General features: G+C 33.7%; 1 long non-coding RNA gene and 2 pseudogenes across 1 annotated transcript; 1 reads left to right on the top strand and 2 right to left on the bottom strand.

Moving 5' to 3' along the window:
* Positions 1-50,551: 50,551 nt before the first annotated feature.
* LOC128171340 (putative nuclease HARBI1) lies at positions 50,552-51,906 on the top strand (annotated as a pseudogene).
* LOC128171345 (uncharacterized) lies at positions 50,674-51,451 on the bottom strand. Its single transcript, XR_008242067.1, has 3 exons — positions 51,287-51,451; positions 50,997-51,184; positions 50,674-50,813 (listed from the first exon to the last, which is right to left on the bottom strand). It is a non-coding gene; the product is annotated as an uncharacterized LOC128171345 (long non-coding RNA).
* Positions 51,907-52,699: 793 nt separating the features above from the next.
* On the bottom strand, positions 52,700-56,733 carry LOC128171337 (myb/SANT-like DNA-binding domain-containing protein 4; annotated as a pseudogene).
* Positions 56,734-72,089: the final 15,356 nt, after the last annotated feature.

Below are 72,089 nucleotides of genomic sequence, written 5' to 3' on the forward strand. Positions count from 1 at the left end.
CCAAAGCCAGTAAAAGAAACTTTTTAAACATACAACTTGCATAAAATGAAAGTGCCAAGAAAATGAACATGTAATTTTATCATGCAACTTGCAATATTACAAATATATATTCATGTAACTACAATTGTTAATTATAGCTATAAATACATCTGCTATTATTAGTCCCCTACCAAGGGAATTGTATCTTTTCTCTGTATCTGTCTGTCTGTCTGACCATCCATCTGTCTGTCTGTCTGTCTGTATGTCTCACTAAGTTTTCAACGCTTTTAAGCTCACCTGAGCTGAAAGCTCAAGTCAGCTTTTCTGATCACATGTTGTCTCTGTCTGTCTGTGAACTTTTTACATTTTTAACATCTTCGCAACAACTACTGGGCCAATTTCAACCAAACTTGGCACAAATTACCCTTAGGCAAAAGGGGATTCAAAATTGTGAAAATTAAAGTCCACGCCCTTTTTTCAAAAGAAAATAATCAGAAATTATTCAAAAATTTTGATAGATTTTCAAAAAACTTATTTTCAAGAACCATTTGGCCAGGAAAGCTGAAACTTGTGTCCTCAGGAAGTGTAGATTTAAAGTTGTGAAAATTATTACCCCCACGGGTAAGGTGGGGCCACAGTGGTGGGGAGGGGGGGAGGTTGAAGTTTTACATAGGAATATATAGAGTAAATCTTCAAAAAATCTACTAATGAACTAATCAGCCAGGAAAGCTGAAACTTTTGAAAAGGCATACTCAAGTAGTGCAGATTTATAGTTGTGAAAAATATGATCACCAGGGGTAGGGTGCGGCTGCGAGGGGGGGGGGACAAAGTTTTACATAGGATTATATAAGGTTAATCTTTAAAAATCTTCTTCTCAGAAACTAATCAATAAGTAAAGCTGAAACTTGTGTGAAAGCATCATCAGGTAGTGTAGATTTAAAGTTGTAAAAATCATGATCCCCAGTATTAGAATGGGGCCACAATCGCGGGGCGGTCAAATTTTTACATAGGAATATATAGAGTAAATCTTTTAAATTTTTTTTCTCAAAAACTAATCAACCAGGAAAGCTGAAACTTGTGTCGAAGCATTTCAGGTATTGTAGATTCAAAGTTGTAAAAATCATGATCCCCTGGGGTGGGGTGGGCCACAATAGGGGAGGGAGGGGGGAATGAAATTTTACATAGGAATATATAGATTAAATCTTTAAAAATCTTCTTCTCAGAAACTAATCAGCTAGATGATTATTTATAATTGTTAAGACTTTGGCCCCAGGACAATTCTTCGGCCTCACAAGAGGTTCAGAGTTTGATGTAGGTTTAGGCCAAAAATAAAAAATATGTGTGTTTCCGGTTTCCAGACCGACCTTTTTTTTTATGTGCCGACCCTAACACTTTTTATTCCAAATCCAGATTACCAACTGTAATTGGTTTAAACAATAGAGTCTTACAAATCAGAGTTCAAAAAACGCTTGTAAGTATTCAATAGAAAACACCACTTATCAAAGCGTTTTAAAGATTTCTAAGTGCAGATTGACAGTATGGATGAAAGTTATCTCCTTGGTTATTTTAGCTTAATTATGAATGCAATGAATAGTTTCATAGGGCAGTGATGTGTATAAAATTAATATAAAGATGTACAAGAAAAAAACAGAGGCAAAGGTTTTTTTTTTTTTATTTCTGGGTGTGGAGACTGCAGACATCGTAAGTCTTTGAATAGGCCCAACAATCATTCACATATTATAAATATGATTTTAAAATGCTGCAGCTCAATTGCAAATGAAATTTTTAAAATTAGTCTTAAACCATTAATTATGTATTCATTTTTTTTGGGAATTATTGAAAAGATTTAATTCTAAGGCTCTCGTCTGATCAACCAGAATTTCCTCCGTTTTTGAATTCAACACTTACAGTTACGATATATTTTTTTTTTTTATAATTTATTTATTTTTTGAAATACAAGCATACACACAATTACACCCTCAAAAACCACACACAAACACACCAACTCACACACTCGCCATCATATTTTAAATAATAAACTTTTTTTAATTGCGCTAAGCAGTGGTTACTTGCTTGAAAAAAAAAAGTAATAACAAATAACAACAAAAAACAAAAAAGTCAAAACATAAAACAAATAAGAGACAAAGAGAAAAGTTATTAGTCAAATATTTCTTACAGTTACGATATTAATGTTTACTGTTATGTCAGTTGACCAGGAAAATAGAACTAATAACCAATTTATGATATATTTGTGGTAATGAGTATTATACTATAATTTATAGTGGCTGTCATATTTATATTTTTTAGATAAATAATTTACATGAAAATGAAATCTTCGTATACATTCTAAATAAACCTTAGATTTAAGAAAGCTTTAATTCTGTAACAGTTGTCTCTATCCACGATTGCTCCACCTGTAAAATACATTTTCTTATTGTATAGAAAAATCATATGCTAGGAAAGGGGAAAACTTAAAAGCTCATTTAAAAAAAAAAAAAAAGCCGACCTACCTACCCTATTTTAAAATTTGATGAAATAGGAAACACACTTATTTTTTTTTTTTGGCCTTATATCCATACATTAACAATTATTAAGAATCGTTTTGAGAACTGCAGTACTCAACATGTGATATGACTATAAAATCATCATGTTAGAAAACGGACTTATGATTATAATCATAAGAATATCCAGGGGCAAAATGGTTTTTATTTATACAGGATCTACATGTATTATTGTACATTGTCCAGATAGTTTGTATCATGACTCCATTAATGATCTCTGATCCTCAGCAAAGTTCAATAACTCTAAATTATCCAGATTTCTTTTATTCGTACCATAAATCTGACTTTCATACAGACAATTTTAGTTTAGTATTCTACTGCTAGTATAATTATTAGATACACAACTGCATGCTTGGCGTAATGGATCCACGTAGCACACCCACTTATATATATTTTGGTATAGAGATCGAGCCAATCGATGCACCAGAATTTTTTTTTTAACTCAACTTGTTTCTTTATTCGATTATAGCCATCGTAGGCAAATTTACAATAACTTTGTTAAATGCATTAATACTTTCTAAAAAATATCATTCTTATGATGAATAAAATACTTTGAGGCTGAGAATCGGAGAACCTTAAGCTGATTTTATCATACTCATTATTCCTCAGGTGAGCAATGTGGTCCATGGGCCACTTGTTTTCTTTATGCATTTGAGGAATAATATGAAACTTGCTGAACAACTTAAAAATGTCAAACTACAGATCAAGTTTACACTTTTGTAGCATCTGGTCAACATATTTTCGAGAAAATTGCTCTTTTTATTTAATTTCTATATAGTTTGAATTTCTTCTTTTCAATTATCTCAGATTAAAGCATAACACCTCGTTTATAATAGTTCTGAACTAGGTGTATGCTTCAAAGCTTTCAAAGAATAATACAAACAAGTAAGCGACAGGTATAGCTTATGCAATTCTCTCAGAATTCTTTTTTAGAATTGCAAAAATAAAAATCTAGACTGGCTGTAATTATTAAAATATTGAATTAAAAGCATGAATGCATTAACTATTTTAACATTTACCTCTTTAGACAATCTGCATTCTTGTTCATTTAAGAATGATGAATATAAAACAGTAACTCAAGAGAGAAAGACCAAAACTACCTGGTATATAGAAAACGGACACATTTTTTTTGGGTAAAGATATGATTTAAAAATCAACGTGCAGGTTCTCTTTTAACAACTTGCATTCTTATTTATTTAAAAATGGTGAATAAAACAGTAACTCAAAAAATAAAGACTAAAACTATATAGAAAACAGACATAATTTTGTCAGGTTAAGATATGATTTTAAAATCAATACACAAGTTTTTGCAAGTTACAAAAGTTACCTCGCAATTTAGATATTCTAACTCAAGTTGTATATTTTTAACCCTGAACATGTTAAAATATGTTTGAATCATACATGAAATATAATTCTTCTTTAAAGACAATATGTCACAATATGGCAATTTGCCTCAATTGGTTTGTAAAAAAAATTGTGTATTAATGTGTATTAATCGATTTGGTTGTATACAGTGGTTAAATCATCGATCAGGTTATTAAACTGCAGATCATGGTAGTTCAAATCTGACTGGGTCATCAAATATACCTCTGACACCTGACTCTTTTCCTTCCCACCTTATAATCAAAGTACTGTAAATCCGATGGGACTCTAAATAATGGTCAATTATTGTTTCATTTTGAGTCTCTTATCGTTGTTATTCATAATAAGAGAAATTAATCAAAAGTCTTTATGCCTTGCAAACAGCAAAGAATACATGTATACAGTAAAGCATTGAGAATTTTTTGTAATGTTGTGTGCAAATTGCCATAATTTTAATTTTGAATCGTGCTAAAAAATACAAATTAAATCAGCGTTTGTTAATTAAAATCTCTAGAATACCTATTAAAATTGACATTGAAAAATCTTTGAATATAAGGTTAATTTTCATAGAAAGATATAAAAATTTGACATAATTGGCATGTGCGTGTTGGTAAAACAAAACTTTGGCACTTACAGCATGCCCAATCTCTCACGCTGGAAAATTTAAAAATGACAGCCCTTCTTAAAGCATTTTGATATTCCTTATACTTTGATGTATAAATTTCACTATAAGAACTATTTGCATTTAGAAATAACATTTAAATTAATGTTTTCCATTTACATGTATCAGCTTCCAAAGAAAAATCAAATAAAGCTGTATAGATACATATTTTTTATGTATATTTTGTTATGTTTTAGATGCCGAAGAAAGCCAAAGTTAACAGCAGACTAAAACGTGAGAAAGACAAGCTTAGAAAAAGGCAGAGCAGACAGCTTCTGAATCTGTCCCCTGAGTTGACAACTCCTCCAGATGAACCTGCTATCTCTGTTGTCCCTCGCGGGTCAACGGATGGAGCTGATACAGCTCCTCCCGGTAATCTTCTGGGATCTGGTTTGATGGGGTTTCCACCTAAAGAGGAAAAACCCCTGGCCAGGATGCAGGCCTCGCCTCGAGCGAAAATGCATCCATCTGCCCCGAGGTTACCATCTCCTCAGGGAAGTCGTCTGTTTGTCAAAAACGTGACAAAGGCACTGTCCCCTGACTCCCCAGCGTGGGTTTGTACTCCAGCGAGAGTACCTAAGCATGATGAAGGCTCTGAGCCTAGCCAAGCAGGTCAGGCGCAGCTGGACTCCTCCGTGCTAAGAGGTTCGAGCAGTATATCAAAAGATGAGGAAACAAAGACAGTATTCAAAACGGCTTCTGAACGTAAACACTGTACTAACTTGGTCACTGTAAACAATGCGTCTTGTAAACAGGAAACCTTTATGAACACAAATGAAGACAGTCATATACATTTAGTTGAACATGAGAATGACAGTTTTCAGGAAAACTTTGATTGTAAACTTAACACTGAACCTACATGCAATGTACAAAATACAATATTTTCCAGATCTGTTCAAGGTTCATTTCATCAGGCACATCCTATGTTTGGCGACAATGCGGGCACACAATGTGTAGCTAACTGTTTAGCAGGTCTAGCATTTGAACAATTTAAGAAAAGTACACACTGGACATCACAAGACATGAACAATATTTTAGCTACAGGTGATGAATTGTACACTTTCTTGCAAAGAAGTTCTTCAATGCATAACAGGTACTTATTGGTTGATGAGTTGCCACAGTACTTTGAATGTTTTAACAGATCATTTGAATTTTCAACAAATTCAACGTTAGCAACGATAATTTGTCTGTCAAATGAAGAACCCTGCTATGCAGACTTTAATGCATTTCCTCTTTATGAAGCGTTACAGATGGGTTTAGTTGACAATGATGGATGTTTCGTGTGTTTCTCGGGCAACACATTTTTGATTGGTAGGACAGATAGTTTATACTTTACATTCGACTCCCATTCAAGGAGTTAACAAGGCTTATTCAGTCATAGTGGAAGAAGTACCAGACTTTTATTCAGAAACATAGATGAACTGTATATGCATATTCAAAGCCTAGCGAAATCTATGGGGTTCTCAAATGTTGTTGAATGCAATATTACAGGTGTGAAATGCAATTCTGTGTCAATAGAAATGAATAACCAAGACCTCCAAAACGCAAGCGATATGATAACTGAAAATTCTGGAAACAATTTAACAGAAAAACATGTAGATGATTGTGAAAATGAGGTCCTTTTCCTGCAGAGCGAAATGGGAAGATTTAGATTTTGCCCAATAACGGCGAGTTTAAAAAAGGAATTATGTAGCTTGTTAGCTATATCATACACTCAAAACAGTAGAAACTGTGAAAAAACCATCCGCATATTAGGAAAACCTTGTGTCAGCAAGCAGATCATTGGAGATGGCAACTGTTTTTTTAGAGCGATTTCCTATTCCCTCACTAACACGGAGAATTATTATTATGAAGTGCGTAGTGCTGTTTGCAAACATTTATTAGAGAATAAGAATGACTTCGCGCCTTTTTTACGGTCAAATGATGTATCAATAGAAAGCCACGTGTCTTCAATGAGGCAAGATGGAAACTGGGCAACTGAGTTGGAAATTTTGGCATTAGCACACATGTTGTCTGTTGATATTCACGTATTCTGAAAGACGCTGGATAAAGTTTTCAGGACTGAGCGTATGTTCAAGTATGCAATCAAAAGCTGGCGGCTTGTATCTAAACCACAGAGATGGGAATCATTATGATGTTGTACTTGATGTAGCTGAACCACTTGCTGATGAGGAAAACAATTTGATAAAAGAATCTGACGGTTCAAATTGTAATAAAAAAGCGTGTGCTAATAAAAGGACAAAAATTTTACAATACAAAAGGGAAATGTATCGGAAGAAATACAAAGATAATCCAGAGTTTAGAAATGAAAAACTGGAACAAGCTTCTTTGAAATATAAGTCGGACATCCAGTTCAGAGATTCTTTAAGGGTAAACGATAGAGTTAGGTATCAAACTGATGCTACATATCGAGATTTGAAAAAATTTAAAGGCCGGGCTATGTACAAGGATCTGGTCAACAAAGAGAGTTTGTTAAAACAAGCAAAAGAAAAGTATCGAAATAATTGTGCTCATCGGGAGAACATTAAGCGCAAGGCTGTTCAAAAGTACAAGACAGACAGTGTACACAGATCAAATTGTAAGAAAAAAAGTGTGCAAAAGTACAAAATAGATGAGGCGCATAGAAATAATGTCAAAACAAGAAGTATGCAAAAGTACAAAACGAACGAAAAGCATAGGGAAGCAGTGAAAAAACGAAGCAAAGATAAAAATGCTCAGGATGTCACGCATAAAGAAAAAGTAAAGAAAGCAGGCTTACTTAAATATCGCAACAACAAAGTATTTAGGGAACAACTCCTTTGTACCAGATCTGCTCAGTACAAAGATGATGAACAATTCAGGTCGAAAATAAAAGATTCTAGTATGCAAAGCTATCACACTAATCCTAGTGTCAAAAGAAAGAAAATGATGATATGAAACAGAGCAGATTGTCCAAGAAAATAAAACTCGAAAATGAAGATGAAGTCGTTGATTTATTCAAAAGAAATACAGTTCGAGGACCAGATTACGTATGTTGTTGCTGCCATCGATTGCTATTTGAAAATCAAGTTCAGGTGTGTGATAGAAACACGTATGCCACAAGCGAAAAAGCTGCCAATGTAGCAAATGCTTGCATTAAAGATACATTCCTACACCAATGCACAACTCGTTGCGTCGAGAATTGTACCATGTCTTCTCTATGGATATGTTTTACATGCCATCGCAAGATACTTCGTGGGGACGTTCCACCCGAATCGGCAGAAAATAAAATGCAAATCGAACCTGTACCACAAGAACTATTGTGTTTTAACAGTTTGGAACAGCATTTAATTTCTTTGCACATACCATTTATGAAGGTAATGGCTTTGCCAAAGGGTGGACAGAGGAATATACATGGTCCAGTTGTGTGTGTCCCGTCAGACTTGAAAAAGACTACTATGCTACCTTTGAGAGATGACAATAATTTGCTGAGAGTTAAGTTGAAGAGAAAACTAAGTTACAAAGGATATTATGAATATCAGTTCATCAACACAAATCATCTTATCAATGCGCTTGAGTATCTGAAACAAAACAACAAATGGTACGATGAAATTACAATCAATCGGGATGTAGACAGCTTTAATTGCGAGGATGACACATCACAAAATGATGCCACATCACAAAATGATGCAACTGAAATTGAAATACTTGATGAAGATAGCGATCAACAACATATAGCTGTCGATTCATGTCTTCAACCTGTAGACGTTGCACAGGAAGTTTTGGATCATTTTTTTGATGATGTTTTCAACATTGCACCAGCAGAAGGCAATAATCCTGTAAGAATGTTGCAAGAAGCAGGAAATGAAGCAAAGACTTTTCCATGTCATTTCCCAAGTGGACGATTTTCATTTGATGAACAAAGAGATAAAAGATTAACTCTTGCTCGCTATTTCAATAACAGATTGATGAATGCAGATAATAGATTTGCAAAAGACACGAATTACATTTTCTTTAGCCAGTATATGTCTGAACTAAATCAAGTTATTGAAAAGACACAGATATCAATGCGAAAGACAGTTTCAAAACTGGAAATGGGAAAAAATGTTAATTCTGACATGATAAGGAATCCCGAAATGCTATCGAAGTTGTTAAAAACCGATGAAGCATTCAGATTTATGCAACCTATTAGAGGCATACCTGCATACTGGTCATCTATACAGAAAGACCTTTTCGCTATGCTAAGACAACTTGGAATTCCTACATGGTTTTGCTCGTTCTCGTCTGCGGAGTATAGATGGTGTGATGCAATCAGCTCTTTGCTTAAACAACAGAACGATAACAGAGATCCAGAAACGTTAAACTGGGCCGAAAAAAATGAAATTTTGAGAAGCAACCCTGTCACTGTTGCAAGAATGTTTGAGCATAGGTTTCGCATATTTCAAAGAGATGTCATCCATTCACCATCAGAACCCATTGGAAAAATAATTGATTTCTTCCAAAGAGTTGAATTTCAACAAAGAGGATCGCCACATATGCATTGCTTATTCTGGGTCGAAAATGCTCCAAGATTAGACGTTCATGGAAAACAAGCTGTGGCTGATTTTATTGACAAGTACGTTACGTGTTCAATACCAGAGGAGAAAGACGATTCCAAACTAAGAAACATTGTACTAGAAGTCCAGCAACACAGTAAAAAACACTCAAAATCCTGCAAGAAAAATGGTGCAGAATGTAGATTTAACTTTCCAAGGCCACCATCACAACAGACATTCATTACAGATGTTGATGACAATGAAGATGACGACGACGATGATGATGATGATGATGATAATAGCAACGAAACCGCAAGCAATGCATACAAAGACAGACCTGATTCGACATCAAAGCTTACAAGGTCTCTTGCAAAAGACATATTATTGAGTGTGTGGAATAAACTTCAATCCGATTCAAAAGAATACAAAACAACAAAAGACATCTTCTCTGATTTATCTTTGACTCAAGAATTGTACGAGAATGCCCACAATGCTTTATCAAGAAAGTTGAACGTTGTTCTCAAAAGGAATCCTAATGAATTATGGACAAATCAGTACAATCCATGTCTTCTAAAATGTTGGAATGCAAATATGGACATCCAATTTGTACTCGATCCATTTAGTTGCATTGTATACATAGTGTCTTATATTTCCAAGCCTGAAAGAGAAATGGGTATGCTCTTGAGACAAACAAAACTTGAAGCACAAGAAGGGAATCTTGACGCCAAACACACTTTGAAGAAAATAGGCTCTGCATACCTGACACATAGAGAAGTAACAGCCCAAGAAGCAGTTTACAGAGTTTGCAACTTAAGAATGAAAGAAGCGTCAAGGAAAGTCACCTTTGTTCCAGTTGGAGAAAACCCAACACGCATGACTAAGCCACTCTCGCAGATGAAAAGAACAACTCCTAATGAAAAAAGGGACGAAGATGGAGAAGATGATGATGAAATCTGGATGACTAATGTTGTCGAAAGATATGAAACTCGACCTAGCACCAATGAATTTAACAACATTTGTCTAGCTGAGTTTTGCTCCGACTATCGCGTTCTTGCCAAATCTCAAATTCCAAATGAAACAAACAAGAATGTTTTTGAACTTCAAAATTCAAAGGGATATGTTCAAAAGAGAACAAGGACAAGAGAAGCAGTTATTAGATATCCCAGATTCAGTGCTGTGAAAACACCGGAAAAGTTTTACCAATGTCAATTACAACTCTTTCTTCCATATCGAAATCAAACGCAATTAAAACCAGCAGGTTTTGAAACATATGAGTTCTTTTATGAAAGAGGGTTTGTGAAATTGCACAATAAGAGATCTGCCCAAACAGTTAAACTTATCGTGGAATCAAACCATGCACGGTATGCTGAAAACGAGGATGCATTGGAGAAAGCTCAAGAAATGTATGAGCACTTAGGAGAACCAGAAGATGCATGGGCTAATTTGTGTCCAGAAACAGAATTAAATAGAGATGAATGCATCATGGAAGGATCTACGGAGCAAAACTCTGACGATTATCCAGACACAATTCCAGATATAACTGAAAATGAAACTGCAAAGGGGAATATTCTGTATCAAGTTCAACAGAGCGGCCTATCCAATGAAGAAATGTTCCGCATTATAGAAAACCTAAATGATACCCAAAAGAAAGTATTCTACTATGTGCGAGAATGGTGCTTGAAAAAAATTCTTCATGAAATCCCTGGATTAAGACCATTTCACATATTCATAACAGGTGGTGCCGGCACAGGGAAAAGTCAGCTTATCAAAGCAATCAATTTCGAAGCATCACGTCTATTTTCTAGGTCTACTTCATCTCCAGATGCTTTATCAGTTTTGCTGACTGCGTTCACCGGCACAGCGTCTTTTAATATCGGTGGTTCTACAATTCATAGCGTGTTTTCATTGACCAAATATCTGCCACTACCGTATGAACCATTAAAAGAGCAAACTCTCTGCGAAATTCGAGTGAGATTGGCAGACCTACAAATTCTTGTCATCGATGAAGTTTCGATGGTTTACAAACGCCTTCTTTACTACATCCATGAACGATTAGTGCAAATTAAAAAATGCAAAGATCCATTTGGTGGCGTCAGTGTTATGGCGGTTGGTGACTTTTTCCAATTACCTCCGGTAAAACAAAGAAAAGATGAAAGATTGTATAAAGACAATACCTTATATCCAACTGACTTCTGGCAGGATTTTCTTCAGGTTGAATTGACAGAAATTATGCGCCAACGCGACGATGTGCCATTTGCCAAAGCATTAAATTTGCTCCGCACCCGAACTACGGAAGAACCATTAGCAAATGAAACTCTTGAAATAGTTAATGAATGTATTAGAGACGGCCCAGAAAGCGTCCTCCATGTGTACTCCACAAATGACGAAGTAAATGCATACAATTTGAAGATGCTAAGACAAACTTGCAAAGAGTTGAAAGAGATTCACGCCAAAGATTTTCAAAAAGACAAGACCACTGGAAAGCTCTGTCTCAGCGATAAAACTTTTCAAACCAAAAAATGACGGCCTATCTAGCTTCCTACTATTCGCGGTGAATGCACGTGTCATGCTCACACGAAACTGTGATGTCAAAGACGGTCTCGTTAATGGTGTAATGGGCTTCATATCCCATTTCGTATATGAAAATAAAGACAAATCAAATATTGCAGCTGTAGCCGTGATCTTTGACAGCAAAAATGTAGGGAAAGCTTCAGAAAAACGAACAGAAAATAGAAATCTAGTGTTAATTGAAGGAATTCAGGAAGACATAGTTGTTAGAAAATCAATTACTTGTGTAAGACAACAGTTTCCATTGAAACTTTCATGGGCCTGTACAGCTCACAAGGTGCAAGGCATGACATTAGATAAAGTCGTCGTCAATCTGGATAAGACATTTGCTCCAGGACAAGCTTATGTGGCTTTAACAAGAGTAACTTCAAAGGATGGGTTACACATTGAAACGGACAATAGAGATTAGTTGGTTAAAAAATTATATGCTGATTCGGATGTTAAACTAGCCATGGATGACATGCACTAACTTGTTTTTGAAAATCAACAAAATACCTTTCCCAACGGCAAAAAAATTATACTACATAACATCCAAAGCTTGAATAGGCACTTCAGCCACATGAAGATACAAGTAATCTTGCAATTGATGGTTTTGAATTTCACCACTCAACAAGAAAACAAGCATATAACAATGAAGATGAAAACACAACCAGGCTGCAAAACTCTAAAGGAGGTGGCGTTGCAATGTACTTGAAGGAAAATAAAGAGGAAAAACAAATTTTTCTCTGTTCAGTTGAAAATATAGAAAGCATTGCCGTCAAATTTCTGAAAGAGAACATTATAATTGTAACAGTTTATCGACCACCAACATTGAAAATTTCTGATTTTTTGAAATCACTTAAATCGCTTGTAGAGAAGATTAAGTTGCAAAGCCAAAATTGCATTTTGGTAGGCGATTTCAATGAAGATGCATTATCAAACGGACCAATACAGACCTTCATGACAAACAACGGATTTGATCAGATTGTACATTTTTTTACAACTGAAGGTGGCACTGCATTAGATCATGTTTACATCTCAAATTCGATACAAGCATGTACTGAGAGACAGTCAACATTTTATAGTTATCACGAAGCTGTTGCTATTTATTTCGACGTTTAAACATTCAGTTTATTAGTTAACGATTTATACTGCTACACTTTTTCAGTTCTAATATATACTTTAGATGATGCGTTGAGACTCTATACGTCCATTAATAGCCGGGGCATTCATTTCTGATTTACATCATGATTTTAAGAAATTTGAAAAAGACAGATGTTGGTATTTACTCCTTAATCTTTATATCACTTTCAATATTGATAGATATTAAGGTGGTTAAATCCTTAAGAATAGGACATAAACACGATTCAGAAACGAAAAATGTATAAGTTTACATGGTATCCGTCATCATTTGAATGATTATTGAAATTTGTATGAAAAAACATGTAGTCAAGTAACAAATTAGATACATGAACAACAACTTGTTAATATGTATACAAAACCAAAGTATTTCATTTATTGTTTACACATAATGTAGAGTGAAGAAATTGCCATATTTTAAAAAATATACCAGTATTATGGCCGATTATATGTATTCATAAATAAAATTATTTACAAAAAAGGAAGGTTTATTGAAACTTATACAAAGAAAACATAAACAATAACAAGACGAACTTTTTTTTCAAAATAGAAAAGTTTATGACTGAAACTTATTCTACGACATTAAATTTTGACCAACCGTTCAAAATATGAATATTTATGAATGTAACATAAAAAAAAAATTGGAAAAACGAAATGAAAAAATTTGTACCTCAAAGCTTATTAGACCCATTTCTATACATACAACTCATGATAAGGTCTGAAATTATGATAAAAGCTATAAATGATATATTTTGTAAGTTACCTTGTACTGGGTTATTGTAAATTTTGTCAAGTCACATTCCTGTTTACATCTTTATTTATTCGAACTACGTTAACGTTAAAATCAATCAGCAACTAGACTATCTACAACAAACTTACAACCCACAAGTACCAAATTCATTTGGATTATTTAAAATATTTTGAATGAACATATTTATCCTAGTGTTTATAGATTTCATTTGAAATGTTATCTAAACTACATCTTTCTAGAAAAAATCTGAGATTGTTAGGCGCCCCATAACAACTGCCAAATACTTTAAGCGTCATCTTGTAATTAATAGAAGCGAATGCATTATTTCTAACAGCTTCGATGTTGTTCGATTCCACTATAAATTGTTAATGTACAAACATAACTACTAATGTAGTTGAAGTGTCCTTTCAGTTTTCAATTCGACTACATTTTCATTAAAAAAAAACCTATGATATTGTTAGGAGCCCAAACACGACTAAAAAAACTAAAATGTCATCTTTTTATTCATAGCGGCATATACATCTTTTTACAAAGCTCCGATGCCATTAATCGACTATTGAGTAGTCTAGGTATTAAGTACTTTTCATTCCTTAGCAGCAATTACACTTTAGTAAAAAGCTACTGTGTAGTCAGCCCCTAAACCACAGTTGTCAGATATCTCAGAAACGGTTAACAATTTGTCAACTTTTGTTGAACAAAATATGTTTATATTTTCAAGACCTTTATTTGATATAAAAAAAAGGGGGCTGACCCCTTTAAATGGGGCAAGGAGGGCTACACAGTCTTTCTATAATAACTCTTTTCTGAGCGATATTTTGATATCAATTATTAAACAAAACTTTTTAAGCTGAATCTAACGCTGAAATCCGTTTTAAAATCAGACGGTGCACTACAGAGATATTGGGGTTTTAAAAATGATTTTCCGGAAATTTTGATTCCACATTCTTGGTTAAGAAAATATTTCTTTGTTCAGAATTAAATTAACTCGTACCTAAAAATATTCGATAATTATTAAAACGTACTTTTACACATTCAGATTTGTATTGCTAAGTAGTCCTTCAAATCGATAAGGTTTTTGTTAATTCGTACTAAGAATCATTCGGATTTTGTTAACTCGTACTAAGAATAATTCGATTTTTTTTCTTTTTGTCTTAGTTACTTATGTTTATTGGTTTAAGAACTCTGCTTCTTACAGGAACTTTAAGCCTTACTTTCGACATTAACGGAAGACCCACTCGTTGCTTTGCAACGAGCTTTGCTCTAGTTTCCCCTTTTTTTGTACACGCGATTTCTCAGAAACGGCTCGGCCGATCTCAATCAAATTTTAGGATGTGATAGATAGTGGTCTGAACTTGATTGAAAATTTTTTGTATTGATGACGTCACATCCGTTTTTGAGATATTGAGATTTTTCTAATTTTTATATGGGTATTTTGTCTTCTGTTGTTCTCCTTAACTATAAGAGATATTAAGCTCAAATTTTTCCGGTAGGTGAACGAAAGATTGAAGTTTTGCATGAGTGTTGTTTTGTATGTTTAGCACTACTGGCGCCAAAGCTCGCTATGGCTCGAAAATTGACATTAAAAAAGCGTCGTGAATTTTTGTGTTTTTCTCTCTTTATCTCTTTTCTGGAAAATATTTTGTTAAAACATGTAATGTAAAAAGGTTTATATTTACAAGACCTTTCTGCTGATATCAAGAAAAAGGGGCTGGCCCCTAATATTAGGAACCTAAAGGGCTCTAAACTCTTTTACCCATAACTCTTTACAGAGTGATATTTTGTAATAAATTATATAAGCAAATATGTTTATCTTACAGTTATGAAGCCGAGCAGTATAACGATTTTCTCATATGTTACGTAATTAGGGATTTTTTGGGGTCAGAAGTCCAAAACTTTGACCACCTATATCTCAAAACGGAAACATATTTTGAAATGCAGTATAAAAGAAAAGATGCTCAAAATGATGTACTTAACAACATGCAACCTAAAAAATTTGGTTCAGCAGCCCCAATAAGGAGATAAGGGACCGGCCCCTAAAACATTCTTTCTCAGATATCTCAAGAATGGTAACGAATTTCTGAACACTTGTTAAACGAAATGTCTTTATAATCAAATGACCTTTCATTTGATACCAAGAAAAGGGGGCTGGCCCCTAATATGAGGGATCTAGAGGGCTTTAAAGTCTTTTTACTATAGTTCTTTACAGAGTGATATTTTGTAATAAATTATATAAGCAAATATGTTTATCTTACAGTTATGAAGCCGAGCAGTATAACGATTTTCTCATATGTTACGTAATTAGGGATTTTTTGGGGTCAGAAGTCCAAAACTTTGACCACCTATATCTCAAAACGGAAACATATTTTGAAATGCAGTATAAAAGAAAAGATGCTCAAAATGATGTACTTAACAACATGCAACCTAAAAAATTTGGTTCAGCAGCCCCAATAAGGAGATAAGGGACCGGCCCCTAAAACATTCTTTCTCAGATATCTCAAGAATGGTAACGAATTTCTGAACACTTGTTAAACGAAATGTCTTTATAATCAAATGACCTTTCATTTGATACCAAGAAAAGGGGGCTGGCCCCTAATATGAGGGATCTAGAGGGCTTTAAAGTCTTTTTACTATAGTTCTTTACTGAGGGATATTTTGTAATAAATTATAGAAGCAAATATGTTTATCTTACAGTTATGAAGCCAAGCAGTATAACAATTTTCTCATATGTTACGTAATTAGGGATTTTTAGGGGTCAAAATTCCAAAAAATTGATAACCTATATCTCAAAAAGAAAACATATTTTGAAATGCAGTATAAAAGAAAAGATGCTCAAACTAATGTACTTAATAACATGTAACCTTACAACTTTTGTTCAGCGGCCCCAATAAGGAGATAAGGTCCGGCCCCTAAAATATTCTTTCTGAGATATCTCAAGAACGGTGACGAATTTCTAAACACTTGTTGAACAAAACTCTTACACCTGAAACAAAATAGTATCAGGCACTTAAAATGAAGATCCTCTTTTCCTGTTTTAAATCATGTATTGCTGTTAAATAGCAAAATCAAGATCGAACATAAATCTCAATTTCTAAAATCAGACGGAAGACCTCCTCGTTGCTTGCAACGAGATCGTGTCTAGTTAATATTCTTTTTTTTTCTCCCACGTTTTCTCAAAAACGCTTAGGCTGATTTTGATAAAACTTTCAGATCTTGTTTATGACAAAATTTGTAAGAAAAGTACGTGGGATTTTTTTGGTCGTCACTTCCGGTCCCGAGATATTAAAGATTTTATGTTTTTGCTTGTTCACGAGTTTTCTCCAAAAGAATTTAAGATAGAACTTTTAAATTTTCAGGGATGATAGAAAGTGTCCAGCCGCAGTGTACTACGTGTAACCGAACGTCCGCCTCACTTCCGGTCGTCACCGGAAGAAAATGAAAAACCTTAATTTTTCAATTTTTGGGATGCGATTTTTTTTATTATTTTATTCGATAGAGACGCCCTCAAAACTTCTGAATATGAAATTTGTTTTAAAATCGATCCACGCATGCTTGAGATTTTGAACCCCCAAATCCTGAAGCGATTTTATTATTTATGTTTTTATTCGATAGAGACGTTTAAAACACTTCAGAATATGAAATTCGTTTTAAAATCGATCAAAGCATTCCTGAGATTTTCAGCTCAGAAGTTCTGAAGCGAGAGTCCGCGTAGCTCAGTCGTTAGAGTGTTGGACTTGTGCCCAGACGACCCGGGTTCAGTCCTTGAGTGCCGAATGTTTTTTCTCTCTTATTTGTGTTTTGAATAATGATTTCGTCTTTAAAATGATGGATTTGAATGTTTTTCTTTTTATTTTTGTCATAATTAAAAATAATAGCGGCTTTTTCAGTACAAATATGGAGCTCTTTTCTATCAGCAGCTCTCTAAATTTAGACGCTCGTTGCATTGCCGGTATCAAAGACATGCCGAATGTTGTTTTTTTTTAATTTTGTTTTGTTTAACGATTTTATCTTTAAAATGATGAATTTTAATGTTTTCCGTTTTATATTTATTATATATAGAAATAATAGCGGCTTTTTTAAATTACAAATAGATAGCTTGTTTCTGTCACCAGTTCGCTAAATTCAAACGCTCGTCGCATCGCAGGCATCAAAGACGTGCCGCCAAAGTACCCCTGCAGTACGCTGGGTCGCTTTGTCGGCATCAAAGAAATGCCGCCATCTCAATGACACACACAATATTTAGCAATGCACCCACGTTTAAGTAAGTATTCAACATGACCTTAAAAGGAGGACTGATTAGTATTTATTCACATATATAGATACACGCATGCATGTATATAAATGTGTTTATTGACATACGTTGCTAATATACTGATTCCCTAAACACTATAAAAAAAACCCTAGAAAATCTCTCTCTCTCTCTCTTTCTCTCTCTCTCTCTCTCTCTCTCTAAAGTACAAATGTTTTAGCATTTAAATAAGAACTTGTACAGGTAACATGCAGTAAATAGGATAGAGGCTAAATGTACATTGGCGTCCAAAAAGTATACATGTATTTATTCAAGTTACGGGATAATGTCTATGGATTCAAATAATTTGAAATTCATTGCTTAATGATTGTCTTCATACTGATTGGAAGTCAACGCTAAAAAGTCATTTTTATTAAACATGGTGGACTTTTTCCTTTTTTTTGTGCATGTCTATATACTGATACAAATCTGTTGCCTGTCAGGGATTAAGAAAAACCTCCAAAGTTTATACACGTAACTATAAACGAACGGGTGACTGCGACAAGGTTTGAAAACTGACCAGCCGTTTATGAGTGTTTGAGCCTAAGATAAACAGATGTTAAAAAATCAATAGTTACATCTTTCAAACAACGCTTATACATTGTTCTAACATATGTATTTTGTTTAGAAATTGTGTAATTTGTGATATTTAGAATTTAATATTCTACGTTTAATATAGAAGTCACCAACCGACCCCCCCCCCACCCCCCAATTCAGAAAATCATTTAGTTTTTCTGGCCCGATTTTACTTGATCTTTGATCTTGGGCCTTTAATTTCAACTAAGTACCATTCTAGATTACTGTACTAATTACCAGACCAATTTGTTCGTTATTAACAGAGTTATGAAGTTTTTGGCATTTGAGTTTCAATTGTCGTGATTGACATGTACTGTAAAAAAAATCATTACTCCCAAGCCCTTCACTCAATCCTAATGAAAATTCGTGAAAATGAACCTCGGACACCATTCTTATTGTCTGCCAAATATGCAGCGGATTGAACAATCAAGTCGAAATTCCTGAGATTAAACGGCGCTTATTGCCTATACCGGAAAATTAAATTTACACAGTACACGCACTGACCCCCCCCCCCCCCTCCTATTCAGAAAATCATTTAGTTTTTCTGGCCTGATTTTACTGGATTTTTCATCTTGAACCTTTATTTTCAACCTATTTCAATTCTAGATTACTGTACTACATGTAATGATCGAATCCAAGATCCACACCTCAAAATTTTATTTTCGATTTATTTACGACGAAAATCAAGCTCAGGTCTTTTCACCCCCCTCCAGACACAAACACGCATAAATATTTCAAATACCCTCGCACTGTTACCAAACCTGAATAGTCAGACATCTTACACGTTGTTTTTCATCTCATACAAAAACTCAGCTCTTCTCCCGGGCGGAAACGCCCCAAATTCAAAGACAAATTCGGGAATTATTTCGTGTCAGCCATGTTTTGAGACATCTGCAAAGGCTGTGTGTTCTAATCTCGCCGGAGCCAAGATTTGTTCTTTCTCTCTATTTCTTTCTCTCCTTTTTATTTAATTTTCTAACTAAAATATTTAACATAAAAGGGTTGTTCGACTAAAGTTCAAGTTGAAAAACACTCTTCAATTAAGATTTAGACAAAAACAGTCTTTCATTATTAGGGTCTTCCGTCTTCAGCGGAAGACCCTTCTATTCTTATTGTTATTAGGGTCTTCCATTTACAAAGGAAGACCCTCTTTTTTTCTTCGGTTTGTTTTTATTACAGGTTATTAGACGTGTTATTAGGTCAAAAGACCTCTTTTAATATGAAATAAAATGGGGCTGGTCCTTCAAATTAGGGATCCAACGGGGTGTATAATTCTTCATCCATCGCTCTTTAAGGTCACATCTGCATTTCCTGATATGTTTCGTTGATGAAGATAAAAGGAAAGGTCATTTCCTCTTCTAAAGATCGGACGGAAGACCTCCTCTTTGCTCGCAACGAGATCGTGTCTAGTTATTATTCTTTTATTTGTCTTACAAATTTTGTGCAGGCGATTTCTCAGAGATGGCACGATCGATTTCTCTCAAATATTCAGGACTAAAGCCTCGTTACTTGAAATTTATACCGCTGCAACAGATTTTGGAAATTTACTTCCGGTCGGACGTTATCGTCGTTTTACGATTTTTAAAAGTCCATTTTGTCTGTCAGGTTTCTAAAAAACGAGTAAAGATAAAGAGCTGAAATTTTCAAAGATGATAGAACTACCGTTTTTCTAGTGCACCTTGGTATAGAGAATGTCAGCCGTCACTTCCAGTCGTCGCCGGAAGGAAATTTCAAAAATTGAATTTTTCGACTTTTTTATTTTTGAATATTTTTTTTTTGAAATTGTTACACCTAATAGTGACCATATTACTCATTCAGAATATGTAATTGGTTTTAATATCGATCAAGGCATTCTCGAGAAATAAAGCGTCAAAGTTCTGAAGCGAAAGTTCGAGTAGCTCAGTCGATAGAGTCGTGGACATGGCCAAGGCGACCCGGGTTCAAGCCTCGAGTGCCGCAATTTTTTTTCTCATTTTTCTCGCTTACATGTACGGTTTTATCTTTGAATTGATAAGTTTGATCTAATCTATTCAAAAATCGGACGGAAGACCCACTCGTTGCTCGCAACGAGATCGAATCTAGTTATTAGGGTCTTCCGTTTTCAACGGAAGACCCTCTTGTTATTCTATTGTTTTTTTTTATTATTATTAGGGTCTTCCGTTTTCAACGGAAGACCCTCTTGTTATTCTATTGTTTTTTAGGGTCTTCCGTTTTCAACGGAAGACCCTCTTGTTATTCTATTGTTTCTTTTTCATTATTATTATTTTTCTTTTTCTTTATTTTTCTGACTTTTTCAAAGCTTAATATCTCAAAAAGTTTTCAACAGATTTACATGAAACTTTCAGGGATTATGAAGCATTATTGTGCCTCAAAGTTTTAAAATTTTCAACTACAACGTCACTTCCGTGTTTACGTTACGTCAATTTTTAAATTTTAAAAAAGTAATTTTGTCCAGGGCGTTTTTCTAAAACGGTTCAAGATAAAGACTTGGAATTTTCTGTGTTGAAGAAATGATCGTTTTTATTTGGACATAAGACTGGAAATTAGTTTCCGTCACTTCCGGTCTAAACCGAAGTGTTTTAAAATTTTCGAATTTTCGAATTTTTCGTTTTAATTTAAAATGTTTACGAGGTTTGTAGAGTTTGTTATGCTGAACACGAATCTGAAATCCGTTTGAAAATCGGACGATGCATTACAGAGATATCGGGGGTTAAAAATTGATTTTTCCGGAAATTTTGATTCCGCGTCCTTGGTTTAAAAAATAGCGTAATGTTCAAAGTAAAATTAACTCGTACCAAAAATAATCGCTAAGTCGTACTTGAACACATTCGGATTTTTTTGTTAAGTCGTTCTTGAAATCAGAAAGGTTTTTGTTAAGTCGTACGTAAAATCATTCGTATTTTGTTAAGTCGTACCAGGAATAATTCGATTTTTTTCATCTTTTTATTTTAGTTACTCTTGTTATTGGTTTAAGGGCTCTGCTTCATACAGGAACTTCCAGCTTTACTTCCGATATTAACGGAAGACCCACTCGTTGCTTTGCAACGAGCTTTGCTCTAGTTTTTATTATTATTATTCTTCTTGTTTTTCCTTCTGACTTCTTTTTTGCTTTATATCTCAAAAACTATTCAACCAATTTGCAAGAAATTTTCAGGGATTATTTTAATTTCTTGTCCCTTGAAGCCTTCAAACTTTTAGTCATTAAGTCACTTCCGGTTTCTAGTTACGTCATTTTAAAAATTTTCAAAAAGTGATTTTGTCCAGCACTTTTTTCGTAAACGTTTGTTTATAAAGACTTGAAATTTTCTGTGATTGTAAATCTGCGGATTGACTTATGGCAAATGTACAGAAAAATTTATTTTGTCACTTCCGGTCGAAACCGGAAGTGAAACAATTTTTTCGAAAAAATGAATTTTCTGATCAAATCAAAAACGAATATGTGTTTTGTAGAGCTTATTAAGCTGAATCTAACACTGAAAGCCGTTTCAAAATCGGACGATGCATTACAGAGATATCGGGGTTTAAAAATTGATTTTTCCGGAAATTTTGATTCCGCTTCCTTGGTTTAAAAAATAGCGTAATATTCAAAGTAAAATTAACTCGTACCAAAAATAATTGTTAAGTCGTACTTGAACACATTCGGATTTTTTTTGTTAAGTCGTTCTTGAAATCGGAAATGTTTTTGTTAAGTCGTACTTAAAATCATTCGTATTTTGTTAAGTCGTACCAGGAATAATTCGATTTTTTCATCTTTTTATTTTCGTTACTCTTGTTGTTGGTTTTAGAGCTCTGCTTCTGACAGGAACTTCCAGCTTTACTTCTGACATTAACGGAAGACCCACTCGTTGCTTTGCAACGAGCTTTGCTCTAGTTATTCTTCTTGTTTTTCCTTCTGACTTCTTTTTTGCTTTATATTTCAAAAACTATTCAACCAATTTGCAAGAAATTTTCAGGGATTATTTTAATTTATTGTCCCTTGAAGCCTTCAAACTTTAGGTCATTAAGTCACTTCCGGTTTCTAGTTACGTAATTTTAAAAATTTTCAAAAAGTGATTTTGTCCAGCACTTTTCTCGTAAACGGTTCTTTATAAAGACTTGAAATTTTCTGTGATTGTAAATCTGCGGATTTACTTATGGCATTTGACCAAACAAATGTATTTTGTCACTTCCGGTCGAAACCGGAAGTGAAACAAATTTTTCGAAAAAATGAATTTTCTGATCAAATGGAAAAAGAATATGTGTTTTGTAGACCTTATCAAGCTGAATCTAACACTGAAATCCGTTTTAAAATCGGACGATGCATTACAAAGATATCGGGGTTCAAAAATTGATTTTTCCGGAAATTTTGATTCCGCGTCCTTGGTTTAAAAAATAGCGTAATGTTAAAAGTAAAATTAACTCTTACCATAAATAATTGTTAAGTCGTACTGTAACACATTCGGATTTTTTTTGTAAAGTTGTTCTTGAAATCGGAAAGGTTTTTGGTAAGTCGTACTTAAAATCATTCGTATTTTGTTAAGTCGTACCAGGAATAATTCGATTTTTATCATCTTTCTATTTTAGTTACTCTTGTTATTGGTTAAAGAGCTCTGCTTCTTACAGGAACTTCCAGCTTTACTTCCGACATTAACGGAAGACCCACTCGTTGCTTTGCAACGAGCTTTGCTCTAGTTATTACTATTATTTTTATTTTTGTTGTTGTTATTTTGAAGGTTACCATCTACCAATTATATTGCAAAAGGTTTGTACATATACTTGTGTGTGAGTGAGTACGCATGTGTATAAAATTTATAATAACTGGATTCATTAAAGTAAATAAACACACATATGTATAAAAATGAAAAAAAATTTAACAAAAAAAAATTCTATACCTTAAATTTGAAAACTACTTTAATTCCCCTCAAATTAATACCCCGTCTAACAGTACGTTCAGTACTTTGATTGACACGGTTTTGAGACAGATGCTAAGAAAATGGCCGGCATTTGGGCGGCTGCCAAAAGGGTATCCTCATTGTACGGATAACTCCTCCTACAGTTTTCAAGATAGGAAGTTGTTCTTTTGCAGATTAATTGTCCATATATGAGAGGTGTGCATATTGATTGATTTTGATTTCTGATACTTTATGAAAAAAATACCAGCCTTTGAACTTAGTCATTTGTGCAAAATATTGCATCCAGGGTACCCTCATTGTAGGGATAACTCTTCATACAGTTTTCAAGATATGAGGTTGTTCTTTTGCAGATCACTTGTACATATATAAGAGGTGTGCATATTGCAAGGATTTTGATTTCTGATAAATCATGAAAAAAATACTAGCTTTTGAACCTAGTTTTGACAAAATATTGAATATAGGGTACCCTCATTGTACGGAAAACTCCTCCTACAAGATAAGCAGTTGTTCTTTGGCAGGTCACTTGTACATATATTAGAGGTGTGCATATTGCTAGGATTTTGATTTCTGATATTTTATTAAAAAAAGTCATTTTTTGGCAAAATATTGCATACAGGGTACTCCATTTCACTGGATACGGTTGGTAGTGTTAAACAATTAATGGTTGACATAGATTATGGATACAGTTCAAATAAAAGAAACCCGGTTTGCTGTCACATTAACAGTTTTTCACTTGTATAATGGCTCAAATAAACTTCCTCGTTAATTAAAAAAAAATACTTCCCAATGTATATCAAGGTAAATGATAAATTGTCGTCAATATAACGGGCCCATTTAAACGAGAACATTTAAAGTTCAAGTAGGCATGATTTTGCGCATCCTAGTATCTTCGTAACTACTGTATTTTATTTAAAGTTAACACCATTACCGTTTATGTATAACCGTTTTTTCGTAGGAAATTCACATCAGAACGTTACCGAGATATTTTACTTCCACGACAATGACATTGATCTCCAGTACCCCTTCAGCGCATAAAAGAAATCAGTTGAGTTTACAAAAGCTGTTGGCATAGTTCACTCTTCTTTAAACTCCAAAGTTTTCTAAATAATCAATGATCTTTTGTGTTCGGACTTTAATCACCTCTCCCCTACCGTGAATTTGATATGAATAGCATATGCCCCTTTCAAAACATGAACGTAATTCAATAATAAAAGCTATCAGTTATAAATCATCAATACTTGTGACCATTCAACAATGAACATTTTTCGTTCAAAGAGCTTTAACGCTACTGAACAATGGCATGTCATTACCTGTCAGGGCCTGTTGTTAGTAGCATTTAAACTTGTAGTTTTTTACTGTTTAATAGTTTATAGGTAATGTATAGCTATTTCAAAATGGACAATATTTAAGCATTTTGAATTTGTTTAATTCATATAAAGAATCTACAAAAATGTGTTTTGTATTTTTAAAGTCATTGCCTAATTTTGCGGGTGCAATGTACAATAATTGGCTCTAAAAAGCCCTACCTCGATAAAGCTGTATCCTTTAATCATTCTAAATAATCCCTAATGACATTGTGTGTGAAATGAATGCGTAACATGTTAACAGCATCAATGACAGAAAGTTCTACTTTTAAAAGGTTTTTCTTAATTGTATTTTAAGCACAGGTCCATTGTTAACATATTCGGGGAGGACTACAATATACATTAACGAATTCATTCAAATCATTTTTTTTAATTCTTAAAACATTTCTAACCACAATTCCAAAGTAGAAATTGTGCATGCCAAATTTAAAATATGAGAAATTAAACCAGATGCATTTCTCCGTTATAAAAAGTTCTCAAATTTTATCGTAATTTTCTGTTTTTAGTTCACCTGAGCTGAAATCTTAAGTGAGCTTTTCTAATCACATTTTGTCGGTCGACCTATCATTCGTCGACATAAACTGTTCACCTTTTCAACATTTTTTCCGGAAACAGGCCAATTTCAAGAAAACCTGGCACATAGCATCAAAAGGTGTAGGTAAATCAACGTTGTGAAAATTAAGGACCACGACCTTTTTTAAGGGAGAATGAAGGAATTATAAAAACACAAATAAAAAATTTCCCGGGAAACTGAAACGTATGTGGAAACATCCAAAGGAAGTGTAGATTCCATGTTCTATTTTTTTTACCTTCGGGGGTAGGGTGGGCCACAATTATTTACTTTTTTTGGGGGTGTGAATTTTTACATAGAAATATATAAAAAACAATCTTTAAAAATCTTATCAGAAACAAATTGCCTAGAAATGCTAAAACTTGTGTGGACGCATTCTCAGGTATGGTATATCCAAGTTTGTTTAACTGATGACTTTGTACCCTGGACAGTTCTTTTGCCCGAGAAGGGGTTTATACTTTGATGTAGGTTTATAATCCATATATAAAGATTTGTTTAAGTTTGATCATCTTCTTGAGATGTATAAAGCCCCTTTCACAACTGGCGCACGAGCACTTTAAAACACTTTGCGATCGAAATTTTTTAGCTTCGCGAGAGCTCTCGCATTCGTTGCACGAGCCCTCGCTTACGTTGCACGAGCTGTCGCATTCGTTGCAGAATCGCAGTTGTTTATGCGCGTATTGTGCGTCCATGAGACTGTTGCTCAACATGTCTCATGTTATCTTGCAACGTTTTACTATCATTGCACGACTTATCAGTAATATGTCATGCTTTGCCACTAGTTTATATACCATGTATAAGCATCTCTGTTTCAGATCACAGTTCAACAATATACATGTATTGCATGATGGTGAGGGATACACGAAGATTTATTTTTCCAAGAAATATTGGGGTAATAAATCTTCATATTCCTTAAACATTAATGCAATAAACGTTTTATTATTCCGAACAACATATGATTATACAAAATACGTTGATATTTAAAAATTGTTTGACTTTTCAAAGGCAATAACGTCTTGATTGTTTGATTTCCTTTGTTACTGTCTCCCTTTTCTTTCATCATTTCGAATCACAGATAGTTACATGTAAGTTGGTCTAGAAAATCATTACGATTAGGTATGGGTTATCTAATCATACTTTTCTACATCATATGCTCATATCGGCTCTTTCATTCCTATGAAATCGACCTGTCACTTGACTTTCTTGACCAATTAAATATAATGATATAATCCTATTGAGGTATAATAATATATGCTGTTGCATCTCTGTTTATTACTGGGCGGCATGTTCTCTCGCTTTCAACTGTGTCTACTAAAGCGTCGGAAATGGGCGGTATATACATGTATACCCCATCTGACTCGCACGAGCATTCGTACCATAGAACGCATGATCGCAAGTCCAATCGCATTGGCGCACGTTCAATTGTCCGATCACCTGGTCTTTCGCGCAATCCTATCGCATTATCTTTCAACAGTCGCTTTCATTGTACAACAGTCGTATATAGACGCAAGATATATCGCAAGATTTAATGCGTTTACATCGCACAACGCTCGCTTAGATCGTGCGAATTTCGTACGAATACTTTTTTTCAAATGCGATTATTTCGGCAACAGTTTACGATTCACATCTAATTTTATCGGTCGCACGAATATTCTGTCGCTTCTGCTCGTGCGCCAATTGTGACAGGGGCTTAAGGGATACATTGTTTACGATCTGATTGTCAGCCGTCACTTCCAGTCGTCGCTGGAAGGATATTTCAAAAATTGAATTTTTCGACTTTTTTATTTTTGAATATTTTTTTTTGAAATTGTTACACCTAATAGTGACCATATTACTCATTCAGAATATGTAATTGGTTTTAATATCGATCAAGGCATTCTCGAGAAATAAAGCGTCAAAGTTCTGAAGCGAAAGTTCGAGTAGCTTAGTCGATAGAGTCGTGGACATGGCCAAGGCGACCCGGGTTCAAGCCTCGAGTGCCGCAATTTTTTTTCTCATTTTTCTCGCTTACATGTACGGTTTTATCTTTGAATTGATAAGTTTGATCTAATCTATTCAAAAATCGGACGGAAGACCCACTCGTTGCTCGCAATGAGATCGAATCTAGTTATTATTACTATTATTTTTATTTTTGTTGTTGTTATTTTGAAGCAAAGTTACCATCTACCAATTATATTGCAAAAGGTTTGTACATATACTTGTGTGTGAGTGAGTACGCATGTGTATAAAATTTATAATAACTGGATTCATTAAAGTAAATAAACACAAATATGTATAAAAATGAAAAAAAAAATTAACAAAAAAAAATTCTATACCTTAAATTTGAAAACTACTTTAATTCCCCTCAAATTAATACCCCGTCTAACAGTACGTTCAGTACTTTGATTGACACGGTTTTGAGACAGATGCTAAGAAAATGGCCGGCATTTGGGCGGCTGCCAAAAGGGTATCCTCATTGTACGGATAACTCCTCCTACAGTTTTCAAGATAGGAAGTTGTTCTTTTGCAGATTAATTGTCCATATATGAGAGGTGTGCATATTGATTGATTTTGATTTCTGATACTTTATGAAAAAAATACCAGCCTTTGAACTTAGTCATTTGTGCAAAATATTGCATCCAGGGTACCCTCATTGTAGGGATAACTCTTCATACAGTTTTCAAGATATGAGGTTGTTCTTTTGCAGATCACTTGTACATATATAAGAGGTGTGCATATTGCACGGATTTTGATTTCTGATAAATCATGAAAAAAATACTAGCTTTTGAACCTAGTTTTGACAAAATATTGAATATAGGGTACCCTCATTGTACGGAAAACTCCTCCTACAAGATAAGCAGTTGTTCTTTGGCAGGTCACTTGTACATATATTAGAGGTGTGCATATTGCTAGGATTTTGATTTCTGATATTTTATTAAAAAAGTCATTTTTTGGCAAAATATTGCATACAGGGTACTCCATTTCACTGGATACGGTTGGTAGTGTTAAACAATTAATGGTTGACATAGATTATGGATACAGTTCAAATAAAAGAAACCCGGTTTGCTGTCACATTAACAGTTTTTCACTTGTATAATGGCTCAAATAAACTTCCTCGTTAATTAAAAAAAAATACTTCCCAATGTATATCAAGGTAAATGATAAATTGTCGTCAATATAACGGGCCCATTTAAACGAGAACATTTAAAGTTCAAGTAGGCATGATTTTGCGCATCCTTTTAGTTTTATAAGTATCTTCGTAACTACTGTATTTTATTTAAAGTTAACAACATTACCGTTTATGTATAACCGTTTTTTTCGTAGGAAATTCACATCAGAACGTTACCGAGATATTTTACTTCCACGACAATGACATTGATCTCCAGTACCCCTTCAGCGCATAAAAGAAATCAGTTGAGTTTACAAAAGCTGTTGGCATAGTTCACTCTTCTTTAAACTCCAAAGTTTTCTAAATAATCAATGATCTTTTGTGTTCGGACTTTAATCACCTCTCCCCTACCGTGAATTTGATATGAATAGCATATGCCCCTTTCAAAACATGAACGTAATTCAATAATAAAAGCTATCAGTTATAAATCATCAATACTTGTGACCATTCAACAATGAACATTTTTCGTTCAAAGAGCTTTAACGCTACTGAACAATGGCATGTCATTACCTGTCAGGGCCTGTTGTTAGTAGCATTTAAACTTGTAGTTTTTTACTGTTTAATAGTTTATAGGTAATGTATAGCTATTTCAAAATGGACAATATTTAAGCATTTTGAATTTGTTTAATTCATATAAAGAATCTACAAAAATGTGTTTTGTATTTTTAAAGTCATTGCCTAATTTTGCGGGTGCAATGTACAATAATTGGCTCTAAAAAGCCCTACCTCGATAAAGCTGTATCCTTTAATCATTCTAAATAATCCCTAATGACATTGTGTGTGAAATGAATGCGTAACATGTTAACAGCATCAATGACAGAAAGTTCTACTTTTAAAAGGTTTTTCTTAATTGTATTTTAAACACAGGTCCATTGTTAACATACTCGGGGAGGACTACAATATACATTAACGAATTCATTCAAATCATTTTTTTTTAATTCTTAAAACATTTCTAACCACAATTCCAAAGTAGAAATTGTGCATGCCAAATTTAAAATATGAGAAATTAAACCAGATGCATTTCTCCGTTATAAAAAGTTCTCAAATTTTATCGTAATTTTCTGTTTTTAGTTCACCTGAGCTGAAATCTTAAGTGAGCTTTTCTAATCACATTTTGTCGGTCGACCTATCATTCGTCGACATAAACTGTTCACCTTTTCAACATTTTTTCCAGAAACAGGCCAATTTCAAGAAAACCTGGCACATAGCATCAATAGGTGTAGGTAAATCAACGTTGTGAAAAATAAGGACCACGACCTTTTTTAAGGGAGAATGAAGGAATTATAAAAACACAAATAAAAAATTCCCCGGGAAACTGAAACGTATGTGGAAACATCCAAAGGAAGTGTAGATTCCATGTTCTATTTTTTTTTACCTTCGGGGGTAGGGTGGGCCACAATTATTTACTTTTTTGGGGGGTGTGAATTTTTACATAGAAATATATAAAAAACAATCTTTAAAAATCTTATCAGAAACAAATTGCCTAGAAATGCTAAAACTTGTGTGGACGCATTCTCAGGTATGGTATATCCAAGTTTGTTTAACTGATGACTTTGTACCCTGGACAGTTCTTTTGCCCGAGAAGGGGTTTATACGTTGATGTAGGTTTATAATCCATATATAAACATTTGTTTAAGTCTGATCATCTTCTTGAGATGTATAAAGCCCCTTTCACAACTGGCGCACGAGCACTTTACAACACTTTGCGATCGAAATTTTTTAGCTTCGCGAGAGCTCTCGCATACGTTGCACGAGCCCTCGCTTACGTTGCACGAGCTGTCGCATTCGTTGCAGAATCGCAGTTGTTTATGCGCGTATTGTGCGTCCATGAGACTGTTGCTCAACATGTCTCATGCTATCTTGCAACGTTTTACTATCATTGCACGACTTATCAGTAATATGTCATGCTTTGCCACTAGTTTATATACCATGTATAAGCATCTCTGTTTCAGATCACAGTTCAACAATATACATGTATTGCATGATGGTGAGGGATACACGAAGATTTATTTTTCCAAGAAATATTGGGGTAATAAATCTTCATATTCCTTAAACATTAATGCAATAAACGTTTTATTATTTCGAACAACATATGATTATACAAAATACGTTGATATTTAAAAATTGTTTGACTTTTCAAAGGCAATAACGTCTTGATTGTTTGATTTCCTTTGTTACTGTCTCCCTTTTCTTTCATCATTTCGAATCACAGATAGTTACATGTAAGTTGGTCTAGAAAATCATTACGATTAGGTATGGGTTATCTAATCATACTTTTCTACATCATATGCTCATATCGGCTCTTTCATTCCTATGAAATCGACCTGTCACTTGACTTTCTTGACCAATTAAATATAATGATATAATCCTATTGAGGTATAATAATATATGCTGTTGCATCTCTGTTTATTACTGGGCGGCATGTTCTCTCGCTTTCAACTGTGTCTACTAAAGCGTCGGAAATGGGCGGTATATACATGTATACCTCATCTGACTCGCACGAGCATTCGTACCATAGAACGCATGATCGCAAGTCCAATCGCATTGGCGCACGTTCAATTGTCCGATCACCTGGTCTTTTGCGCAATCCTATCGCATTATCTTTCAACAGTCGCTTTCATTGTACAACAGTCGTATATAGACGCAAGATATATCGCAAGATTTAATGCGTTTACATCGCACAACGCTCGCTTAGATCGTGCGAATTTCGTACGAATACTTTTTTTCAAATGCGATTATTTCGGCAACAGTTTACGATTCACATCTAATTTTATCGGTCGCACGAATATTCAGTCGCTTCTGCTCGTGCGCCAATTGTGACAGGGGCTTAAGGGATACATTGTTTACGATCTGATTGAGAACTGCTATGCTGAACATGTGATAGACTATAAAACCATCATGAGAGAAACGGGACTTGATTACAAACATAAGAATATCCAGGGGGGAGGGATTTTTATCTATACAGGATCTACATGTATTATACTACATTGTCCAAATATTTTATAATATGACTCCATTAAGCTGATCTTATCACATCTATTCTTGCTAAGGGGAGCGATGTGGCCTATGAACACATGTTTTAATTATTACTAATCACAATTGGACGTAATATCCACTTTAACATGAATAGAAGACAAAGCAAAAAATTGCAAATTTTTCACTTATTTGCAAACACCAATGAAATATGATTAATACATAGGGCTTATATAATCTGACACGGTCTTAATAAATCGTGCTTGGTATTTGTTGATCTAGTCAAAGTTTTTTTTTCCTTGGTCCTTTAGTACGAAAATATTAGCATGTATTTGCACTTAGTTGTGTATTTAAATGACCCGTATTGATTCACCTCTCCCCTGCTGGGTATCTTTTGTCAATTTGAGCTAGCACCATGAGTAATCAGAGTATCCGCTGTGAATGAATATAGGCATTTAAAAATGATTCGTTTCATGCCATGGCCCACCGGTACACGTAATGCCTGTTATAGAAATTACTCTCAGGCTGATAAAGTTTTACCTTATCGCGCGCGATGTTCTTGTCTTGTCTTATCCTGTCTTCTTGTGATCAGTTTGGTGGTTAAGGATACTGCCTTACCAAAAGACAACATTAAATCAGAAGTAAGTAAATTTTGAATCACACTATTACATGTACATATCTTTAAGATAAAACTGTTGGATTGTTTTTTCTTTTTAATAATAAAACATTCAACTGATGTACATCTGCTATATTCAAATAACATTAAAGTCTGTTACTTAAATATTCGGAATTTTTTTTCATTTTCAAAATTCAAATGCTTAGCATTTCCTTGTATTATTATTTCAACTTTCTGTATTTATTAGCGTGGTTTCTACCTTTATTACCCTTTATTACCCGCATGCATCATCAAAATAAGCATTTTATTGTTAATATTTACATATTATTTTGGTAACATAATGAACTTATTTCAAATAGTAAGGAGTGGTAAGAAAAAGTAAATACAATTTGACGCGATCTCGTTGCGAGCACCGAGAGGTCTTCCATTTGAACACACATTATTTTCTATCATTTTTGAACACTTTTTCCAATTCCATTTAACGTTCTCTAAGGATTTAAATTGACGTATATTTATACTGAAAAAGGCGCCATTATTGTCATTTTTGAAAGAATGAAAACGAAAAAAGAGTAAAATCTATTGTACACAGAAAAAACATTCGGCACTCAAAGATTGAACACGGGTAGCATGGGGGGTAGGGGGGGAGAGAAGTTTGCCTCTCTAATTATTACGCCACATGAACTCTGGCTTAAGGAATTTGGAGCCCAAATCTCTTTAAAAAAACCAAATTACATATTTTGCATTCATTGAAACGTGTCTATAGGGAAAAAAGCCCAAAAAATATTTAAAAAAAAAAATAAAACTAGAGCAAAGCTCGTTGCAAAGCAACGAGTGGGTCTTCCGTTAATGTCAGAAGTAAAGCTGGAAGTTCCTGTCAGAAGCAGAGCTCTTAAACCAACATCAAGAGTAACGAAAATAAAAAGATGAAAAAATCGAATTATTCCTGGTACGACTTAACAAAATACGAATGATTTTAAGTACGACTTAACAAAAACATTTCCGATTTCAAGAACGACTTAACAAAAAAATCCGAATGTGTTCAAGTACGACTTAACAATTATTTTTGGTACGAGTTAATTTTACTTTGAACATTACGCTATTTTTTAAACCAAGGAAGCGGAATCAAAATTTCCGGAAAAATCAATTTTTAAACCCCGATATCTCTGTTATGCATCGTCCAATTTTGAAACGGCTTTCAGTGTTAGATTCAGCTAAATAAGTTCTACAAAACACATATTTGTTTTTGATTTGATTAGAAAATTCATTTTTTCGAAAAATTTGTTTCACTTCCGGTTTCGACCGGAAGTGACAAAATAATTTTTTCTGTACATTTGCCACAAGTCAATTCGCAGATTTACAATCACAGAAAATTTCAAGTCTTTATAAACAACCGTTTACGAGAAAAGTGCTGGACAAAATCACTTTTTGAAAATTTTTAAAATGACGTAACTAGAAACCGGAAGTGACTTAATGACTAAAAGTTTGAAGGCTTCAAGGGACATGAAATTAAAATAATCCCTGAAAATTTCTTGCAAATTGGTTGAATAGTTTTTGAGATATAAAGCAAAAAAGAAGTCAGAAGGAAAAACAAGAAGAACTAGAGCAAAGCTCGTTGCAAAGCAACGAGTGGGTCTTCCGTTAATGTCGAAAGTAAAGCAATATGTTCCTGTAAGAAGCAAAGTTCTTAAACCATTACCAAGATCAACTAAAACGAAAAGAACAAAAATCGAATAATTCTTGGTACGACTTAACAAAATCCGAATGATTTTGAGTACGAATTAACAAAAACCTTTTCGATTTCAAGAACGACTTAACAAAAAAAATCCGAATGTGTTCAAGTATGACTTAATAATTATTTTTTGTACGAGTTAATTTTACTTTGAACATTTCACTATTTTTTAAACCAAGGACGCGGAAACAAAATTTCCGGAAAAATCATTTTTTTAACCCCGATATCTCTTTAATGCATTGTCCGATTTTAAAACGGATTTCAGTGTTAGATTCAGCTTGATAAGCTCTATAAATCATATATTCATTTTTGATTTGATCAGAAATATCATTTTTTCGAAAAAATTGTTTCACTTCCGGTTTCGACCGGAAGTGACGGATTTTAATTTCCAGCCTTATTGCACATGTAAATTGCCAAATTCATAACCACAGAAAATTTCAAGACTCTATCTTAAAGCGTTTTTGAGAAATAACGCGGACAGAATGACTTTTTTTAAAGTTTAAAAATGACGTAACGTCAAAACAGAAGTGACATTGTTATGGAAAGTTTAACATCTTTGAGGCAATATAATTGCACATAATCCCTGAAAGTTTCCTTTAAATAAGTTGAAAACTTTTTGAGTTATGAAGCCGAAATGGAGTCAGAAAAATAAGAAAAAGAAACTAGAGCAAAGCTCGTTGCAAAGCAACGAGTGGGTCTTCCGCTAATGTCGAAAGTAAAGCTAGAAGTTCCTGTAAGAAGGTGAGCTCTTAAACCAATAACAAAAGTAGCTAAAATAAAAAGATGAAAAAAAATCGAATTATTCCTTGTACGACTTAACAAAACCCGAATGATTTTAAGTACGACTTAACAAAAACCTTTTTGATTTTAAGAACGACTTAACAAAAAAAATCCGAATGCGTTTAAGTACGACTTAACAATTATTTTTGGTACGAGTTAACTTTACGATAAACATTATGCTATTTTTTAAACCAAGGACACGGAATCAAAATTTCCGGAAAAATCGATTTTCAAACCCCGATAACTCTGTAATGCATCGTCCGATTTTAAAACGACTTTCAGTTTTAGATTCAGTTTAATTAGCTCTACAAAACACATATTCATTTAGGATTTGATCAGAAAATTCATTTTTTCGAAAAATTTGTTTCACTTCCGGTTTCGACCGGAAGTGACAGATTTTCATTTCCAGCCTTATTACAGAAATAAATCGACCAAATCATAACCATTGAAAATTTCAAGCCTCTATCTCAAAACATTTTTGAGAAACGCCGCGGACAAAATGACTTTTTGAAAATTTTAAAAATGACGTTACGTCAAAACAGAATTGACGTTGTCAAGAAAACTTTACCATCTTTGAGGGATAATAGTTTCACATTATCTCGGAAAGTTTTATTAAAATCGGTTGGAAACTTTTTGAGTTATAAAGCCGAGAAGGAGTCAGAAAAAAAAAGTATAATAACTAGAGCAAAGTTCGTTGCAAAGCAACGAGTGGGTCTTCCGTTAATGTCAGAAGTAAAGCTGAAAGTTCCTGTCAGAAGCAGAGCTCTTAAACCAACAACAAGAGTAACGAAAATAAAAAAATGAAAAAATTCGAATTATTCCTGGTACGACTTAACAAAATACGAATGATTTTAAGTACGACTTAACAAAAACATTTCCGATTTTAAGAACGACTTAACAAAAAAAATCCGAATGTGTTCAAGTACGACTTAACAATTATTTTTGGTACGAGTTAATTTTACTTTGAATATTACGCTATTTTTTAAACCAAGGAAGCGGAATCAAAATTTCCGGAAAAATCAATTTTTAAACCCCGATATCTCTGTTATGCATCGTCCGATTTTGAAACGGCTTTCAGTGTTAGATTCAGCTTAATAAGCTCTACAAAACACATATTCGTTTTTGATTTGATCAGAAAATTCATTTTTTCGAAAAATTTGTTTCACTTCCGGTTTCGACCGAAAGTGACAAAATAATTTTTTCTGTACATTTGCCATAAGTCAATCCGCAGATTTACAATCACAGAAAAATTCAAGTCTTTATAAACAACCGTTTACGAGAAAAGTGCTGGACAAAATCACTTTTTGAAAATTTTTAAAATGACGTAACTAGAAACCGTAAGTGACTAAATGACTAAAAGTTTGAAGGCTTCAAGGGACAAGAAATTAAAATAATCCCTGAAAATTTCTTGCAAATTAGTTGAATAGTTTTTGAGATATAAAGCAAAAAAGAAGTCAGAAGGAAAAACAAGAAGAATAACTAGAGCAAAGCTCGTTGCAAAGCAACGAGTGGGTCTTCCGTTAATGTCAGAAGTAAAGCTGGAAGTTCCTGTAAAAAGCAGAGCTCTTAAATCAACAACAATAGTAAATAAAATAAAAAGATGAAAAAAATCGAATTATTCCTGGTACGACTTAACAAAATACGAATGATTTTAAGTACGACTTAACAAAAACTTTTCCGATCTCAAGAACGACTTAACAAAAAAAATCCAAATGTGTTCAAGTACGACTTTACAATTATATTTTTGGTACGAGTTAATTTTACTCTGAACATTACGCTATTTTTTAAACCAAGGACGCAGAATCAATATTTCCGGAAAAATCAATTTTTAAACCCCGATATCTCTGTAATGCATGGTCCGATTTTTAAAAGGCTTTCAGTGTTAGATTCAGTTTAATAAGCTCTACAAAACACATATTCATTTTTGATTTGATCAGAAAATTCATTTTTTCGAAAAATTTGTTTCACTTCCGGTTTCGACCGGAAGTGACAGATTTTCATTTCCAGCCTTATTACAGAGGTAAATCGACCAAATCATAACCATTGAAAATTTCAAGCCTCTATCTTAAAACGTTTTTGAGAAACGCCGCGGACAAAATGACTTTTTTAAAATTTTAAAAATGACGTTACGTCAAAACGGAAGTGACGTTGTCAAGTAAACCTTAAAATCTTTGAGCTTTTATAATTTCACATTATCTCTGAAAGTTTCATTAAAATCGGTTGGAAACTTTTGGAGTTATAAAGCCGAGAAGGAGTCAGAAAAAAAAGAAAAAGTATAATAACTAGAGCAAAGCTCGTTGCAAAGCAACGACTGGGTCTTCCGTTAATGTCGGAAGTAAAGCTGGAAGTTCCTGTAAGAAGCAAAGCTCTTAAACCAATAACAAGAGTAACTAAAATAAAAAGATGAAAAAAATCGAATTATTCCTGGTACGACTTAACAAAATACGAATGATTTTAAGTACGACTTAACAAAAACCCTTCCGATTTTAAGAACGACTGAACAAAAAAAAATCCGAATGTGTTCAGGTACGACTTAGCAATTTTTTTTGGTACGAGTTAATTTTACTTTGAACATTACGCTATTTTTTAAACCATGGACGCGGAATCAAAATTTCAGGAAAAATCAATTTTTAAACCCCGATATCTCTATAATGCATCGTCCGATTTTTAAAAGGCTTTCAGTGTTAAATTCAGTTTAATAAGCTCTACAAAATGCATATTCATTTTTGATATGATCAGAAAATTCATTTTTTCGAAAAATTTGTTTCACTTCCAGTTTCGACCGGAAGTGACAGATTTTCATTTCGAGCCTTATTACAGAGGTAAATCGACCAAATCATAACCATTGAAAATTTCAAGCCTCTATCTTAACACGTTTTTGAGAAACGCCGCGGACAAAATGACTTTTTTTAAATTTTAAAAATGACGTTACGTCAAAACGGAAGTGACGTTTACAAGTAAACTTTTATATCTTTGAGCTATAATAGTTTCACATTATCTCTGAAAGTTTCATTAAAATCGGTTGGAAACTTTTTGAGTTATAAAGCCGAGAAGGAGTCAGAAAAAAAAAGAAAAAGTATAACTAGAGCAAAGCTCGTTGCAAAGCAACGAGTGGGTCTTCCGTTAACGTCGAAAGTAAAGCTGAAAGTTCCTGTAAGAAGCAGAGCTCTTAAACCAATAACAAGAGTAACTAAAATAAAAAAAATTTAAAAATATCGAATTATTCCTGGTACGACTTAACAAAATCCGAATGATTTTAAGTACGAATTAACAAAAACCTTTCCGATTTCAAGAACGACTTAACAAAAAAAAATCTGAATGTGTAACAGTACGACTTAACAACTATTTTTGGTACGAATTAACGTGACTTTGAACATTACGCTATTTTTTAAACCAACGACGCGGAATCAAAATTTCCGGAAAAATCAATTTTTAAACCCCAATAACTCTGTTATGCATCATCCGATTTAAAAACAGTTTTCAGTGTTAGGTTCAGCTTATTAGGCTCTACAAAATACATATACGTTTCTTATTTGATCAAAAAATTCAAATTTTCGAAAAATTTGATTTACTTCCGGTTTCGACTGGAAGTGACGGATTTTTATTTCCAGCCTTATTACAGAGGCAAAACGATCAATATATAAGTGCGAAAAATTTCAATTTCCTATCTTGAAGCGTTTTTGAAAAAAGCCGCGGACAAAATGACTTTATGAAAATTAAAAAAATGACGTAACGTAAAAACGGAAGTGACGTTGCTATAGAAAATTTAACATCTTCGAGGCATTGTAATTGCACATAACCTGTGAAAGTTTCATAAAAATCGGTTAAAAACTTTTTGAGTTATGAAGCCGAAAAGAAGTCAGAAAAAAAAGAAAAAGTATAATAATAAAAAGAAACCGAAGAATAACAAGAGGGTCTTCCGTTTTAAAACGGAAGACCCTAATAAAAAGAAACCATAGAATAACAATAGGGTCTTCCGTTGAAAACGGAAGACCCTAATAATAATAATAAAAAACAATAGAATAACAAGAGGGTCTTCCGTTGAAAACGGAAGACCCTAATAATAAAAAGAAACCGAAGAATAACAAGAGGGTCTTCCGTTGAAAACGGAAGACCTAATAATAATAATAAAAAAAAACAATAGAATAACAAGAGGGTCTTCCGTTGAAAACGGAAGACCCTAAATATATATTTGTTTCTTTTCGGTGACGACCGGAAGTGACGGCTAACCTTTATGTTTTCCAGTAAATAAATTTTGAAGCTTACATCCAATTCATATGCAATAAATTGCCGTTTATCTTTTTAGGGTCTTCCATTTCCAACGGAAAACCCTCTTGTTTTTCTTCGGTTTCTTTTTATTATTATTAGGGTCTTCCGTTTCCAACGGAAGACCCTCTTGTTATTCTTCGGTTTCTTTTTAGGGTCTTCCGTTTCCAACGGAAGACCCTCTTGTTATTCTATTGTTTCTTTTTATTATTATTATTAGGGTCTTCCGTTTTCAACGGAAGACCCTCTTGTTATTCTATTGTTTTTTTTTATTATTATTATTCTTCTTGTTTTTCCTTCTGACTTCTTTTTTGCTTTATATCTCAAAAACTATTCAACCGATTTGCAAGAAATTTTCAGGGATTATGTTAAATACCTGTCCCTTGAAGCTTATAAACTTTTAGTCATTAAGTCACTTCCGTTTTCTAGTTACGTCATTTTAAAAATTTTCAAAAAGTGATTTTGTCCAGGACTTTTCTCGTAAACGGTTGTTTATAAAGACTTGAAATTTTCTGTGATTGTAAATCTGCGGATTTACTTATGGCATTTTTACAAAATAAATTAGTTTGTCACTTCCGGTAGAAACCGGAAGGGATTTTAATTTTTCGAAAAATTGAATTTTTTGATCGAATCAAAAACGAATATGTGTTTTGTAGAGCTTTTTAAGCTGAATCTAACACCGAAAATCGTTTAAAAATCGGACGATGCATTACAGAGATATCGGGCCTTAAAAATTGGTTTTTCCGGAAATTTTGATTCCGCGTTTTTGGTTAAGAAAGTAGTATCAAGTTCTTGGTTAAATTAACTTGTACCTAAAAATTATTTGCTAAGTCGTACTGTAACACATTCGGATTTTTTTGTTAAGTCGTTCTTGGAATCGGAAAGGTTTTTGTTAAGTCGTACTTAAAATCATTCGGATTTTGTTAAGTCGTACCAGGAATAATTCGACTTTTTTCATCTTTTTATTTTAGTTACTATTGTTATTGGTTTAAGAGCTCTGCTTCTTACAGGAACTTCCAGCTTTACTTCCGACATTAACGGAAGACCCACTCGTTGCTTTGCAACGAGCTTTGCTCTAGTTATTATTCTTTTTCTTTATTTTTCTGACTTTTTTAAAGCTTAATATCTCAAAAAGTTTTCAACGGATTTACATGAAACTTTCAGGGATTATGGAACATCACTGTCCCTCAAAGATGTTAAATTTTCAATTTTAACGTCACTTCCGTTTTTACGTTACATCAATTTTTAAATTTTAAAAAAGTGATTTTGTCCAGGGCGTTTTTCAAAAACGCTTCAAGATAGAGACTTGGAATTTTCAGTGTTGATCTTTTTTATTTGGACATAAGGCTGGAATTTAGTTTCCGTCACTTCCGGTCCAAACCGGAAGTGTTTTAAAATTTTCGATTTTTCGAATTTTTCGTTTCAATTAAAAATGTTTCTGAGGTTTGTAGCGTTGGTTATGCTAAATACGAAACTGAAATCCGTTTGAAAATCGAACGACGCATTACAGAGATATCGGGGTTTAAAAATTGATTTTTCCGGAAATTTTGATTCCGCGTCCTGGGTTTAAAAAATAGTGTAATGTTCAAAGTAAAATTAACTCGTACCAAAAATAATTGGTATGTCGTACCTGAACACATTCGGATTTTTTTTTGTTCAGTCGTTCTTAAAATCGGAAAGGTTTTTGTTAAGTCGTACTTAAAATCATTCGTATTTTGTCAAGTCGTACCAGGAATATTCGATTTTTTTCATCTTTTTATTTTTGTTACTCTTGTTATTGGTTTAAGAGCTCTGCTTCTTACAGGAACTTCAAGCTTTACTTTTGACATTAACGGAAGACCCACTCGTTGCTTTGCAACGAGCTTTGCTCTAGTTATTATTATTAGGGTCTTCCGTTTTCAACGGAAGACCCTCTTGTTATTCTTCGGTTTCTTTTTATTATTATTATACTTTTTCTTTTTTTTTCTGACTCCTTCTCGGCTTTATAACTCAAAAAGTTTCCAACCGATTTTAATGAAACTTTCAGAGATAATGTGAAACTATTATCCCTCAAAGATGTTAAAGTTTTCTTGACAACGTCAATTCCGTTTTGACGTAACGTCATTTTTAAAATTTTCAAAAAGTCATTTTGTCCGCGGCGTTTCTCAAAAACGTTTTGAGATAGAGGCTTGAAATTTTCAATGGTTATGATTTAATCGATTTACCTCTGTAATAAGGCTCGAAATGAAAATCTGTCACTTCCGCTCGAAACCGGAAGTGAAACAAATTTTTCGAAAAAATGAATTTTCTGATCAAATCAAAAACGAATATGTGTTTTGTAGAGCTTATTAAACTGAATCTAACACTGAAAGCCGTTTTAAAATCGGACGATGCATTACAGAGATATTGGGATTTAAAAATCGATTTTTCCGGAAATTTTGATTCCGCGTCCTTGGTTTAAAAAATAGCATAACGTTAATAGTAAAGTTAACTCGTACCAAAAATAATTGTTAAGTCGTACTTAAACACATTCGGATTTTTTTTTTGTTAAGTCGTTCTTAAAATCAAAAAGGTTTTTGTTGATTCGTACTTAAAATCATTCGGATTTTGTTAAGTCGTACCAGGAATAATTCGATTTTTTTTCATCTTTTTATTTTAGCTACTCTTGTTATTGGTTTAAGAGCTCTGCTTCTTACAGGAGTTTCCAGCTTTACTTCCGGTATTAACGGAAGACCCACTCGTTGCTTTGCAACGAGCTTTGCTCTAGTTATTATTCTTTTTCTTTTCTTCTGACTCCTTTTTTGCTTCATAACTCAAAAGGTTTTTAACCGATTTTGATGAAATTTTCAGAGATTTTTGCAAGTTGGCGTCCCTCAAAAATGTTAAAGTTTTAAAGAGAACGTCACCTCCGTTTTGACGTAACGTCATTTTTAAAAATTTCAAAAAGTCATTTTGTCCCGGACTTTTCTCAAAAATGCTTTAAGATAGAGGCTTGAAATTTTCAATGCTGATGATTTGGTCGATTTACCTCTGTAATAAGGCTCTAAATGAAAATCTGTCACTTCCAGTCGAAACCGGAAGTGAAACAAATTTTTCGAAAAAATGAATTTTCTGATCAAATCAAAAATGAATATGTGTTTTGTAGAGCTTATTAAGCTAAATCTAACACTGAAACCCGTTTTAAGATCGGACGATGCATTACAGAGATATCGGGGTTTAAAAATTGATTTTTCCGGAAATTTTGATTCCGCGTCCTTGGTTTTAAAATAGCGTAATGTTTATACTAAAATTAACTCGTACCAAAAATAATTGTTAAGTCGTACTTGAACACATTCGGATTTTTTTTAATAAGTCGTTCTTGAAATCAGAAAGGTCTTTGTTAAGTCGTACTTAAAATCATTCGGATTTTGTTAAGTCGTACCAGGAATAATTCCATTTTTTCATCTTTTTTTTTGTTACTCTTGTTATTGGTTTAAGAGCTCTGCTTCTTACAGGAACTTCAAGTTTTACTTCCGACATTAACGGAAGACCCACTCGTTGCTTTGCAACGAGGTTTGCTCTAGTTTTATTTTTAATTTTTTTTTTCTGACTCCTTCTCGGCTTTATATCTCAAAAAGTTTTCATCCGATTTCAATGAAATTTTTAGAGCCTTTGTAAAGTTACCGTGCCTCAAAGATGTTAAAGTTTCTGCATTTACGTCACTTCTGTTCAAATTTGGCGGCCATTTTTAAATTTAAAAAAAGTGATTTTGTCCGGAAAAAATCTCCGTTAACTTTAAAGATATCGCTTTGAAATTTTTACTGATGATAGATGTATCAATTCTATAATGTACTGGGGGTTTAAAATTTGGTTCATCAATTTTGCTCAAAACTGGAAGCAGTTCCAATTTTTGGAATTTTTCATTTTTTTTAACAAAATTAGACAATACTACAGTCTTATAGAACTTGCCATGGTGAATTCAATTCTGAAATCCGTTCGAAAATCAAACAATGCATAACAGAGATATTGGGGTTTAAACATTGATTTTTCCGGAAATTTTAATTCCACATCCTTGGTTTAAAAAATAGCGTAATGTTCAAAGTAAAATTAATTCGTACCAAAAATAACTCTTAAATCGTGCTTGAACACATTCGGATTTTTTTTTGTCAAGTCGTTCTTGAAATCAGAAATGGTTTTTGTTAATTCGTACTTAAAATCATTCGGATTTTTTAAAGTCGTACCAGGAATAATTATCTATTAGAAACGGTTATTGCCACGCCAATTTATTACGTAATTATGGAATTTTAGGGGCCAAAGTACTTAAACTTTGACGCAATATAACTAGAGAAGTAGACATATTTTGTTAGACATCAAAGAAGAGAAAATGTTTGCTTTGATGATTTAAATTGATTCCCTCTTATCAAAAAAAGAATTTCTTTTCCCATTAAGGATCCAGAGGGCTGGCCTCTAAAATATTCAAGTAGTATCTTAAAAATGATCAACAATTTTAAATCGAGAAGAAAGGGGGGGGGGGGGGCAAGAGACTCGTAAAGTCTATTACAAATTACATAAAACGATTAAGATTTCGTAATGCATTAGAGAAGCAAAGTTGTTGATTGTAGCAATGTTCATCTGGAAAACTCATTGCCACATTCATTTATTACGTAATTAGGGATTTGTATACATTATCTGAAAGTGTGTGTGTGTGGGGGGGATAATTCTGAAATTGTATCGATTATTCATGGTTTGATTTAAAACAGAAATCGCAAGGAAGACCTACTCGTTACTCGTAACGAGATCGTATCTAGTTATTTTTTTTCCACAAATTTTGTGCAGACGATTTCTAGAAAAGTATTCGACCGATTTCCACCATTTTTTAACAGATGGTTAGACTTGACATGAACTTAATACATTTCTGAAAAATTTCTTGTCGTCAGTTCCGGTACCGATTTATTAGCCATTTTGTTCATTTTTACGACCTATTTTGTGCACACTTTACGCCAGTGGTGCTATTCTTAGGAGCTCACTTTGGCTCGAAAATTGGTTACGAAATTTGTTCCTCATCTTTTGTCTACAAGATTTCTCAGAGATGGGTCGATAGATTTTCTTGAAATGTGCAGGAGTGATAGAACAAATCTTTATCCTCGGGAATTTATTACATTTTTTCCAAAGTTCATATCCTGTCCTCCGTTTCCTGTCCACGTCAAAAATCTTATGACATTGAGGTCTCAATAATGATTAGGACTTGGGCATTCAGACTTTGTAGGATTAAAGAACTATAGTTGTAGATGTCTTCAGACTATTTTGTTTTGTTCCTCATAACTTCCGGTCGTCACCGGAAGCACTCTAAAAATTAATGGCATTAATTTTATTTCATATTGAATGAAAGTATAAGTATTATTCCCTACATATGTCATCTATCCAATGTTGAATAAGTTAAAAATATCTACTTCCGATGAGAAATCTCAAATATCTCAGATAGCCTTTTTTAAATAACTGTTTTACCCACAAGATGTCAGAAAGTCAAGCCATCAATACACTAGACTAAGAAAGATGATAAAAATTTGATGTGTTAAAATAATCATTTTGTCGACTGTCACTTTCGGTCCTCACCTGAAGGGTTCAAACAAATCAAGCTGTTTGGAAGTTTAACTATTTCTTTGACAATTTAGTAAAATTGATAAACAAATAAGTACAGTTGTCTTATATTCATGAAATACTAAGTTTTATTTTCACTGAGAATTTCCGTTTGTCCACTTTCTTGTCAAGAGACAAGCAAAATGACTCCACGAGACCTCAAATACTGTGACGACTTGAACAACCAAACTTTGTAGGATGATAGCTTAAAGTATGTATCTGTGTTTACCTTATTTTGATTGATTCGTCGTCACTTCCCGTCGTACATGTAACCGGTCGGTGAAGACTTGAACAACCAAACTTTGTTGGATAATAGCCTTAAGTATGTATCTGTGTTTACCTTATTTTCATTGATTCGTCGTCACTTCCGGTTCTCGCCGGATGCACTTAAATTTATTTTTATCCCTTATTTTGTATATTCTACATGGAATGAATATATCAGTACACGATTTTATATATTTTAACTATACAATGTTAAATAAGCTTTTTCTATTTTTACTTTCGGTGAGTTATATCAAATATCTTAAGTAGCTATCCATTTTATAAATTTGATATCTGCGAGATTTTAGTCACTGTAAGTGATTGAGACATGAAACTTTTATGAATGATAGACAATTGATTGAAGATGTGTTCAACGGGTTTAATTTTGTCAACTGTCACACCGGAAGGTTTTTAACCACTCTAACAGATTTTCTTAGGTGTTTCATATAGCATAATAACCAGTGATGTACACTAGGCAAATGCACAAGAACTACTAGCTTTTTTTTCTCCGTTTATCACTTTCGTTCGTCCGTGTCCAGTCTCGAAATAAAAAAAAACTAGTTTCACAAGGATCTCAGATTTGGCAGATAGTATCGATATTTCATTGTATCGTATAAAACTAATCGGACGGAAGACCTATTCGTTACTCGTAACAAGATCTAGTTCTTCTTTTTCCTGTTTTGCTCGGGGTGACGTTTCTTGTTATTACGGTTAACCAAACAATTTAAACTTTAGATAATTGCTCATTAAAGGTTACAGTAACAATTGACCCTGTGTCAAAAAACTCTTAAGAATTTACAGAGTTATCGCCCTTTGAGAATGAAATGCTTGTTCTCGCAACTCCTCTTAAACATTAAGAGATAGAAATTTGAAATGTTTACGATTGTCTTTAGTACACATAGAGGGTTCTTCAATCTATTCGTACCGAAAGGATCCAAGGTCACTTTCTGACAGTTATTGCCACTTAAAGTATCAAAATGTCCATAAAATAACCTTTAACTTTATCATTAAGACTTAGGACCATTTGGGATGGGAACGTCTACCTTAGCCAAACAAAATGACATAAAGGTGAAAGGTCAAGGTCAATCAAAATATTCTAATTTATGAATTGTTATAATCTTCTGAAATACAGAATTATTGCAAAGTTTTCAATAGCTTGCTGGATTGCACAATATAGTATACAATTTGGTCAGCCAGGTATCACATCAAGGTTCTGTGCTTACTCAAGTGGAGATTGTTTTTACAGTCAACCCATTTATTTTATACAAAGACAGCTAGCCTCTAGAGCACTATCTTTTATTGTAAGGTGTTCTATTTCTAGGCTTGTATAAAGAATATTCACCTGGCGAACACATCAGTGTTGTTCAGAGTAAGTGGGGGGGGGGGGGGGGGGGAATCAGAAAAGTAATACAAAAGACCTTTAGGTTTAACAACAGGGAATTTTAAAAGCAAAGGCTTAAAATTAAAAAAAACTTTAAAAATCGTTGACGGCTTCCTGGTTTTCTCTTTTTATATTACAACATGAACCATATGTAATAATAAGTGTTATGTATACCTAATTGAGCAATCTAGCAAGTTATTCAAATTATTAAAGTGGAAAGACCTCCAATTGCTATATAACAATTACTCTACTAGCTTTATGTATTTTTTTACTTAAAGAGATGATGTATATACACGCAAGTTTTTATGCCTGACTGTTATATCGATGTTGCATACAGAACGTATAAGTAGTGAGAAAACTATACATATGAGAACTATAATAAATATCAAAGTCATAGCCTCGTCAATTAGTCAGAAATAGAAAGGTATGAAAAGAAAAATTAAAAGGTTAAAAACTATGTAGATATTAAAATGGCCATGCCATTAAATTGAAAAATAAGAAATAAAACAACTACAAGGTATCATGGATACAACGTGTATTTAGCATGCAAATATAAACCAAATAGAAAACAAACTTTATGAACCAATAGAAAAAAGAAGTCACTTAACATAAAATGAACAGAATAAAAAACAATATTTACCGTTTACAGATTTGATCAAATGAAACACGCATTACATGTGTATTTCAGATATTTGGTCGGTTTGCTCAAAGGTTGGATATTTTTTAGACTTAGAAACATTCTCTCTCTCTCTCACAGACGCACACACACAAACACATTAAATTAACCCTACATTTATTTTGACTTATTGGTTGAATCTGAGCAAACCGTCAACAATCTCAAAAATTCAAATAAATCGAAATACAAATTCAAAGCAAAGCAACATTATAGAGGTAAGATCAGGTGCCTAGGAGGAGTGAGCATCCTCTGCTGACCGGTCTTTGTCGTAATCGAGGGAAAAAACGGAAAAGTCAGTAGACAATGAGATGATTAATTACGATGTAACAATTAGTATGAAAAAATTCAATCAGCATGCGATCAAGTAGAATATTGTGTTTGCTGAAAAGGTCGTTGTATCGATCATAGAACTTACGAAAAATGACTTTAAACGAAACTGTTGATAGTCCTGTTTTATCAAGTTAGTTCTCAGTAATCTGCTTCGCTTAGGAACTATTCATACGAAGGGCATGCCCCGAGAGACAAAAACACCATATGCAAATGATGAATGTATATTGCTACATAAGTAAGGAAAGTTGACTATAGAAAAAATTAATGTCATCGCGTTTATCATGAATGAAATATTTAAACAAAAAAGGAGACGTACAAGGAAGTTTCTCTTAAACTGAATACCTCAGTATATATATATATATATATATATATATATATATATATATATATATATATATATATATATATATATATATAATCCAAAATGAGTAAAGTTAATCCACACAAGTATTAAATAATAAAACATAACAGAAAGCCGAATCAAAACTCTACCGGTTTCATTATAATCTTCAGTACCCATATTTACTAAAGTTCGTAGACGTAGACGTAGACGTAAACTTAGACGTAGCGTACGTTTACGTCTAAACGGTATTCACAAAATGACGTTGACGTAAAATTACGTCATAATCGGACGTAAATCTACGTCTGCTCTATAGGTACGCGTATCTTATCAAACATGGCGGCGATTTTGTTTACACTTGCGAGAGAGAAGAGTCTGAGACGTCAGAGAGTTTTCCGGGACCGGACTAACCCCTTAGATGTCTTCAGTGACAGAGAACTGATTTGCCGTTATCGATTCCCGAGGCGGACCATCGTTGATTTCATTCAGCAGGTGGACAGAAGACTTTTACGACCTACTAACAGGTCCCATCCTCTGCCTGTTGGATCTATGGTAAGTAATTTCGCTGATATTGAACCCGATGTATTTTTAGTTGCAGTATAATTTTCACCCAAGCATTTCACACCCCCCCCCCCCCCGGAAAATCCGAATATATACATTCGTCACCATGATATTGATATGATAAAACACAATGTTACACATGCTCTCTGGTTGATTAATTACTGACAAACAATGATTACTGTCTTTTACAATTATCAATCATGACCCTCCTTCTTTGGTATAAAATATCCAACAATTTACCCCCCCCCCCCCCCCCCCCCCCCCCCGTTTACAAACAAACCGATATGTATAATCATCCGAATGACATTTATGTGATAAAACACAATATTGATGTTACACATACATTTACTGATGAACAATGATCAGTGTCTTTTATGAATACCAATTATAACCCCCCCCCCCCCCCCCCACAGTATGTACATAGCGATATTCTTGTTTTACGGGTGAAACTGTGTTAGGGGTTTTGAAACCTATTTTAAAAATATTATTTGAGATATTTCATATTAATTTTTCAACGAGAATATCTTTGCAGAGAAAGGATATTGGATGAATATATGAAAGGACGAGTGCACTTATGGGCCCCGGTGAAAAGTGAAAAAATGAAGAATCAAATTAAGCATATTTTTTTCCTTAACATTATCTATTGATATCTATTCCATAAGATTAACAAGTTTTAGCGCTGAAATTATTGTTTATGAAAAGCACGAAGCTTTAAAACATAGTAGGGGTCAGCAGACATTCGTGATTTTGTATAGTAAATCGAGGACAGGCATTCATTTTAAAGCCTTTGTTTACTGTCAGCCTAACCGAGTACAAACTTGTGGAAAAGACATTATACATTTAGTAAACTCCTGTGAAAGTAAGAAGATTGTACTCGGTTAGGCTGGTACCTAAAAAATGAAAAACGTATGAAAATTTCAAGGTTTTTCCTATAGCAAGCGAAATCTATTACCTGCGTGACCCATGTTTGAACTCACGCATGGAATAAATTATTTCAAACAATCACATGGTTTCTATCCAGGTAAACGTTTGTCAAATGTGCTCACTGTAAAACATTGACACGTTTTAGATCGCTTTCCTTCATCTTTGTATGGTCAGGAATATTTGTTTGTCACTATGGTAATATGCGACTTCAAAGCTTCATTCGATTTTTTTTTCAGACGTAAAATAATGCATAAAGTATAATTCAGCAAACGCGCCAATCGATCCACTAACAGAGCAATGTTGATTTAAATGTCTCCTCCCTCTGATTTAAATAGACACAATTCAAGTAGGTTCGGTTCGATTTTTCCGGATTTAGATTATTTATAGGCATTTAAAAATCCTCAATTTTTTTAATTGTATTCTAATTTTGGTAAATTTAAGCGTGCATATAAATCAGAAGTATCCATGAGTGCTTAACTATGATGAGAAAAAAGCAATTTGATGATATTTTCTACGTATAAACGGCACTGAAAAAGGGCCCATTCTCTATAGCTTAAGTGCACTTGTTCTTTCATTGTTATTATCTGTAACATGTTGTAATGCATTGTTATAGACGACAAGGTTCAGTATAAAGGGGTACACAGTAGTTCCACATACGTGAACTTATTAACAGTTCACAGTTTTACTTCCTAACTTTTAGCGATATGCGTGAAGTCTTGAATACTTCTATCTGGACAATGTTGTGTAATTACATATAACAGGTATATTCAGTCCAACCTGAGCATATGTGACTGCATACAAATGACCATGAAATTCCACCTACACGTATAATTCTTTCATTTTTAAACAAACAGAAAATTAATTTATAATAATAAGATGTTTGTTATTTGAACAACAATGCACAATTCAGGACATTTGATAATTGTTATTCCTTTGTGTCCTCATTATAATTACACGGGGTATAGAAATTTACAGCACAAGAGGCCCATGGGCCACATCGCTCACCTGAGCAACACTAGGCAGGATAAAATCAGCTTCATTTAGTCATAATACAAAATATCTGGACACTGTGGTATAATACATGTAGATTCTATACAAAAAAATCTGTTTTCCTCTGGATATTCTTATATTTACTGGTATAATCAAGTCCCTTTTCTAACACGATTTTATAGTCGTGTCACATTCAGCATACATGTACATTAAATTCTGAACCTTTGTGAGGCCCGATAATCATCCAGGGGCCAAAGTTTAAACAATTTTAAAGAATCAGCAATGTATAAAAATGCTATATAAATAAGTAAAAGCATATATAATAACATTTCAGTTTTTGTGAATAATTAAATTGTTTTCTTTTGTACAACTGAATCCCCTTTGTGGCCCCACACTACTCCTAAAGATTGTGATTTGAACAAATTTGAATTTACACTATCTAATATTCTTTCACAAAATTTACAGCTTTTCTAGGCAAATGTTTTTTAAGAAAAAGATTTAAAGATATTTCTTTATATATTCCTTTGATAAAAATTGTCTCCCCCCCCCCCCCTCCAATAACCCCATCTTACCCCATGGTAATCATTAATTGTCCAAACAACTATTCTATTGTAGACATTCTGTACCAAAGAAAATTCAAAACCAAGTATCTATATTCCTTGAAACTTGAATTTAAATTTGAATAAGCAATAACATTAACACACAAGAATTAATTTTTACAGGTGTTGGCAACTCTTCGAGTTCTGTCCAAAGGAGACTTTCAGTCTGAGGCTGCTGACATACATGGTACATGTATTTCTCAACCCTCGTTCAGCAGAATGTTTATGGGAGTCGTTGATGCCCTGAATGCCAGCCTTGACCACATCATTTTTCCGATGGGGCAAGAGGAAATTCTTCGGACAAAGGAGGAATTTTTGAGGGTGGCAAACTTCCCCAACGTAGTTGGTGCCATTGATGGAACTCTGATTCCAATCATGGGAATGACTGGAGACGATGAGCATGTTTTTGTGTGCAGGAAAGGATTTCATGCCATAAATATGCAGGGAATCGTGACGGCTGACCTGAGGTAAATAAAAAATAGTATTTTTAAGTGGACAATCAGTGAAATTACTATGTTGGGTCTATAAAACTATCAACATTTTTTTAATTGTTTCTTTATGACTGCATTTATATACCAACATCTCATTTCAGATTTACAAACATCGTTTGCAAGTATGGGGGTGCCACACATGATGCATATATACTTGCAAACTCGAGCATTCCCGAGATAATGGACCAGCCGCCAGGTGGAGGATGGCTTTAAGGAGAAAGTGGCTACCCCCTTCGTCCATGGTTAATGACTCCTTTCCTCACGCCCCAAGCAGGACAGCAGGAGAAATACAATGCCAGTCACATTAAGACAAGAAACTGCGTTGAGAAGGCTTTTGGTGTCCTTAAGTCCAGATTTCGGCAAGTATAAAAAAATAGATTTCATTCAAATATTAGACTTGCAGAACAGACTCCAAACATAAAGCATATAAGCAAATTTTCTTACCTTGGTAACACTTCTCTTTTATCTTCTCTTTATTTCTTTAATTTAACTTTTTCCCGAGACTGCACTTCCAATGGGACAACATCGCTCCCCCATCTGATGATGATGAGCTTACAATACATAAAAGGGAGAATTAGATACAGAACACCCAAATCATAAAATTATTTCAAATTCAATTCTTACAAAATTCTTTTAAAACATCACTAACCCATTTACAAATGGGCCATACAAATAGTTGCAAAAACATGCAAAATTCTTAGAAAAAATACAAAATAATGTTTGGGACTTGACAATGCATAAATTTATACTTTCCAACAAACGCATGACTAGGTGACGGATCATAATTCATATCCATGTTAATCATAACATCAATATTCTGTTACAGATGTCTGCACAAAACAGGAGGAGCTTTGGCCTACACCCCTTCAAAATGTGTGAGGATCATCGAATGCTGCTGCCGCCTCCACAACAGGGCCATCGAAGACCGCATTCCAGCACCAGCAACGGGACAAGTACCCATCTTCTCTGATAATGACATTTTCAATGCTGAAACTATTGTCAATGCAAACGCAGTTAACACCAAAAACATCATTGTTAGAAGATTTTAATTTTTTAGTGGCATTGTCTGTCTATTTGATATATTTGCCTGTCCAATAGTTAGTAATTTTTGATAAGTAATGTGCAACACCCTGTTAAATGTAGACTGATATTTTAATTATTCAAAAAAGTGATAATTTTTATTCTGCTTACAGGTCATTATCTTTGAATTGTACAAAAGTTAGTATGTTAAATGTTTTTTGATGTTTTCCAATTTGTCATCTAACAAATCATGTTCTACATTGTCAACTCAATTATGGTAAACGATTTGGTTATTGTTTTAGATTTGTTTTATTTGATATTTTTAAAGAGAGATATCATTTAAAGCTGCCATCTTACTGTAGAATTGTAATATTCTATTTTTGAATTCTCCATCTAACTGGAACACATACAAAGAAACATTTTTTTGTTAATCCACAGTGTCATTTTCAATTTTTTTTTTAAATCAAAAAATTAATACTGTTCAACACATCAAGATAATGCCAGAGTATGACTTACTGTACTTTTTAATTTACATTTTATATGCATGTATTATTGTTAAAGTTGTCCTGAGATGGTACTCTTAAAATACATTTATGAAATACATTAAGTCCCTTGAAATTTAGCATGTGTTTATTTGTTATTTGATAAATTTAAAAATGATTAAGTCTATTTTCCAAGACAATTCATTCATGTACTTAATGTTTTCACATTCTTTAAAATACAAACAAAAATATTCTAGTCCATATGGTGGATAATTATAATAAAATTTAATATAACCAGCAAATTAACAATTCTGCTTCCATACAAGTAATTGTAATTGTAATAATGGTCAGAAAAGGCAGAACAAGATATTTGTGAGCTTAATGTTCACTAGTAATACCCCGCTCTGATGTGAATATGCAAAATGAGCAAAGTTGACAGAAAGCTGATTGGTACAAAAATAAATCCTAACTTCTGGCATGCCTAAACAAATAGTGTGTTAAAATTTCAAGCATCTGTGATGAATAGTTGCTGAAAAACTGTGACAGAAATTACCGTAACTGACAGACAGATGAACAAAAGGACAGTCATGAGACAGACAGACACACAAGGGTAAAACAGTATAACCCCTTCTCCTTTGGAGCGGAGGTATAAAAAACATTGGTCTCACAGAGGGTGGAAGTTTCAAGCAAGTATAAATGAAATTACTAATTAAAACTCAGACAAAAGATTACAAACAGATTGAACATTTGAAGAAGAAAACAAAGCATAAAAGTTCTTCAAAATCTCGAGCCTCTCTTTTTCAATTTCCAGTCTCTGCTTTTTGATTGAAAGCTTCTCCTCCTCAATTTCAACGAGGCGCCGAGATCCGTAGGTGTACTCATTAAATGTTTGAGCTTTCCGTTTTCCTTATAAATGGAAAATAAATCTTATCTCGATATAGAGTAATGCCAGAACATTTTTTTTTATCTTTTTAAAATCTTAATATAAACTAGAATTTTTTTATTTTTAATTAGGAAAAAGCTTTTGACATATGTAAGGCAAAATAGAATTGTGTTTCTGTTTTGTGTTTTTCTTGTTTTCATACCTTTAGAAGTAGACGGTTTTGACAATGAAGATTCTTCTGTGAAGTTAAAGGAAATTTTAAAGAAAACTAGCGAGAGGTACCTTGAGCTTGCAAGTTTACAAATGATACACCCCGTTAAGAAAATATCATAATTCAAGTAAATTAAGAAATAAACAGCACTGAGAAAAGTTCATTGATGATTTTTTCACATTGCTGTATATTACCTATATTAACATTTGAGAATGGCAAATCCATCAGAATCATTGACATAATGATGATCTTACATTTTCAATATTGCAACCATCATGTGTGTGCAATACATGCAATCATTGACATGATAACACAGACCGGGAACACAGGGAAAGACAGACGGACAAGGAGATTCCTATTTAACCCCCCCCCCCCAATCTTTGTTTGCAAGGAAATATAGTCATATTTGCAGTGTGTATAATTATATCTATCTGATTAAAATCAGATCTGTGATCCTCTCCGACTAATTCGATGTTGCCACACAAGAGATCTTTGTGTAGCGACATTGAATTTGTTGGAGCGGATCGCAGATCTGATTTTAATCAGATTGATAATTATATTTGCTTAAACTAACAATTATAAGCATTTTGATAAATTTTGCACTTTTCTTGGGCAGAATGACCAATTTCAGTTTAATACCAGTATTTCAAAATGTTGAATTGTTTAAAGAATACTAAACATAGGATATATACTAACCTTCAGATTGAGAGACAACTAGCACATCACTATTAGTGTCTAGATATTCAAGTTCTTCAGCTGGATTTAAAACAAATGTTGTTTTTTATTTATTTATTTAGTCATACTTTTAACCAGAAGCCTCTTGTTACATTAATGATATTTTTTTCTAATTTACAATGCAGAAAAAAAAGACAATAAACCCAACCTTTGCACTTAATGAACATAGCCATGCAAAGCTCTTTGATGGATAAAACCTTGAATAATCTAAGTCTTGACAGAAGTAATAAGTTGTTTTTCTCCTTCATTATTAATCACTTACTCCAAAGGTATAATAATGCAACTCCATATCTTAGAAGACTGATCATGTAGAACAGACAAACAGACAAAGAGATCAGAGTGCTTCCAAAAAGACCCCCCTTCCTAAAACTTCATATGTGGGGGTATAACTACTGTAACTATTCATAGTGATAAACCAACATGATCAATGATAGTGAAGTATCATGGCAACTTATAACCTTACCCTCAGTGACAATAAATGGCTGTTTCTCAAGGCAACTTGGTTTTTGGGACATCTGAAGGGAAGACCTGACTTCACTGGTGTCCACCCCATCCTCAATTCCAGATATGGCTGACTGAGGAATCAATTGCAATATCTAAAATTTTCATGGAGTTGAAAGTACATATTTCCTTACTATAGTCTGACAATTTACAATTCATTCCATAAAGAAAAAGGAGTTAAAAATAAAGCATCTTGTCAGAAGCATTTGAAAAAAAATCATTTTCATTTCATCTTCATTTTCTTGTAAAGCAAATGATTCATAATTAATAACAATTTTATAAACAATATCATTTAGATTTAAATTGGATTGATGTTGGAGACAAAACAAGGGAGAAATAAAACAGCATGCAAACATAACAGTTATATTAGTTGATACTAGAACTTGGAGACCTACCTTAAAACACTACTTGAAAACATATGCAGTAGTGATGGAATTTGAACCCATTATCTCCTAAGACAGTTATATACATTTAGGGTACATAAAAGGACAGACAAGGACTTACACAAAACAACACATGTTCACGAGAGATTGTCAGTGAAGCATCAATACTGGTTAGTTCATACTTACCAACAATGATCTGTCTTCTCGGACATTTACAAATTTCAAGCATTCATTCACTAAATGACAGAACCTTAGCATGTAGCTAAATATTAATTTTATATCATATTATCAATTATACCCCCAAAACAATACCATTTGGGCTTTTGTAATTGCTAAATCAATGGACCAGTACACACAAATTGACACAATAACAGCTTGTCTTTGTATGTTACACCATGGATATCTTCAACTTGAAGTTTATCATTTCATTGTTACGGACCTACCTTAATTTCCTTGTAAGGATCATATGTAACAAATTAACATATGAATACAACAGTATGAAATACTTCTTGAAGGTTTGGATTGCCTTTTAACACTCTAAAGATTGAAATAGAATAATTGCATGTTCAACAAACTTTCTCCTCCCAAGGCTTCAACATGGGGAGCTTAGAAGGCCCTCCTCCAGTTTGCGTCAAGTTTTTCCTCCGTTGAGCTTCCTTCTTCTTGACGGCAGACTGCATGTCTTGCCACTTTTTTTTTTACTTCCACTACCCCTCTTGTGCACTGCAGACTTACGGCGTTTACTCTACATATGTGCACAAGTGCATATGAAAAGACCACAAACACTCAGTGTACTTGTACAGGTATTTAGATTAGAAGGTGTTAAAGTATCATGGTAATAAGTATCAACTGAAATTTTTAAACTCGAAAATTTAACAATAATCAGAGAGTAATGATAGCCATCAATCTCTTCCTGCTTTTATTCTGACCAATACTTGTGAAGAGGAACATTTCTAACTGAAGACTGAAGAGCTACTTTCCCCAATTCACAACACAAATGCATGTAAATAGTCTACCAATTTTTAGCCACTTACAATAGGCTTGCAAATTAGAAATACCTACAGCTGATCTAAACATATGAACTTCATGATTTCATAATTATAATGTAATATGTGTGTGACCACTGTCATTTTCTTTCTATGAAACCTAATATTATTCAGAAATTCAATGTGTTCTGTATATGTGTTTATTGTCAGCTGATATTCTGAATTGTGATTACAATAACTGTTAAATTCAAGAATCCGCAATGCACAAATCCATAAAACACTCAATGATAAATAATTATTAATGAAAAATCCATAAATGATGGACTAACACATTACTCCATAAACAGTAAAATGGTATTTTTGATCTAGATAGTGATTATCTTCATGATCTCCGATTATAAAATCGACCTACTTCTCTGTCACCGACTCCCATGCCATTGTCTTCATGTTGTTAGTCAGACACGGTGAGAACTTTTCATACAAAACCTTGTAGCTAGTGTCCACCGCGTCCACTAATACTTCCACCTCCACATCGCTAAAATTTGCCTTTCTCTGCTTCTTCGCGTCCATCTTTCTTTAGTTTTAAACCGGCAGACGATAAACAAAAAAATTCGCGCACTTCTATGAAGTGAAACTAATTATTGCGCATGCGTACGAATAAATCGTACACCTAAGAATTCGTAACCTACGTCTACGTCTAAGAGAAGCTTAGTAAATACCATTTTACGTATTCGTAACTTCAATCTTACGTCATTCGTAACTTCTACGTCTACGTCTACGAACTTTAGTAAATATGGGTACAGGAGTTTTGAACAATCACTATAGATACATAAGTACATACATTTCAAATGATTATTGTGACGTCATATAACATCAATTATATGTTGCGCTTTTCAGAGTTCATTATGACGTCATAGTATAAGCGTTTTGTAATAGTACGGGAAAAACATATAATATATTCAAATATTCTATAATTGTACAAGAAAAACATAAAATGTATTTAAACATTCATAATTATAATGCATTCAGTTTTGGTTTATATAATAAAATGAATTGTTTTTCTTTTGTTTCACGCTCTTTTTCGGTTGTTATTTTATAAAATTTATAGATAGGACACACTGTAAAGTTTGGAAAAATGTTCTTGGCACAGTTTCTGAGATGTCCGCTAACAGCCGTGCACTGGTATTTTGTTTCACGAATTTGTTGTCGGTGGACGGTCATTCGATGTCTGAGGGTATCCCCGGTTTGACCAATATAGTTTTCTCCACATCCTGCACATGTTATGACGTAGATTAGATTAGAACTTTCACATGTAATAGAGGAATGTATGTTAAAATTTCTGCCGCTTTTGAACTCGAACTGGTGGCCTTCTTGTAGGTAAGGGCAGGTGGCACATCTTGGCTTCTGGCATTTACGGACAGCTGGTGTTTCTTCGATATTTTCAAATTTGGCACGGGTTAAAATCTTTTTCAGAGACGGACTTTGTCGTTTACTTTTAATGATCTGAAATTTGTTTAAGACTTCATTCATTTTTTTTATCACGTTCTAAAAGTTGAAGGTTGCTTTTTTATAATTTGGTAAAACTCTTGATTTTTCGGGTTGTGTGTTGCGACGTATGGAATAACACATTTTTCTGATTTATCTTTTATCTGTAGTAGCTCATTTCTATCATGATCATTTGAAATGTATGTACTTATGTATCTATGGTGATTGTTCAAAACTCCTGAAGATTATAATGAAACCGGTAGAGTTTTGATTTGGCTTTCTATTATTTTTTATCATATATATATATATATATATATATATATATATATATATATATATATATATATATATATATATATCATGCAAGGATTTGTTTCAAATATGTATTTTCAAACAAAACAATTACCAAAGTTTGACATGAGTATGAAATCAAATTTCTTATCTGAAAAAAAAAGACATTTGATTTTTACTTCTTTCTGTATTTCCTAAAGCACATGAATATGCACCTAACCTTGTTTCACCGATAATCGAAAAATTGTTTAATACATGCTAATTCATGTTTTTGTATATTTAAGGTAAACGTATGTACCTGTATTATTTTGTTAACGTATGAAAAAACGTTTGAATTGTTTTGGAATATAATGCAAGTTAAGTAATTATTTGAACTTTTTCAGCGCAGTTTTCGGAGATAAATTTACTTTTTTATTTATTCTAGGGTGCACAAAACAGAACAGTGACTTTATTTGTGACTAAGACTGAGTGATATTAAAGGCAGAAAATATGGACTTAAATAGATTCTCTCCCATTGTTTGGGATACAGAATTTAGTGGTACTCATAAATCATTTGTCTGGATTATTAAAAGTCTACTTTCACAAATATTGCAATATCATATTGAACCAAAGGAATTGCGTGATAAAGTGAAATCATCTCAATCCTTAATGAGTGGGAAATATAGTCTTCACCCAGAAGAAAAAAATAAATGTTTCTCTGAGTCATCGGATCCACCTGACTACAATGAGTTTGATTTAGAGCTACTCTATAAGCTAATAAAAAACCTCTGTCCTTCACTGAAACCAAGAAGAGGATGGGGGGAGAAACCAGATGCCACAGACACAAAACTTGGCGACGACGTTGAACGTCTAATTCATTTTAGGGCCGAACTTTTAGAGTATGCCAACCCATCCAAATTTAACTCTAGCAAGTCCATGTATGAAGAGATATGGAGGGAAATAGAGTATGCCAGCAGAAGAATTTATGTTGAAACGGAAGCAGGTTATAAATCTGGATGGCTTTGGGAATGGTTACATCGTTCAATATATCAACTTGACAGAATCAGAACCTACAGATCAGAAGGTAACAAATTAATTTCTTTTTACAATTGATGTGTATAATATTGACAAAATATTAAATGTACTTTTAAAAAAGCCGTAGTTAAGAAAAAAAGATTTTAATATATAAATCATACAAATGACAGAGCTTGTCCATGTGTCATACAATATAAATAGTTTATATCTTGCACACAATTAGTCAAAATAACGATTTAATATCAATTGACGTTTTGTAATAGAATTACGATAAATCCAATTAACTTTAAATCTTTTTTTCAAGAACAATATAGTATGCACCAGAGTTATAAAAATCGGTTATTAACTTAAAAATCTTTATTATTTCAAGTTATTATGGATCGTTTTATAAATACTATCAGTTAGTGAAAAATCATGCTTTAAAAACCGGATACATAAGGTTAGTGTTTGTTTCTAAAAATTTCAAGTTTTCTAACTCTGAAAATCCAGACGTCATGTCGTAAAAAATAGTGATATAAGTTTGCATTCATCTTCATTCAAACGTTTTTAAAAATTGATGAAATTTTGTGTGTTTTGGAATTTAATTTTCTTTCTCTCTTTCATCGAAAGACTAATAGAATAACATGAGTTTTTAATCGAGTTTTTTTTTTTTTTTTGGATGAAGTGCCTATAATAGTTTCTTTTTGTCATAAAATTTAAACGAAGGGAGATAATAGTACTTAGATATATTTTCGTTAATAGGAAAAGATATAGTACCAGCAAGTCCATTGATGAAGGTTCACAAATTTGTTTGGGGTATTGCAGATGTTTAATTTATCCAGATAGTAACATAAAGTAAAGGCGACCTAAAATGAAAACTAAACACAATTACAATACAATTCACTTATCAATGCTAATTATTTAGTTTCAGTTATTGAAATAAATATGGCCATATCCCTTACCAAAATAATCCATATATTGAGGAATTTCTATAAATACTGCTAGAATGATGATGTCAAGCAGGAGATCATACACGTATCGTTAATTAATAGAAACACTATTAAAAGGGTATTAATACTAATATTCAAACCTGCGCACTTGGCCACCACACAGCACACTTACCGTTTCTACCACTTTATTTCACCCTAAGAAACAACAAGAACAAACTCGACAATCACGTGACACCAAATACACCACTCAGCCAATACAATTCAATACACGCATGAATGAATACAATCTTATTTATTGTTCTACTATTTAATAAAACATGTGATTGTCACCCTGTGACATTCTCAACTTCTTAAATAAAAATGTCTCCTGACATTCAATTGGGATAATTATTAATATTAACAATTTCTTAATTACATATAATTTTCTAAGTACTATCAACACATGACTAAACTTAAGTAATCTTAAAATATTAATGAGCAATATATACCATAACTAGAGCAAAGCTCGTGGCAAAGCCATGAGTAGGTCTTCCGTTGTTGCTACGAGTTGAAAATATGGTGGTATGGTGTCAAACGATTATTTAAGAAATAAAAAACGTTATTTAGTTAACATGGCGTTATGAATAGCAATTGCTCTAATGGCATATTCCATGATGCGCGCTAGCGCATCCTTGAAAATATGCCAGCAGAGCAGTTGCTATTCATAACGCCATGTTCACTAAATAATCATTGTTTATTACTTATATTTGCATTTTACCACTCGCAAATACCCTGTATTAGCCTAGACCTTGACATGTATCCATTACATCAAAAGTATAGTTTATACTGTAACGTATCTTTTTAATTCACATAGATTTGTTAACAGAATCAATGATATGTTAAAACAGGAATTCCTTTAAAATGTTATCAAAAACATGTTTTAATATTAAATACGTCAATCTTAATGGAGTTGGAGAAAAACACATGATGTATCGTATTGTGGTTTAAATCTATACGTCATGGAAAAGAATATATAACGTTACACCTTTATGACGTCATAGTATACAGACAGAGCAATTGCGATGATAGAGAAATAATTGCAGCTCCTCCGTATGGGCTTACAGTGGGAAACAACAATGGAAATGCAAATATAATGGCTAAACTTTTAGTTCTACTATTGTTATAAAAACGTGTTGTGATTGAAAGCCTGTATATAATACGTGTTTTAAAAAAATAAAAATATTTGTCGAAAAGAGTTTATGTAATCGTTTCAAACATCCTTTAAAAAATGAGATGTTTAATGGCGAGTTAAATTTTCAAAGGGTAGCAATCATTGGTATAAACAGTATGTACTTATGTATGTACCCTGAAAGCGAGCGAGAACCGTGTGAAACATTCATCAGATTTCATTCGGAACTCTCTAACAATTTAATTGTTTCAAAATGGCGCCCGTGTTTTACATTACTTTAAAATTGTTTGTGATTGGCAAAATTTTAAACAAAATTTTAACAAACAAAAGAAAGTATATGTATTACAAGACGACTAGTTACAGAGTACATGTATATATATATATATATATATATATATATATATATATATATATATATATATATATATATATATATATATATATATAACGTTTTTATGCGATGTTTAAGTACTGGAACAATATTAAAATTCGTTATATATAACAAATATTATATACAGTTAGCGAAACATGATTTCTATTGGAACAAACCTAAATCAACTTGAACTTACACGATAATGTTTTGATAAGCATGTATTTTTATTATTAATTTACATCGATACCTCTTACTGAAACCATTCGGCTGTGTACAAGCAGCACACATAACCTGGGACATCGGGTGAGACATGCACCTGGCTGAACCTGTCAATCAAACTCTGTACATTTGTTTTCATTAGATGGTCAGGCGTCTCTTATTTGTCAATAACCAATGGAAAATTAATGACTTCAAGGTAATCGGAATCAGTATTTGATGAAACACACTTTAAATGAAAGAAAATTTACTAATTATTTGAACAAATTTAAATGTAAACATAGAAAGAAAATATACTGTTCATTTCTATGAATTGCGAGAAGTAAGTTTTTTTGGAATCCCGATTATAGATATTTTAACAAGTAGTTATTTTAATTATTTAAACCACCTTTAACGGAAAACAAGATTTCTTAGAAGTAATTAACACAGGGATTTGCTTACAATGTACACAGTCATGCAATTATTTATTATGGGAATCTATACGCATGGTACTTAATTCAAATAGATTATGATAATCTATACACTGTACGCCGTTATACGGTGTACCGGTACATTATACATGTACGAACATCGAGTCAAAAATTTTAATTATTTTGATTTCTTGTTCTTTTCAATACAATGTTAAATTACTTTGAGAAAAAAAAATCGGAATTAGTAATTATAATTTTCTTTGTTGTTTAATCGTTTGATTTTATTTTAGTTACATGTTGATGTACAGAACATATTAATTTACGCGAATGATACGACATAGGAAAAAAATAATCGGTTGTTCGTATAGCATTCTTTCTAACGAATGTGACTAACTTCTTTTAAATAGTTTTCAAAATTATCAATGTAAATAATATCAGGTCTATTTACTGCTTGTATTTTTACATCTCCGAACCCAATAAAAACACTAATGTTAGAAGACAAATCAAATCCCGCCAAAGACTGAAAACCCGATTTCAGATTTTATTTTTGGTATTGACTATTGAGTTACGGTAACTTTTTTTCTGGATGATTTTATTATTTATTTTTTTAAGTAGAAAAAACACCCTTTCAACTGTTACTCAATTACATAACAATTGATGACTTGTTGGGGCTATATATATGTTCGACGGAAAACCTAAAATAAATTTATCTTTTCATCTTAAACCAATATAATAATTGAAAACATAATAAAATATAGTTGTGTCCGTGCAAACTATGAAACATGAACGCGTGATAAGGTACATGTAGAAGAACACGAACCGACCGCAGATAACTTGTCCACGCGCGCCGGATCTCCTAAGCCATGTGCGAGGGATTGTCATCATTGAAGGTTTAATATTTGAGGGGGGGGGGAGTGTTGATTTAAGACATTGATTGTACAGTTTTTAAAATATTTTACATAAACAATCCAACCATTAATTTATGTCTGACGATGTTTCTGATTTGGAGTAATATCGTTCATTAATATTTGATCACACTCAAATATTAAAGTAAATAAACATAGGCGTCGGAACCGGGGGGGGGGGGGGGGGGGGGGGGGCCCACTTTTTTTGCAAAGTTATACCTAACCATTAGAAACATAGCATGAAAGAGGGTTCAGACCCCCCCCCCCCCCCCCCCCCCCACACTTTTTCTCGCAGGAAAGATGTACCTTGAAAGATTGAGAAGTTGGATTCAGGAGCATACTAGCCCCCCCCCCCCCCCCGGATTAGGAATTTCATGATTTTGGAAAACAAATTGGTATACCCCCCCCCCCCCCCCACCACGGATTAGGATTTCCATGATTTTGGGAATTACTTTTTTTCTCAATATTTCTGAGGATTAGTCTAGCCCCCCCCCCCCCCCCCCCCCCACTTTCAATTTGCTTCTTATCACGCCAGTGATAAATACGAGTAGGACAAACTTTTATAACATAAAATTAAAACATTTCTTGTCTATACGGCTATATTAACTCAAACACGATATATGCATGTAAGTGTAAGCCGCGGTGTGCGAATCTTGTGTATTAAATAACCGGTTACCGCTAGGTATTGCAGACGTGGCTGATCTCCTCGGCCGTGGGGGAAGGATAGATTACGTAAAGGTACAACGCACAGAAACGCACAGCTCCGAACCAAGGAAGATTTGAAAAGTTTGCAGTATAATGACCTTACTCTATCAAATAGAAGTTATTTATTTTAAACTTAAAACCCACAATTGATCTATGTCTATTATTAGTCCCCTACCGGTTTCACCGGAGGGGACTTTAGCTTTTCTCTGCGTCCGTCAGCTTGTCTGTCTGTCCGTCCGTCTGTCTGTCACACTTCAGTTTTCCACTGTTTTAGCTCACCTGAACCGAAGGTTCAAGTGAGCTTTTCTGATCACCTGTTGTCCGTCGTCCGTCCGTCTGTCTGTCCGTCCGTCTGTAAACTTTTTACATTTTCGACTTCTTCTCAAAAACCACTGGGCGAAATTTAACCAAACTTGGTACAAAGCATCCTTATGGGAAGGGGATTTTAAATTATTAAAATAAAGGACCCAACCCTTTTCAAAAGGGAGATAATTGCGAAACAGTGAGTATAGAGTGCGTGTCTTTAAAAATCTTCTTCTCAAGAACCACTGCACCAGAAATGCCATTTTTTACACAAAAGCTTGTATATATAGTTAAGATTCTAAATTGTAAAAATCGTGACCCCCGGACCTAAATTAGGGCCCAAGGCGGGGTTCAAAGTTTAACATACAAATACATGGGAAAAATGTTTACATGACTTTTGTTCCATTTATTCAACTAAATTGTGCACCAAAAAACCCAACTGTGTCTTCCTGATTATTGACAAATCATTGCATAAGTATAAAAAGTTGTTTAAATAAGAAATGACGGATGAATACGATAAGGTGTAAAAATTCACTAAATATTATTTTAGTTCATCGCTTACATTTTATTTGGATACCGTGCCCGATAAAAATAAAAATTAATATATAAATTTATTATTTATCGGGCACGGTCTCCAAGATAATTATAAGCGATAAATTTATCTTGTGATTGTGTTGCAAGATTGCAGCTAGTTTGATTGAGCATTATAGATACGGCAGATCAACGCACGTGGTGTGGATTTATTTGTAAACAACCATACCATAGATAAACTTGTTTTACACGGGAATTCAATTTAAAAACAAGTATGTTTTATTATAATTAGGGAACCATGATGAGTTATAATTCATTGTATTACAAATGCATCACTACGTATTTTATAAGGAAATGTACTGAGTATACAGTCACATGGTGATGTTAAAATTGCATATAAAAATATAGTTGCATATTGTGGTATTTATGGACTTATTGTACGTACGACCTAACTCAGACAGCGCGTGCAGGTGTCATAACAGTATTTCACTGACATGGCTGAGGCAAAATAATTCCCGAATTTTCCTTTGAATTCGGGGCGTTTCCGAACGCAACAGGAGCTAATTTTAATATAAGATGAAAAACAATGTGTAAGAGGTCTAACTATCCCCGTTTTGTAATAATGCGAGGTCATTTGAATTGTTGATGCGTGTTGTTTCCGAAGGGGGGGGGGGGGGGGGGTTAAGGGCCGGGCTTGATTTTCAAACACATGTGTAACTTGGAGGTAAACAAAGTCTCACGCCTTGCTGGATGCACGTGTGTATTTTGCTAGAAAATTGTAAATGAAGCGTTGTTTAAAAATATGTCAAGAGGATTTTTTTACAGAAGTTCGTTTTGAATTTTTAATCTGTATGTAAAGTTGTTCAACTTTGGTTAGAATATATAGTAAAATTTAATACTGTAGTGACACCTGCACGGATCTCCGCGGGCTCCCTGATCGAGGACGGATGTGTCCCGGTGCACGGCGAGGGCTATTGTGAATGTGTATTTGTATGTTGTCTGTATGTTGTCTGCTTGGCAAAAAATACTATAATATGTACGAATTTAGTTACACAAAATATTTTTATTCTGATATTAATTGATATACGACTATTGGTACAGAAATTTTAATTAATGATACCTATCGTAAAGAAAATGTCAGCTCGAGGCCTTTGTGGGCGTTCCGGCCTTTGATATGTATAGTGAAGACTCTAAATTGTAGAAATCGTGACCCTCGGACCAAAACTGGAGCCCCAGGCGGGGTTCAAATTTCTTCTCAATAATTACTGCACCAAACATGCAAATATTTACACAAAAGGTTGTATATATAGTGAAGATTCTAAATTGTATAAATCGTGACCCCCGGACAAAAAGTGGGGCCCAAGGAGGGGTTTAAATTTTAACATACATGTACATCCTTAAATATTGTAGATTCTAATTTGAAAAATCGTCACTCCCGGACAAATAATGGGGCATCAAGGGGGGTTCAAAATTTAAACATTTTAAAAAATATTAAGGAAGCGTTTAAAAATGTTCTTCTCAAGAACTTCAATGTTATAGTTTGTGGAATTACTATGCATGCATCCCTGGCTTATGTAGATTCTTAATTGGTAAAATCATGACCCCCGGACCGATGCTGGGGTCCCAAGAGGGGTTCTAAGTTTATTATAGAAATATAAAGGTAACATGTTAAAAATTCTTCTCAAGAATTACAATGTTTAAATTTGTGAGATTACTAGCATGCATAACACCTTGGATAATGTAGGTTTGTTAGTTCAAATTAGTGACCCCTGGCCTAATACTGGGGACCAAAGCTGGATTAAAAGTTAAATGTAGAAGTATTAATGGAAAATGTTTTAAAATCTTCTTCTCAAGAACTACAATGCTTCAATTTGTCAGATAACTACGTAAGCATTCTCAAATAGTGTAGATTCGAAATTATAAAAGCCGTGACCCTCGATCTTATACTAGGCCCCAATAGGTGTTCAAAGTTTAGCATAGAAATATAGAGGGAAAATGTTTAAAAATCGTTTTCTAGTGAACTATAATGCTTCAGCTTGTGAGATTACTATGCAAGCATCCTTAAATAATGTAGATTCCAAAAAAATAAAGCTTTAGCACTGGACTAATACTGGGGCCCCAAGATGGGTTCAAAGAATAACCTAGAAAGATATATTAAAAATGTTTTTAAAAGTTTTTCTCGAGAACTATAATGCTACAATTTGTGAGATTACTATGCAAGAATCCTCAAATTGTGTAAACTCTAATGTAGTGGAACCAAAAGTTATCTTTCTTGATGTTATTCTGTACGTTCTGAGAGTTATTCCTCTTGATGTAGAACTCTTCTACGTTCATTTTGTCAGGCTTTGTACGTGCGGTCCCGCCAGGGTGCTACATATTTTCTTTCCTATGTTACTATTTATGTTGTTAAAGCCAACAAACCTCTGACCAATACTGGGGCCCCATAAAGGGGTTCATTGTTTAAAAATAGAAAAAAGCACATGCTACGAAATAGAATGTCACAAGGAACTGCTGTTCAGGTGAGCGATGTGGCCCATGGGCCTCTTGTTTTTTTCTTTATGCGTTTGACGAATGATGTGAAACTTGCTGAGCAGCTTCAAAATATCAAACAGCAGACCAAGTTTATACTTTTGTATCGTCTGGTCAACACAATTTTCAGAAATTATTTTTTTTCACTCTAAATTGTCTAATGATCGGGATCGTTATCGGGCTCGGTGTGTACTAAATGAACGAGGTCAGTAATAATATTGTGCATTATTTGTATCATTACATTTATCATTTCTTTTAACAAACAAATGATTTCGGTAAAATGGTGTCAAGTATTGTGTTATACATTTTTACGGCAGGGTTTTATCATTATTATTATTCCAATCGTGTTCGTTATCGGGTTTGATTGATAGACTAGACTTCTGTGTTTGCTTTGCGTCAAATATGTACTTTTTAAATGGATTTTTAAATGTTTGCTGTTTATTTAATTATAATCATTTTTCATAATTTCATACTATACAATTACTACATTTATGATAGGGGATATTTAATATAAAGGGTCTCAAACTTTTGCCATTCTCAATCAAAGGGGTTACCGGTAGGGGACGTGTATTGCTTAAGCCCCTTTCACAATTGGCGAACGACCACTTTACACCACTTTTCGATCGAATTTGTTAGCTGCTAACGAGCTCTTGCATACGTTGCATGAGCCCTCGCTTACGTTGCACGAGCTCTCGCATTTTTTGCATACGTTTTACTGGTCGCATCAAGTCTTCTCTGAATAGTGGACATGCACACTATTCAGACGCGACCGAACGCGATCCAAATTATCGCAGTGCAACGCACGAACATTCGTACGAACGTTTTACAACGTTTTGGGTACTCGCAAGAGTGATGCACGATTTGTAAAGGTCGTAAGATAAATCGCTGGTGTTTATGCGTCTGTTTTGCGACCGTGAGACTGTTGCTCAACGTGTCTCATGTAATCTTGCAACGTTTTACTATCATTGCACGACTTATTAGCCTCAATATGCCATGCTTTGCTACAAGTATATATACCCTATATAAGTATCTCTGTTTCAGAACAAAATTTACTATATACATTTATTGCATGATCGTGAGGTAAATACATGTATGAAGATTTATTCCCTCAAGAAAAATCATATTTCCCGAGGGCATCGCCCGAGAGAAATTTGTTTTTTCTGGGGAATAGATCTTCATATTCCCTGAACATTAATGCAATAAACGTTTTATCATACCAAGCAACATATGATTACACAAAATACGTTAATTTCTAATTATGTTTGACTTTTCAACAGTCGCAACATTAACGTCGTGATTGTTTGATTTCCCATTTAACTGTCTCACTTTTCTTGCATAAATCATAGATAGTTAAGTTGGTTCTGATGTATAAAGAGAATCATAATGATTAAATATTTTTGATTTCATCATATTTGTCTACATCGTATGCTCATATCGGCTTTTTCATTCCTACGACATCTCCCTGTCACGTGACTTTCTAGACCAATCATATATAATAGAATAATTATATTGAGGTATAATAATAAATGCTGCTGCATATCTGTATCTTCTTGGGCGGCATCTTTTCTCGCTTCCAGCTACAGTATGTCCACTGAATATGTGCGGTGTATATACCCCCTCTGACTTGCACGATCATTCGTACCATGAAACGCATAATCGCACGTCCAATCACATTGGCGCACGTTCAATCGTCCGATCACCTAGTCTCTCGCGCGTTCTTATCGTATTATCTTTCAACAGTTGCTTTCATTGTATAACAGTAGCATACAGACGCAAGATATATCGCAAGATTCTATGCGTTTACATCGCAAACCCCTACTTTGATCGTGCGAAATTCGTCCGAATCCTTTTTTCATATGGTCGCACGAATATTTGGTCGCTTCTGCTCGTACGCCAATTGTGAACGGGGCTTTATGTAATACTCTCAGAATGCTTGTTGCTTTAGAGAATGGCATTGCCTTTATTAATTAACTGAACGATTTCTGAATTGACACCAAATCGTTTAATCCATAAAGAATATGTGTAATCAAAACTACAACAATTCTTGAGTTTGCAGCTAAATAAACTCATATATGAGAGACGCAACTCTCGTGTATTAGATAACCGCTGACTGCTAGGTAGTCCAGCCGCGACCATGGTGACAGATTTTCTCGGCCGCGGGCAAGGGAGAGCTTACGTAATGGTACACACACACAGCTCTGATTCAAGATGTATTTTAAATGCATGGCGTGGGAGTTAATAACTCAAATATAATGCATATATTTTTTTTAATTCCATATTTTGTGTTTTACTACATGTAGAAAAGAAAAAGGTTTTGTTTTCCAATTCCCGTTTTTAAGGATTGTGCACTATAAGAACTAAACAACAATGACTTAAGATCAAGTCTATGTAAGAATCAAAATTCGGTGGCCACGCATAGTCACGGATTTTCTTCATACTTGACAATTTGATAGACTTAGTGAGTAAAAAAGCCTAACACCATTAGTTTGTTGCTATGTGGTCCCGTTGCCATGGTAATAGAGGGTAAATATGTAAAATGGCATTTTAATGCTTATTTGAGAACATACTGTGAGTAATGTGCTGAACTTAGGGTTTCCAAAGTAGAATAAATTATTAAAAATAGTTGTCATTTTTCAAAAGAAAGAAAAAATAGCACGAAGAAACGCACATTTTTAGAGCGTTTCCATGTTTACTAAACATAAATTTTAAAATCTGTTTTCTTCATTTAATTTGAATAAAAAGTGCAAATCTTGGATTTTTTGGTAAACACTATTAAGATTGTGCAAGTCAATAATTTAATATGAAAATTGAGAACCGTTGCTATAGTAACAAGCTTAAGAATAAGGAATAATATAATTTTTTAAGGCTTCTTTGAATATATAGTATTCACTTATTGTGAATAAATATATAAAGTCAAATGGTGAGAAAAAATAAAGCATGTCCTTAACTTTAATGACACTTGAAAAAAATCTGAAATTTTCTAAAAATAACTGACGCTGCTATGGACTTTTTGAAAAGTAAGAATTGCTGTGTGATTTTTTACGTTACTTAATTTTCCATAGCAACAACACTTCTCTGTTTCATTACAAAGCTTTTTGTGGTATATAATACAAAATTAGATACATTTTTACAAATTCCAACTAAAACAATTGCAAAGAAACTCTAAAATCGGGAATTAAAGCATATCAAAATCATCTTCAATTTTGCAGGTTTTCCTATTTTGGCCTTGTTGCCATAGCAACGAATGTCAATATTCATAATAAGCTATATATGGTAAGGACATTGATATGGGAAGGACATTGATATAGATGTAAAAATTTAACAGTTTACCAATTCGGCTTATTAAAAAAAAACTGATTTCAAATATTTGTAACGGTTTCCATGGTAACATTTTAAAAGTATTGGTTTCTCCATCAATTTTCTGATATAATTAAATAATTTAAAATAGGATAAATGCTGTTTTATGTCTTTTCTAGCTAACAATAGTGGGCAAAACTTTCTAATATTGCAAGCATCCTTAAATAATGTAGATTCCAAAAAAATAAAGCTTTAGCACTGGACTAATACTGGGGCCCCAAGATGGGTTCAAAGAATAACCTAGAAAGATATATTAAAAATGTTTTTAAAAGTTTTTCTCGAGAACTATAATGCTACAATTTGTGAGATTACTATGCAAGAATCCTCAAATTGTGTAAACTCTAATGTAGTGGAACCAAAAGTTATCTTTCTTGATGTTATTCTGTACGTTCTGAGAGTTATTCCTCTTGATGTAGAACTCTTCTACGTTCATTTTGTCAGGCTTTGTACGTGCGGTCCCGCCAGGGTGCTACATATTTTCTTTCCTATGTTACTATTTATGTTGTTAAAGCCAACAAACCTCTGACCAATACTGGGGCCCCATAAAGGGGTTCATTGTTTAAAAATAGAAAAAAGCACATGCTACGAAATAGAATGTCACAAGGAACTGCTGTTCAGGTGAGCGATGTGGCCCATGGGCCTCTTGTTTTTTCTTTATGCGTTTGACGAATGATGTGAAACTTGCTGAGCAGCTTCAAAATATCAAACAGCAGACCAAGTTTATACTTTTGTATCGTCTGGTCAACACAATTTTCAGAAATTATTTTTTTTCACTCTAAATTGTCTAATGATCGGGATCGTTATCGGGCTCGGTGTGTACTAAATGAACGAGGTCAGTAATAATATTGTGCATTATTTGTATCATTACATTTATCATTTCTTTTAACAAACAAATGATTTCGGTAAAATGGTGTCAAGTATTGTGTTATACATTTTTACGGCAGGGTTTTATCATTATTATTATTCCAATCGTGTTCGTTATCGGGTTTGATTGATAGACTAGACTTCTGTGTTTGCTTTGCGTCAAATATGTACTTTTTAAATGGATTTTTAAATGTTTGCTGTTTATTTAATTATAATCATTTTTCATAATTTCATACTATACAATTACTACATTTATGATAGGGGATATTTAATATAAAGGGTCTCAAACTTTTGCCATTCTCAATCAAAGGGGTTACCGGTAGGGGACGTGTATTGCTTAAGCCCCTTTCACAATTGGCGAACGACCACTTTACACCACTTTTCGATCGAATTTGTTAGCTGCTAACGAGCTCTTGCATACGTTGCATGAGCCCTCGCTTACGTTGCACGAGCTCTCGCATTTTTTGCATACGTTTTACTGGTCGCATCAAGTCTTCTCTGAAAAGTGGACATGCACACTATTCAGACGCGACCGAACGCGATCCAAATTATCGCAGTGCAACGCACGAACATTCGTACGAACGTTTTACAACGTTTTGGGTACTCGCAAGAGTGATGCACGATTTGTAAAGGTCGTAAGATAAATCGCTGGTGTTTATGCGTCTGTTTTGCGACCGTGAGACTGTTGCTCAACGTGTCTCATGTAATCTTGCAACGTTTTACTATCATTGCACGACTTATTAGCCTCAATATGCCATGCTTTGCTACAAGTATATATACCCTATATAAGTATCTCTGTTTCAGAACAAAATTTACTATATACATTTATTGCATGATCGTGAGGTAAATACATGTATGAAGATTTATTCCCTCAAGAAAAATCATATTTCCCGAGGGCATCGCCCGAGAGAAATTTGTTTTTTCTGGGGAATAGATCTTCATATTCCCTGAACATTAATGCAATAA

The sequence above is a fragment of the Crassostrea angulata genome, chromosome 2 (assembly GCF_025612915.1).
Source record: "Crassostrea angulata isolate pt1a10 chromosome 2, ASM2561291v2, whole genome shotgun sequence".
Classification (NCBI taxonomy): domain Eukaryota; kingdom Metazoa; phylum Mollusca; class Bivalvia; order Ostreida; family Ostreidae; genus Magallana; species Magallana angulata.